This window comes from Hibiscus syriacus, unplaced genomic scaffold (genome assembly GCF_006381635.1).
Source record: "Hibiscus syriacus cultivar Baekdansim isolate YM2019G1 unplaced genomic scaffold, ASM638163v2 tig00002338_pilon, whole genome shotgun sequence".
NCBI lineage: Eukaryota > Viridiplantae > Streptophyta > Magnoliopsida > Malvales > Malvaceae > Hibiscus > Hibiscus syriacus.
Genome location: NW_024061926.1, coordinates 1,540,559 through 1,612,647, shown reverse-complemented (window position 1 = coordinate 1,612,647; position 72,089 = coordinate 1,540,559). Strand labels below are relative to the sequence as shown.

The window sequence follows — 72,089 nt, the reverse complement described above, 5'->3', positions numbered from 1 at the left end:
AGTGTTGAGGAGTTTTGAAAGGATGTTCATTGCAAGAACAAACAGGATGGGTAATAAAGGATCACCTTGCCTTAGACCTCTTTCTCCTTTGAAATAACCAATCAAAGAACCATTGAGAGAGATGGAATATCTAGCTTCAGTAAAGCAAGCTTCAATCCAAGTAGTAAATTTAGAAGGCATATTAATGGCCTTGAGAATTGAAGAGATGAAACCCCAATGAATTGAGTCAAAAGCTTTCTGAAGATCAATCTTGATAGCACATCTTGGAGAAATATTTTTCCTTCCATAACCTTTAACAAGTTCTTGTACTAGTAGAGTATTGTCAATTATATTTCTATCTTTGACAAAGGTTGATTGGTTGAGGGTTATTATTTCAGGCAGAAGGTTGGTCAGCCTTTTAACAAGAATCTTAGTAATGGATTTATAAATGACTGAGAAGAAAGAGACAGGTCTATAATCTTTTACCTTGCTAGGATTGGTGATTTTAGGAACCAAGGCAATAATAGTAGAGTTGAAAGCCAGCAGAATGAAGGAATTGTTGAAAAAGAATTTAACAACTTTTATGACATCCTCACCAACCACTGACCATGAGAATTTGAAGAAGAATAGAGTAAAGCCATCAGGGCCAGGAGCCTTGTCATTTCCTTGGCAAAAGAAAGCTTCTTTAATTTCCTCTGCAGTGATGTCTTAATCCAATTCTGCAGTAGCTTCTGAAGACAGATTGAGCTGAAGAAGGTGTTTTAGAGCCTGATGATCACTATCTTTTACATAGGGATCAATATTACCCAACTATTTTTTGAAATAGAGAATGATTTCAGAGGCCATTTCATCAAAATACTCTAGTCTGCTACCTTATTCATTCACTAGAACTCTAATAGTGTCTCTTTTGTTTTCGAAAGCAATGACTGAGTGAAAAAATTTAGAACATTTGTCACCCTCCTTGAGCCATTGAATTTTTTTCTTTTTGTTTTAAGAACAGGTTCTCAGCTGCTTCAAGAGAAGAAAATTCACTCTGAATTTTTAATTCAGTATCAATGGAGCTAGATCTTTGGAGAGTTGAGAGATGAAAATGTTCAAGCTCATCTTTCTTTTGTTTAACCCTTGCATAGATGTTACTATAACAGTCATTGTTTAAATTCTTCAAACAATTCTTTAATCTCTTTAGCTTGAGAAAAAGAGTCATCATAGGATTTCCATGAATTGGCTGCTGCCAAGAATTATGAACTTCAAGAAGAAAGTTAGGATGATTGGTCCAGAAATTAAAGAATTTGAAAGGTTTGGGGTGATTTGCTTGAGAATCTTTATCGAGCCAGAAAAGGGCCATGCAATGATCAGAAGGTCCTGGAGCAAGAAATTCCACAAAAGAATTCTGAAAATAGGTGACCCAGTAGGAATTAACAAGAACTCTATCAAGTTTCCTAGCAAGGGAGGAGTCTTTTTGCTTATTGCTCCATGTGAAAGTTGGACCAAAATAAGGATGATCCTGAAGAAGAAGATCATGGATAGTGTCTTGGAAATCTTTCATTTCAGTGGAAATAAAGGAACCTATAGTGTCATGATCTGAACTTTCAGAAGGGTGAAGGATTATGTTGAAATCTCCTCCTAGAATCCAGGGAAAAGATCCATAGTTGGAGTCAAGGTCTTTTAAGTGCTGTCAGAGAAGTCTTCTTTGAGTACCATCATTGCTACCATAAATTGCTGAAATAAAAAAGGCTGACCATTCCTAAGACCTTTAACAGTGATACTTTGGGTAGAAGCTTGGCAAAAAGTGAGGTCCAAGTCTTTTTTCCAAAGAAACCAAATTCTTCCATTGGAAGCAAAATCATAGTTTCAAAAAATCTTGTATATATATATATATATATATATATATATATATATATATATATATATAAATATGGAGAAAAAATATATTAATATATTTTAAAAATCTTAAACTCATTTTTATTTTGAATATTACATTAATTATAGTTTAAATATATATGAAATATTTAATTATAAATTAATTATTAGGTTAGTGAGTAAGGTGATTTCATGCTCCTCAATTACCTAGTTTCAAGTCTCCTTATGTCACTTTTATTTATTTTTTATAGCATTAACTATAATATATATATATATAAAGTTATTGTAATTCATATAACCAATATAAATTTTGGCCTAGTGGTAAGTAGTGATGTTTCGATCTGATTTAAAATTATTATATATTTTAAAGAAAAATATCTAAATTTATGGGTTGAAAGTTCAACTCGCTATCTCTTGCGACAGGTTGGAATCCAATTACAAAATTTTCCTTAACCAGGTAATTGACTATTTGGTTACTCGATTCTCCTTTTTCATTTTATTTTTATTTTTATTTTAGATAAGATTTTTCATTTCTAATTTTAAAATTATTTCATTCTAATCTTTTAAATCTCTATTTTTTCAAATTATTTCACCTTTAACATTTCTAATTTTTTTCTCCAAATTATTTCTTTAAACTTTAAAACATTCTAAGTTTAGTTATGTTTATTTAATTCTATTAGAATTTTAAGTTTTATTTTTAGATGATGTTTTAAAATTTCATTAGATGATGTACCCGACTTATAGGTACTCGTCTATTATGAGTTGAAACACGACCCAAATTTTTCATACCGAAAAGTCTTGGATACCCGTTATTTCTAGTACTAAAAATATTGGTATTCAATTATGAGCACCCCTAGTGATAAGGGCATTCTCAGTCCAAAAGCACCCAAGTTCAATATCCCCTAAATCATTTGATTAGTGAAATTAAATTTATTAATTAAATTAAATTAATCCCGCGCCTACAGTACCTCAACGTCCTCATCAGCAAAGCCAATGCAAACATGTAGGGAAAAAAGCAGTGTAAAGAGGGAGGCCCCCTGTTATTCGAAAAAAACCAAGGCTCTCCATCGATGCTTCTTCCACTGCTCGAAAACAAAGAAGCAATATCAATAAAAATACACATTTTCCTGCAAGAAACACGTCCGAATCATGCATAAGCCCTGAATCTTCAACGTTCTGGCCACCATCTTCGTTGGTTAATCACTCATAGATCCCTATACTTTAGCTGTGTTTTTGCATCTGGGTCACTATGCTCTATTTTATTTTAGTTCATTTAATCTTAGACCCCTGTTTTGCTTTATTTTAATTTGGTCACTGATTTATGTTTTTTATATTTCAAATTAACTACTGATTTTTTATTTTCTTGCATTTTAACTACTATTATTTAATTTATTTATTGCACTAATATTCAATTCGATATTGTGGTGACCCGATCCTGAATATGATCCGCATTATTATGATACAAACTCCATTAATTTCTAACAACTAACTTTTCTAACTTTTAACCACTAACCTCTAACTACTAATCGCTATTTTTTTAATTTATGTCCGAATTATGGTACGACCTCACGACAACCCGCCTCGAGATACGACTAACATTATTTACGGTCAGGGTTAAATATTAAAATTAATACTAACATTTTATTTTTTATTGCTCTTTTATTTCTGCTATTTACTTTTATGCACCTTTAAATTTATGCTATTAAAATTATTTATGCCCCTACATTCTATTTGCTTTAATTTTCTGATCTTTTATTTCTACCTTTTATTTTTCAGCAATTTAATTTTCATTATCTTTAATTATTCACATTTTTATTATATTTGTTTATTTTTTTTATTTTGGTTTTCTGTACGGAATTTATAATTGAGAAAATCGCCTCAGTGACCAAAAATGCCTTATAATATACGATTTTTTTTCCGGATTTGCCAAAAGACCAACAAATCGCAATGCGATCGCTAATTCGCAACGCGATCTCCATTATCGCAAATTCGCGTTGCATTTCGCGTTGCGATAGTTGGAAATCGCGTTGCGATGGTCTACAGTGTCGTTGCGATTTTCCCAATTCGCAATGCGAATAAGTAAATCACAACGCAGATTGGTAAAATCGCAATGCGATACTGACTATCGCAATGCGATACTTACTATCGCAATGCGATAATACAAAATCGTAACGAGATACTGACTTTCGCAACGCGATTCTGACTTTCGCAACGCGATTTACATAGCGCCATTCGTATTAACGCGTATTTTTTTTTTAAAATTCCAAACACGAATTTTTTCTTAATAAATCGGAAACTGAACCGTCCACAGTAATCGCAACTCATAACCTCAAACCCAAAATGACAACACTCAGTCCCATCTCCATCTCTCACTCTCTACGGCAAAATCCGTCCCCATCTCCGAAGATTTCCGTCCCCATCGCCGGCGAAATCCCTCACAACCATTCACAGTCAAAAATCCCTCACAATCATTCAGAAATGGGAAATCAACCTCCGAGGGTTAGTTTTTTTTATTTTTATTTTGAAATTTTTCCATTATTTTAGGTTTTCATATTGAGATTGATGATAAGTTTACTGGTAATTTCAATAATAGATTAACCATTTCACTTAGATTTCTTATTAAATTCATTCGATTGATGCCAATACTGCTAAACTATTTAGCCTGTGAAGTTAGTATTTGTCTTTGTTTTGTCTTTTGGTTGAAGTAATGCAGAAGAAGAATAGTTTCGAGAATGAAAATCGCAACGCGGAAATAACTATCGCAACGAGAGAATCGCAACGCGAAATAAAAAACGCAACGCGAAACAAAAATCGCATTGCGATTTTCATTTCGCGTTGCGATTCTCTCGTCGCGATAGTCATTTCGCGTTGCGATTCTCTCGTCGCGATAGTCATTTCACGTTGCGATTCTCTCGTTGCGATAGTCATTTCCGCGTTGCGATTCTCATTATCTCATTGCGATTTTCATTTCAACCAAAAGACAAAACAGTGTTGCAAATTTTAGTTTCAAGAATAAACTACTATTTATGTTTATTGTTTTTGGTATATCTTGACAGTGTAGTTTTTGGTATATCTAACTTGGTATGTTTATTGTTTTTTTGTAGAAATTTTTTTCGGCTTCATTGACATTAAGGAATAAAGTTAGCCTAGCCACTACAATTGCTTCGAAGCTTTCACCTGCACAAAGAAAATTGTTTGAAGAAACCTGCTTCGGGCCATGGCTGAGAGTACAGCATCCGGGTGGAGATGCTAGTTTGACCCATTTGTGGCTTCAGACCATGACTAGCGATCTACCCGACAGTATACAACGTGGTGAGGAAGAGATATGGTTTCATTTTCCACCGGCGTATACTTGTTTTGGGCGGAAGGAGTTCTGCTTAATCACTGGTCTACGATTCAGACACGATGATGTAGGCCGGTACACTCGTCATATCACCCGCCCATCATGGTTATCCAGGGTTTTCCTGATGAGTCAATAGAGAAGCCGAACTTACACGTCGACGACATGAAGAAATTGTTTAATAAGAAAGATGGTTTTACTCGGATGAATGACGTCGATGTTGTCCGAGTATGCCTTCTACTACTTTTGTATGCAGGCTTTTTAGGCAGAGAGGCCAGACAACCTATTCCTCAGGAGCTAATATTATTGGTAGAGGACCTAAATGCATGGAATCTGTTTCCGTGGGGTTCGTATATATGGAAAGCTACCTGGACTAAGTTGTCGTCTGCCTTTGATGACCGCAAAAGTTTGCGGGGCGATGGGTCGAAATACACTTTGTCAGGCTTTGTTTGGGCCTTTAAGGTAAGAATTTCTATATAATGTTTTCAAAATTATAATTAATTATTTAACAATTACTAATGTTTATTATTATATTGTTTGTAGATTTGGATATTCGAGGCCTTTCCCGCCATGAAGACATATGCAATAAAAACTTCAAATGATATTCCCAGGGCTATTTCCTGGAAGAGGAGACGTCTGTTGGATTGGGAAGACTTAATACCATATGCGACAATAAATAATGTAAGTTAACACAAATACTATCATATATAAACAAGTTATTAATAGTAGACGTTTAACTTTGTTTGAGTTTTTATATTTTTAGGAGGCCAACATTCCATTAATTAGACTGACACCCACGGAGGCTGAGCTTGCCACTGATTGGTGGCAAGCTAGTCAGCGTTTTCTTGATGGCACGAATGATGAGCAGCCTCCACTTCCTCCACTTCGAGAGCCATCACCTCACCCAGAGCCATCACCTGATCGACCCGACTATACACCTCTACAACGAGAGCCATCACCTATCCCGTCACATCATCGAGCCTCTTCTCCACCATCACCTCATGATAGGCGACTGGTAAAGATGCCACGACTTCTATCTCCCTGTTCTCCACCTCCACGGGATGAGTCAAGGGAGTTACGTGATGAGGTCAATGCCTTGCGTGAGGAGATCGGTACTCTACTCAATAACGATGGTGCATGGCGTGTGGAGGTGTCTACTTTACGTGGTGAGGTTGCCGCTCTACGTGAGATGGTAATATCGTTGCAGAATGAGGTTCATACTCTACGCAACGAGATAAGTTTAAGATTTTCCATATTTAACTTGATGATAAATTTACTCGTAATTTCACTTAAATTAACCATTTCACTTAGATTGCTTAGTAAATTTATTCGGTTGCTGCCAAAACTGCTAAACTGTTTATTAACACTGTGAAGTTAGTATTTGTCTTTTTTTTTTGTCTTTTGGTTGAAGTAAATTTATTCGGTTGCTGCCAATTCTGCTAAACTGTGTATACTTTAACACTGTGAAGTTAGTATTTGTCTTTGTTTTGTCTTTTGGTTGAAAGTTTGAAATATATTTATCTTTGTTTTCACTGTTTAAATATCATGTCTGTTTATTTACTGATATTTGTATTTAATTATTTAGCGGACCGATAAGGTGGATGCTTTACGTCGGGTTTTTCTTGCACGACAGAGTTCACGCATCAGACGGCGTGCACGTGCTATTAAGTCTCCGTATACCCCAATAGTGCGAAGACACCGCAAGAAGAAGCCTGACTCACCTGTCATCCCTCAAGAGTCCACTCCTATCGTTGAAGAGGCCCCTATCATTCCTCGAGAGTCCCCTCCCACCGTTCAAGAGGCCACTGTCATCGTTGAAGAGGTCCCTCCCACCATTCAAGAGCCCGATTCACATGGCGTCATATGTAGGATTCTTGAGAAACCCTCTGACGTGCCGGACATGATGGATTCAAGTTGGCTCTCGTATGAGTTACCAGCCAGTACCATACCGGTATCTGAAGAGGAGAGGAAACAACTACCGGACACAATTCTGAATAACACCCTTTGGGCTAAGACCGCAGTTGATTTTTATCTACATGAGCGAAGCCAGGGGTGTTTCACTGACATATGCAAGCTCAATGATGATATCTATTTGTTGCTTGATCGGTCTTGGTGGGGCGTATTATTAGGGGTCGAAGACAATGGCTATTTCGATGGAGGGGTAAGTCTTATATTTTTCTTATATTTAATTTGATTATTTTTTGTAAATTTATGTAAGTTACTAATATATGTCTTTTTTGTAAAACAGCATATCGATGCGTGGGTGTCACGTCTTCTAATAATTAGGAAACTTAAGGAAAATAAAAGAAATACACGATATACAATTATGCCGACGTCTTTTAACGTCGTTCACTTGAAGAATCAATGAGATGAATCATTTGCGTTGGGCAATGGACAAGCTAAACTTTATCCTACATGGTGGGAGGTCGATAAGGTTAGTGTTTATTTTAGATTGAGTTTAAAGGTATTCATAAATAAGTGCGCAAATGAATGAATTATTACTTATGATTACAGGTGTTTATCCTGTTTTGGAACGTAACCATTGGCTTCTCGTCGAGCTTCAGATCCCATCCCTTAAGGCAATAGTATGACAGCATGATAAATTACATATCATTGACTGATTTAAGAGTATATTAAGGGATGGAGCTCTTATTTGGCTAAATTCTTGGATGCGATAAATTATTGGACTCGTTCTGGAAACAAGAAGCCAAAGAAGCTCAATATTACAGTTAGCAGAGACGAGACCGCACCACAACAAACGAAAGGACCCAGAGGGGATTGTGGTCCTCTCGTATGCTTGGCGTTGGACCGTTTGATCACAGGAAGTATAAAGTATCTACCTCCCACCGATATAGATAGAGCTGCAGTAGGCTTGTGGTTTCGACATTATATGGCTAGATCGATATATACGAGACGCTGCCTACCTGCATCCGCGTTATAAAAATGTCCATAAACAATTGGTATGTTTATAGGCTTGTGGTTTGAAAATGTTTGGTTAAGTACCTAGAATTCAATAATTTGATGTTTGTAGGTTTTAGATGTGTAGAAAGTGTTGTTTGAGCAAATGTTTGGTTTATGCAGGTTAATCTCAGAAGTGAGCTGCGTGAAAATGATGTATGGCTGCAAAAGTTGATTCAATAGTAGAAGTAATATTTTCTTTAATAATTATTGCTTATTTTTTGATTGTTTAATTGATTTGTAAAAGGTGATTTGTAAAAGTTGATTTGTTTAATTGATGTTAACATAATTCTTATTTGTGCTTGTTAATTGATTGAAATGTAATGGTTGATTTTGTTGATTTCAATCTGCATTATGTTGAAGGCAAAAAGTACTATCACAATGCGAAATGAAAATCGCAACGAGAGAATCGCAACGCGAAATGAAAATCGCAACGAGAGAATCGCAACGCGAAATTAAATTCGCGTTGCGATTTTCATTTCGCATTGCGATTCCCTCGTTGCGATTTTCATTTCACATTGCGAAATTAGCGTTGCGATTTTCATTTCGCATTGCGATTCTCTCGTTGCGATTTTCATTTCGCATTGCGATAGTAATTTCCGCGTTGTGATAGACATTAAGATGATTGCCTATTAAGTGATAACAACTGAACAGATCATAGCAATTTTCAAACTCAAGTTACTAATACATGCCTAACTGAAAATGTTAAAAGTTCACACATAAAATCTACATAATACAACGTTTGCATTTAAAATCACCTAAGTTAACAGTCCCAAAAGGTGAAGCCAGTTGTGATTGGGATTTTAAAGATGATTGCGATTTTGATTGCCTTTTTCTTGACACCATATGAGCTTTGGATTTTGATGATGATCCATATTTTGGTAGAGGAAAAGATGATTGTGATGGCACTGGTGATCCACATGTCAACCTTGTATGATCACTTTCCTTGCACCGACTACATGTCGATCTCTTCTTCTCTTCACCCTTAGACGGTATACGATCGTGACTTTTTGGTCGGCCAGGTAGCCTTCTGTCCATGGCTGGTGGAAAAACTGTTTGTAAGTCATCTGGTATGTCCCACTCAGAAGGATGTGGAATAGGGTAGACATCTCGGCATAAGTCTGTCGATATACTTCTGTAGTGTAGCAATCCATAGCGTATGTGCTTGAATCATCTTGGTTTAGATGAAGAGCACTTTTATAACATGGCCACACGGATAACCAGATGTTTGCCATTTCATACAACTACACGTCCTTACATTTAGATCGACAAGCCCATTTAAGTTATTATCCAGTACTTCAAACAAAGTGTTTGAACATGGTTCAACTCTCCATGACGTTGACTTCACAACACATTTCGTTATCTTTTTTTCAGTCCATGGTGTAACACGATGTTCCAATGTTTCTGTAAATTTAAATAAATAATACTTAGTAAAATATATAAGTTACGAATTCAAGAAATAATACCTGCATGGTTTCTTTTCTTGTAGTACCACTGTTGAATAGAGGCTCGAACAAACTCCATTAACATAGTAATGGGTAATTTCCGGGAATGACGACTTAGAGCGTTAATTGATTCTGCACTATTAGACGTCATGAAACCATATCTTGCTCCAAGTGATGTACTCTTGACCATCTTTCAACCCGACATCTTCTAGTGTTTGAGCACACTGAGGCAAAAACGTCTTAACAGTTTATATGCTTATTGAAATCCACTTCCCGATAAGCCTTTACAGCCTTCCAGTATGTCCATTTGTGCTTTTTTATACCAGCAGACCTTGATTTTAGATTTCTATACAAATGAACACCACAAAGTCCATGAAAAGCATCTGGGAAACACCTTCTAACAGCGTTGTCAATTGAGTTTGCCCTATCGGATATGATTGTCAGATTGCTAATAGGACCTATGCAATCCCTAAGATGCCCCATAAACTATGTCCATGAATCAGAGGTTTCAGATTTGCCAACCCCGTAAGCTATTGGCAATATCCCATTGTTAGCATCCATGGCTACTGCTAATAAGTTTACTCCAAGGTATCGACCTTTCAAATGTGCTCCGTCACTATAATAAATGGGCGCATGCAAGTAATAAACGAACGAATCTACAAAATAATATACACAAGAATATAATCATTTAAATGTGAAATGCATGTAACTAACAGAAATGAGTCAATAGAAATATTGATTTACTAACGAGCACCAATGGCGATAAACAGCAACTCAAAGCGTCCATCTCTATCTGTTTTGATATGAGTTACCGACCCAGGATTTTTCGTTGTGACAATAAGCCGACAGTTGGGCAAACGATGCTTCTGGCGACCCCCTCAACAATTTCAAGGCATAACATTTGGCTCTCCAAGCTTGAGAATATGATACTAATCTTGAACCGAGCATTCATGTCAGTCATAATTTCATGTCCCCGATATACCCTGTCATTCAAAAACATTAACTCAGCCAGAAACCACCCAACACCTTTTGTTGCCTGTCCATGGTTAGGAAAAACTTGGGTTCTTGAACATGTATGTTTATCAATAAAAGTCCTAACTTGAAACATTTCGTAATCTTTTATCCTCTTTGCAATCATACGCCACGTACAGTTTTTGTCAATCATACACCTTGTTTCGAAACGATCTTTGCTTGATTTGTTAACTTTTAGTTGATAGCCATCTTCCACACATTTAGTATACAAAGCTATCTTCAAGTCTTCCTTTGTATCAAAACAATCATCTTTCTTGATACGAATAACTTTTGTGTAACAATCAACTGCTTTCTTTGCCAACTCTTCTTCCGGTAGCTGAAGTAATTCTGGCATATTCCAGTTATACTCCCGTGGCATTTTCTTTTCTTCGGGGACTTTTTCTTCTTCTTTTTCTTCTTCAGGATTATATGAATTACAGAATGGATGTTCAACATGTTCATTCACAGTCGTAACTTCCTCCTCATTATCATCAACAATATCTTCCTCGGCAACGGGTGTTTCATCATCAAAATTCGGGTATTGACCAATATCAAAATCATTACACGCAGGGTTTGTTTCTTCTTCTGAAACATCATCAAAATCCGAGTATTGACCAATATCAAAGTCCGGGTATTGACCAAGATCAAATTTCGAATACTGACTAGTACTCACAATTTTTTCTCTTAGCTCATCATCGTCTAATTGGTCAATACGAAAACCGGAATTTGGTGCTGAAAGTTGATTTGGATTTGGATTAGAGAAAGGTTGTGGGTTTTGAGACCCACTTAGTTGATTACTACCCGCTACTGACCCAACAATACTACTTCTAGGTTGAACAACATACAATGTAACATCATCACTTGAAACATTAATGTAAGCAATGAATCGTTCAACATCTTCATTGTCGGTTAACAAATAAACTTTACCATTTCTCTGATAAGATAGCCTAAATCCACTTAGGGGCTCTAAATTCAATTTCTTTGAAACACGTAACATTAGAGTTTCATAAGTTAACTTCTTTAATGACAGTTTTAGTTGAAGATTCATGGGTAAAGGCATATATTGTAAAACACCATGAACATTCTCCCATGACCCTCCAAAACACAAATCTATCCAAACATGAAAATTAGATGATTTCATGGTTGTAAATTAATTACTAAACAAACGAGATGCGAAACTAAGACCTGTTGCGGATGGGGAAGGATGTCGTTGGATTAGGAACGGATGTCGTCGGAGAGAGTGATAGATAGAGATGGAATGAGTTGCGATTTAGGGATTTAGGTTAGTTGTTGCTGCTGCGTAGTATATACACAAAAATTTGGCTTGCGAAACTAAACATGTTTCGAACTTTGAAACGCATTGCGATTCTGTATTATCTCGTTGCGAAAGTCAGAATCGCGTTGCGAAAGTCAGAATCGCGTTGCGAAAGTCAGAATCGCGTTGCGAAAGGCAATCATTTGACCATCGCAATGCGAAATACAAATCGCAACGACAGAATCGCAATGCGAAATGAAAAAGAGTATATATGTTAACAAACTTGCATTATGTGTATTTTATGTGTGCACTTTTAACATTTCAGTTAGCATGTATTAGTAACTTGAGTTTGAACATTGCTATGATCTGTTCAGTTGTTACACTTATTAGACATTCATTTGACTATCGCAACGCGAAAATGGCTATCGCAACGCGAAAATGGCTATCGTAACGCGAAAATAGCTATCGCAATGCGAAATGGCTATCGCAACGCGAAATGGCTATCGCAACGACAAAATCGCAATGTGATTTTCTCGTTGCGATTTTCATTTCGCATTGCGATTCTCTCGTTGCGATAGTCAGTTTTGTGTTGCGATAGTCTGTTTTGACTTCAACATAATACAGATTGAAAATCAACAAATCAACTATTACATTTCAACACAAATAAGAATTATGTACACATCAATTAAACAAATCAACATTTACAAATCATCTTTTACAAATCAATTAAACAATCAAAAAATAAATAATTCTTATTTCTTCATCAATTATTGAATCAATGAATCATAACTTTGTGACCCCGTACATCTATTTCACGCAGCTCACTTAAGGATTAACCTGCAAAACCAATTTGCTCAAACAAGACTTCCTACACATCTAAAACCTACAAACAGCAAATTATTGAATTCTAGGTACTTAACCAAACATTTCAAACCAAAAGGAGTATATATTGTTAACAAAACTTGCATTTGACTTACCAATTAACAATGGACACTTTCATAACGCGGATGCAGGTAGGCAGCGTCTCGAATATATTGCTCTACCATATAATGCCGAAACCACAAGCCTGCAGCTCTATCTCTATCGGTGGGAGGTAAAAACTCTGTGCTTCCCGTCGTCAAACGCGCCAAGCAAAGCATACGAGAGGACCACAATCCCCTGGCTCCCAGCGATTGCTGTGGCACAGTCGTCTCTGACAACTGTGACATTGAACTTCTTTGGCTTCTTGTGTCCGAATGAGTCCAATAATTAATCCCATCCAAGAATTTAGCCAAATGAGAGCTCCATCCCTTGAAAATATCTCTCAAATCAACAGTGATATGTAATTGATCATGCTGTCATACACTATTATCTTCAGGGATGGGACTGAAGTTGGACGAGAGCCAGTGACGACGTTCCAAACAGGGATAACACCTGCAATCATAAGTATAATTCATTTATTTGCGCCTTATTTGAACACTTTTAAAAATTTAAAAAATAAACACTAACCTTATCGACCTCCCACCATGCGGATAAAGTTTAGCTTGTCCATTGCCCAATGAAAATAATTCATCTCGTTGATACTTCAAGTGACTGCGTGAAAAGCCGTCGGCATTATTGTATATAGCGAATTTTTTTATTTTTCCTAAGCTTCCTTATTATTAGTAGACGTGACACCCACGCATCGATATGCTGTTTTACAAAAAATACATATATTAGTGAATTACATTAATTTTTAAACAAATTAATCAAAATCATATAAGACAATATAAGACTTACCTCCCCATCCAAATAGCCACTGTCTTCAACCCCTAATAGCACACCCCACCAAGACCGATCAAGCAACAAAAACATTTCATCGTTGAGTTTGCTGATGTCAGTGTAACACCCTTGGCTCCGCTCATGTAGATAAAATCAACTGCGGTCTTAGCCCAAAGGGTATTATCCACAATTGTTTTGATAGTTGTCTCCTCTCCACTTCAGATACCGGACGGGTACTAGCCGGTAACTCATACGAGAGCCAACTCTCATCCATCATGTCCGGAACCGGTGGGGGTTTCTCAACTTCGATATATTACCCCATGTGAATCGGCTCTGGAATGGTGGGAGGAACCTCTTCAACGATGACAGTGGCCTCTTGAACGGTGGGGGGGGAATCTTGAGGGAGGATAGGGGCCTCTTGAACGATTGGAGGGACTCTTGAGGGATGACCGTGAGTCGGGCTTCTTCTTTGCGGAGTCTTCACACCATTGGGTGAACGGAGACGTAATAGCACGTCCACGCCGTCTGATGCGAACTCCGTCGTGCAAGGAAAACCCGACGTAAAGCATCCACCTTATCGGGCCGCTAAAAAAATTAATACATAAATCATAAATAAACACATGATATTAAACAAGAAAAATATGTTTCAAACTAGCATTGTATTCACCCAAGTCATTATTCTATCATAGTTCACAAAATGCTCAGATAACATTCCAGAAGTAAGCACTTATAAACATTTAAAAGGACAACATATAAACATCCAGAAGAAGAATAGTTTACTTTCGCAACACGAAACTTAAAATCGCAACGCGAAAATGACTATTGCAACGCAAATGGCTATCGTAATGCGAAATGAAATCGCAACGACAAATCGCAACGCAAATGAAATCGCAACGACAAAATCGCACAAACACAATCGCATTGCGATTTCATTCGCGTTGCGATTTTGTCGTTGCGATTTCATTTCGCTTGCGATTTTGTCGTTGCGATTTCATTTCGCATTGCGATAGCCATTTCCGCGTTGCGATAGTCATTTTCGTGTTGCGAAAGTAAACTATTCTTCTTATGCAAATTGAAAACTTGAATGGATTGCATTACTTCAACCAAAAGACAAAAACAACCAAAAACAAATACTAACAAAAATATTTAGCAGTATTAGCAGCAACCGAATGAATTACGAGTATGAAAAATCTTAAACTTACCTCGTTGCGTAGAGTATGAACCTCATTCTGCAATGATGCTACCATCTCACGTAGAGCGGCTACCTCACCGCGTAATGTAGACACCTCAACACGCCATGCACCATTCTTTGCGTAAAGTACCGACCTCCTCACGCAAGGCATTGACCTCATCACGTAACTCCCCTAACTCAACCGTTGAGGTGGAGGTGGAGAACAGGGAGATAAAACGTCGGGGCATCTTTGTCGGTCGCCTATCTTGCGGTGATGGTGAGAAGAGGCTCGATGATGTGACAGAATAGGTGATGGCTGTCGTTGTGGAGGTGTATAGCCGGGTCGATCAGATGATGGCTCTGGTGAGGTGATAGCTCTGGGCGAGGTGATGGCTCCCGAAGTGGAGGCTGCTCATCAACCGTTCCATCAAAAAAACGCTTACTAGCTTGCCACCAATCAGTGGCAAGCTCAACTTCCGTGGGTGTCAGCCTCTGTAGAGGAGTGTTGGCCTCCTAACATATAAAAGCTCAAACAAAGTTAAACGTGTACTAGTAATAACTTGTTTATAAACATATGGTAGTATTTATTAACTTACATTATTTATTGTCGTATACCGTATAAATCTTCCCATTGCAAGGTCCGTTTCCTCTTCCAGGAAATAGCCCAGGGAATATTATTTCAAGTTTTTATTGCATATGTCTTCATGGCGGGAAGGCCTCAATATCCAAATCTACAAACAATATATAACAACATTAGTAATGTTAAATAATTACTTATAATTTGGAAACATTATATAATTCTTACCTTAAAGGCCCAAATAAAGCCTTTCAAAGTGTATTTGGAACCATCGCCATGCAAACTTTTTCGATCATCCAAGGCAGACGATAACTTATTCCATGTAGCTTTCCATAAATACGAGCCCCACGGAAACAGGTTCCACGCATTTAGGTCTTCTACCAATTTGATTAGATCATTTGGAATAGGTTTGTCTGGCCTCTCTGCCTAAAAAGCTGGCAGCAAAGAATTAGAAGGCATACTGGACAACGTCGACGTCATCTATCCGAGTAAACCATCTTTCTTATTCAATATATCGTCAGGTCTTCCACGTGTAGATTCGGCCTCTCCAGCTCAGGAAAAACCCGGGATAACCATGATGGGCGGGTAATGTGTCTAGTGTACCGACCTACATCATCGTGTCCGAAGCGTAGACCGGTGATTAAGCAAAACTCCTCCCGCCCAAAACACGTATACGCCGGTGGAAAATCAAACCATCTCTTCATCACGAAGTTGTATGTATCTGGTAGATCCCTAGTCATGGTTGAAGAAATAGGTGTGTCAACATCGCATCTCCCCCGGATGTTGTACTTTCAGCCATGCCCGAAGCAAGTATCCTCAAACATTTTTCTTTGTGCAGGTGAAAGCTTCGACGCAATTGTTTTGGCCAGGCTGACTTTATTTCTTAAGGTTAATGAGCCGAATAAAAGTTCTACAAAAACAATAAACATACTAATTAGATATACCAAAAACTACACTGTGAAGATATACCAAACAATAATAAACATAAAGAGTAGTAGTTTATTCTTCAAACTTAAATTTGCAACACTGTGAATTTCTTATTTGTCTTTGTTTTTTGGTTGAGTAATGCATTCATTCAAGTTTCAATTTGCAGAAGAGAATCGTTTTCTGAAATGAAAATCGCAACACGAAAAATGACTATCGCAACGCGAATTTGACTATCGCAACGAGAAATCGCACCCGAAACTAAAATCGCGTTGCGATTTTCATTTCGCGTTGCGATTCTCGGTTGATTTAATAACAATCTAAGTGAAATGGTTAATCTATTATTGAAATCCAGTAAACTTATCATCAATTTCAATATGAAAAACCTAATAATAATGCAAAATTTCAAAAAGAAAATAATTAAAAAAACTAACCCTCGTTGGTTGATTTGGTTGATTTTCCATTTCTGATTGTGAGGGTGGCTCTGAGAGATGGAGATAGACGGATTCGCCGGAGATGGGGACGGATTTCGTCGGAGATGGGTGAGAGAGTGAGAGATGGAGATGGGACTGAGTTGTGATCTTAGGTTTTTAGTTATTGCGATTACGGGATATACTGGACGGTTCAGAGTTCCAATATATTAATATTCGTGTTTGGAATTTAAAATAAAATACTTGGCCAGGATACTAATGGCGCTTTGAAAATCGCATTGCGATTATGTATTATCGCATTGCGAAAGTCAGAATCGCGTTGCGAAAGTCAGTATCTCGTTGCGATTTGTATTATCGCATTGCGATAGTAAGTATCGCATTGCGATCGCATTGCGATAGTCAGTATCGCATTGCGATTTTCCCAATTCGCGTTGCGATTTACTTATTCGCATTGCGAATTGGGAAAATCGCAACGACACTGTAGACCATCGCAACGCGATTTCCAACTATCGCAATGCGAAATGCAACGCGAATTTACGATAATGGAGATCGCGTTGCGAATTAGCGATCGCATTGCGATTTTGTTGGTCATTTTGGCAAATCCGGAAAAAGTTGGTTAAAATTGTATATTATAAGGCATTTTTGGTCACTGAGGCGATTTTCTCTTTATAATTTTGTTCCATTTAATCACCCATGCTGAATGTATTTATTTTTGTCCATTGCTTTTATCATGTTTATATTTTGCCACCAAAGTTGATTTTTTTTTATCACTTAGCATGCTTAATTAAATTTGTTCAAATATTTCTTCACCTTGTTTAGCTATTTAGGTTTTAAAATTGTCAAATGTATGTCCATACCTACTTTAAGTTAATTTCATATTAATAGGTTGTAACTTTCCCTTAGTTACCAAGAATTTTTTTCCTTTTTACGTGGAAGTTTGTTTATGCATTTAGGCCTAGATATCTCGAATATGCATGATGGTCTCATAAGCATAACTTGATCGCTTTCATAATTGGATTAAAGGTAATATTTGTTTATTTTAAAATATTAAGAAATGGTGTCTTAAGTAACTAGATGTCCTATTATGATATTTTAAAATAACTAAATATCCTACTAGAAAAGCTAAAAATAAGTACGCTTAAATTAATCAAGATTATGGGAAAAGGGTGTTCTTTTTTTTGAACTTAGCGAGACATTCGTCTAATTTATATTCGGGATTTGGTCTCGATCTTTTCAAATATTTGAACATCCCTTATCTCTTCTAATTAGATAGGTAACTTGGATTAATTGGTTTAATTTTTATTTTGGTCGGATCAATTTTTTTAATATCGAGTTCTTGGGAGAAAATATTGTATTCTTCTTTGTTACAGTTGGAAAGAGATATTCATCCTAAAGCACCTTATGGATTATTTTCTCTTCTATTGGAAATAGTGGAATATTTTCTTTTCTTCTTAGAATTTCCCACTAATAAATTTATAAAATTGAATTTGGAATAAGAGGATCATCATTTAAATTTATACTTGAATTCTAAGACTTCCGTTATTAGAGACTATATAATCGATGATGTACCAATTTTGGACGTTGTGTGAGTGCTCATCATTCCCCATGCACAACCTACTACTGAACCCCTTTTTAAATAAAACGACTGAATTTTTAGTTACATGTAGACTGGACTTATCTTTTAAAATAACATTTTCTTAAAACCTCATTTAAAAAACGATTTTCAGGTATTCGACATACCTAACCCAAAAGTTCGATGGCGGCTCCAAAATATTTCTTTTACAAAAATAGAAAATTTCACAAAAATGAGTCGAATTGAATATATTTTCCATTATATAAACTACATAAAATAATTAAGATATTTGTTGTTGACATTTGATGAAAGAGTTAGTGTAACACCCCAACCCATATTTGACCCGGATACGAATCCGAGGTGTCACATTAACTTTTGAAAACATTTGCTTTATAAGATAATTGAAAATATAGATTTATATTAAATAAAACTGAATAATTTACATTATTTAAATCAAATTTACATTATTTAAATCAAAAGGTTTACAAAACTGATCAGAGCATACACAATTCAAACCTTTAATTACATGCCAACACTATTTAAGATAACAAAAACAGGCTATTGTTTAAATTACTTCTGATCTGATCTCTGCGGAAGATATGCTGTCTCAATTGACTATCCCTGCACTTATGACTTCTTGAATCCTACGTGTGAAACATTCACATGCTAAGTCACATACTTAGTGAGGCATATAATACATAAATGAAACATTAAAAACATACAATCATGTAATTAACATTAATAATTACCATGTAGTACAAGAAAAATCATGTATTACACCAAATAAAAATATATTCCATATATCATGACTTATTTAAGTTATTTCTTTAATAGCCCATGGTACATTTCTGAGAACTAAAGATATGTGAGTGCATTGAGGTTGTGCACAAATGTTGTCACCATAGCTCGTATAAATTACACCGAAGTACCGCGTAGAAAATGCATCGAAGTGAAGGACCACATAGATGTTTCGAAGGACCGCGTAGAAATGTCCCGAAGGACCACGTAGAATTGTCCCGAAGGACTGTGTAGAACCCTCGACTCTTAGCATGCCAGTTATACCCTCAGCTCTCATAATATGGGCTTTACCATTTATATATTTCACATGTATACATAATCATACAAATCATCTCATAGATATGTACTCACATAGCTTATATCATTTCACATATAGTCACATAGGTCATGTCTCATAGTATATATCACATGTGCATATAATCATGTATCATATCATATTGCTTATATTTGTTCCCTTATGTTCACATAGATCATATTATATACTAACTATAAACACATATCACTTATGCATGTACTCATAATAATCATATAATTCACATGCTTGTATTTATGGAATCATGCTATTAAACATAGGAAATAGACTTATCGCAAGTCTTATTTCCATAAAACATCATATACAATATACTATGCACTCACCTTGGCCTCACTAGTCCAATCAAGTACCTATGACTCTTGAACACTCTTATCACTTTGAATCGTCTTGGACTTGCCTTCGATATAGTACCGATACTCACCTTGACCTTGACTTATATGAATATCGGATTTTGAATTACAAATAATCAATCATCCAACTTAATCTTAAAGAGCACTTGATTCACAAATTCCATATGAATAGTGTCGGTACCCACGGTATAGTACTAATACTTCCTGTAATACCCCAAATTTTTGTCTAGTGAATAAAATGTAAATTTTGAATGTTTAGAGATTAAAGTGTAAAGTTGTAAAAGTTTAAGGACTAAAAATGTAAAATTTTAAAAGAAAAATTTTGGATTTGTAAATTAGTAGTTTAGCTCAAGACAATTACTTTAGTGAGTTTCAGAATTTTGATTTGGAGTTTGCATAAAAGCCTATCAAAGGACAAAGTTCGATATATTATACGGATATCCGGATCGAATCATAAGTTTATAAAATTTTCAAGTGAGGTATATTTGGGTTGGAAAATTATATGGACATTTTTTAAATAGTGAAAATTTAAGTTGGATCGGTGGAATTTGGTGAGAATTGCACTATAAAGTGAGATAGTGCAATTTAGTCACTAAAATGAAATTTTGGAAAATTGGAGGGTCAAAACGAAAAATTGAGAGATGAGAATTTTACAGCTATTTAATAATATTAAAATGGAGATAAAAGGATGGCATGGTGGTAAAAATTAGGGTTCATTAAGGGTATTTTTGGCTTTTGGGCTAAAATGAATTTTTAATTCATTTTAAATTGGATTTTTAAAGAGATATTTTGTGAGAAATTTCAAGAAGTTCAGCTCATCTTCTCCATTCTGTCGTGACTCCATTACCAAAGTGAGTAAGTTTGTTTTTTCTTCAATTTTGGTCCAATTTATTAGGATTTTGAACTAAAGGGTGAAATGAAAAATAATCCCCATTAAATTATCTACAAGTTGGTATAATTATTTCATTGTTTCATGGCTTAAATTTTTAAATTGGATTTTTAAAGAGATATTTTGTGAGAAATTTCAAGAAGTTCAGCTCATCTTCTCCATTCTGTCGTGACTCCATTACCAAAGTGAGTAAGTTTGTTTTTTCTTCAATTTTGGTCCAATTTATTAGGATTTTGAACTAAAGGGTGAAATGAGAAAATAATCCCCATTAAATTATCTACAAGTTGGTATAATTATTTCATTGTTTTCATGGCTTAAATTATTGAAGTGTGATTATGGTGATGAGGGAAAATTAGAATTCAATGAAATAAAGTGAATTAAGATGTTTAGGGGTGTTGTGGAGTTATAATTAAGCAAGAGAGTTGAATAAAAAAAATATTGGTGGGATTGGTTTAGTGATTCGCCAAGGACATGAAGGAAATGAAGTTGGAATTTTAAGTTTGGCTTTAGTTTTTTACCAGGAATATGGTTTTTACATGAAAAAAATCTTGATTCGGCCATAGGGGTGTAGTGGTTTGCAGTTTAACATGTGCGTAAATGTTATCCTATTTATAACCTTGTTTGTTCCGTTTTGTGCTAGTTCTGAAATAAAACTTGTGTTTCCAACTGTTCAAGTTTCTAATTGTGAACAAGTGTTGTGAGCCTGCTTCGTTTTGAAGTATTAGCTAATTTTGTTGAATCCTTGCGTTCGTTGCATTTAGACATTAATAGTATGATGACTGGATTCGTATTTTTTTACTATAATTAATTTGGTTGATTGAAGGAGTTGGCTTTTGAGGATAATATGTTGGTATGATAAGACCTCCGTTAGTTCACGATATGTAACCATCAGAATGGTGTTGTATATGAAATTTGAATCCTTATTGTTAAAATTCTACTAATTTTGTTGAAATGGGAAATTGATTGACGTGTAGATCGTGATCGTAACCAAGAGTGAAGCGAAGTAAAAACAAGGATGTAGTACAAAGTAAAAGAGAAAACGATATTAGTATTAAAGTACAGTGAGGCAACAGGTGAGTGCAATTATTTATTTAATTATTTGATCGAGGACGACTTGCGATAAGTCAACCTCATTTCAATTAACAGTATGATTTATAAAGTTTATAAATAAACTTATAATATTCTATATTAGTTTTATGAATGATTTAGGGTATGAACTGCCCAAGCATGATTTTTTATGATGAATTTATTATGATACATCAGCCCATTGTGTGTTATAGTGAGAATTGTTGGTACACTTGGCATGCCATTAGTTGAGTACTTATCCATTATCAACTTTGATACATTCGTGTACATCATGTTCCAGCCACCGTTGGTGCTCATTCAGTTGATGGCACTGAAGTGCATCATCTCAATATCAGTTATTTGCATCGTTGTGTATAGTGCGCACCTTACTCACGTATCTTATGTCTCATAAATATGCATTGGGCTATGAAAATGAATATGTAAGTTGTGATGATTTCCAGTTGACAGAAAGCATGATATGTTTATTTTATCATATTGATTTATCAGAATTTTTATGAGTTCATGATATAAAAAGAAATTTCAGGTCTCAGTGAATAAATCGAGTTGGATAAGTTGGTTTGTCAGTTTCATGTTTTAATTAAAATTATTTTATTTATGTTTATGATATTTTCATATTTTTCTCACCTTAGATTATTAATGTCACACTAAGTTATACTTAGCGCGTGATGATTTTCATGCGTAGGTTCTAATAAGGATAAGTGCGATCAGTAAGGAGCTATAGGAGCATCTTTTTGGAAAGACATACATATCATCAGTATCAATAAGACATCTATGATGTTACTTTTGACTTATAGTGGCATTTATAATTATGTCAGTAGTTTCTATTTGTCGTATTTATTTTAAATAGTCTATAATAGTAAACTAGAACTATTTTAGTTTATTTTACTTAGTTTAGTTTTATCAGTATCTATGCATGAAAAGAATATTATGTTATTATATTTTTAAAATATTTCACGAAAAGACATGGTTTAGTAAAATTACTTATTACAAATGGATTTATTTTCCTGTGACAAAGAATAAATTATAAGTTGAGATATAATTTAAAATATATTTTTAAAGTTAGAATAGGAGTGTTTTTAAATTAAACAAATTTTTAGGCAATTGCAGTTCAGTAAATGTTTTTAAGTTGATGTGATATCTTTAACTCGTATATCAAGACGTATACGGGTTAAGGGTGTTACATTTCCCAACTATGGTATCGATACCCTTATTACCTACTGGAATCCATCTTTGAAAATGGTGATGATACCTTTACTCTAGCATCGATACCCTTGGTATCGATGCTACTCCCTCTAGTATTGATACTACACTACTGGTTCGTTAATTTCATCATATGGTATCGATACTGTTCTTCCAGTATCGATACCTTAACCCAAATATCATCTACTTTTTCTTTGAAGTATCGGTACTATTCATCCAGTACTGATACCCCCCAGAATACTCCTTTAACCCGAAAAATTTATCAAAATTATACAAAATTCATACCTTGAACTCCTTATAGCATTTCAACTCAACTACACTCACCCAAACCTCTTATATCATTATAAACATTATAGTATTCAACAACTCATCATAACACTTGAAAATAGACTTACTAACCTTTCAACTTTGATATAAATCCTTTCTAAATTCATAAATCTCTTATTCTACTGATGAAAATCAAATATGGCTTCATATCCACTAACTTCTTTTGTTCCACAAATTCATTTAAAAACCCTTTTATTAAATCCTCAATAACTTCTTCAACTTTTAGTTATTTCTTCTCTATAAGTTTTCTTAAGCTTTCCTAATGCTTCCAGACTCAAAACTACTCATTGATCGAAAGAAATAACCATCTAAAAACACTCTTACCTTATCTTTGGAGTTCACGTTGAAAGGAGGAAAAGGATGAAGAGTTTTATAGAAAACTTTTACTCTTCTTCTCATTTGTTCCACGTGTATATATAAAATACCCATGATAAATTTTTAATTCATTTACTTGTTATATGATCATTATACCCTTCCATCCATCATTCTTTTCTATTCAGTTCTACATAAAGATATTCTAATTAAGTCCCTAAACTTTTCAATTTATCTAATTTGATCACTAAATCTTAAAATTTTATAATTTGGTCACTAACCCGGTGTTTGGGATATCACAAATCTCCCCTTTAATAAAATTTGTCCTCGAATGTTCATTGCACAAATAAATGGGGGAATTGTCTACGCATGTGCTCTTCACGTTCCCATGTCGCTTCTTCTACTTTGTGAATTTTCCACAAAACTTTAACCAACGGAATGATTTTATTCCTTAGTTGCTTAATCTCATATTCCAATATTTGCACAGGTTCTTCCTCATAAGTCAAGTCAGGTTGAACTTCTATTTCTTCCAGTGTCACGATATGAGAGGGATTGGATCTATATTTCCAAAGCATGGAAACATGAAAAACATTATGAATTTTCTCTATTTTCGGTGGCAACGCTAACTGATATGCCACTGGTCCCATTTTCTTAATAATTTCATATGGCCCAATGAATCTAGGGCTAAGTTTTCTTTCCGTCCAAACCGTAACACTTTCTTCCAAGGAGATAGCTTCAGCAAAACTTTATCTCCCACATCGAACTCAATTTCTTTTCTCTTAAGATCAACATATGATTTATATTTATCAGACGCTACCTTGAGATTGTGTTGAATTACTTGAACTTTCTCCTCTACCTCATTGATCAATTCAGGACCAAGAACTTCTCAATCCTTGAGCTCGTACCAATTCAAAGGCTTACGATACTTCCTTCCATATAAAGCTTCATAGGGAGCCATCTTAATATTTGACTTGTAACTATTGTTGTAAGAAAATTCGGAAAGTGGAAATTATTTCTCCCAAGATCTTTTGAACTCAATAACACATGCCCTTAACATGTCTTCAAGGATTTGGATAGTCTGCTCGGATTGTCCATTCGTCTGAGGGTGAAAAGCTGTACTGAAGTTCAGTCGAGTTTCTAGCGCTTCATGTAAAAATTTCCAAAATCTTGATGTTAATCGAGGATCTCGATCAGAAACTATCGAAATATGTCCATGTAAAGAATAATTTCCCTAATGTAGTTCAACAAACTTTTCCATAGAGAAACGGTTCTAACGGGAAGAAAATGTGTTGTCTTGGTCAATTGGTCAATTATTACCCATGGAATCCCTTTTATTCGGAGTCAAAGGTAACCTCGTCACAAAGTCCATCGCCACGTTTTCCTATTTCCACTGAAGATGGAGAGTGGTTGCAACAATCCTGAAGGAACTTGATGCTCAGCTTTGACTTGTTGACATGTCAACATTTAGACAAATTTCGTGATACTTCTTTTAATTCTCGGCCACCAACCGACTCTTAAGATCCATACACATATTGTTTCCACCAGGATGCATCATCAACATACTACAATGAGCTTCTGTCAATAGATCATTCTTCAATTCATCATCATTCAGAATTACAAGCCTTCCTTGATAATACATATTTTTGTCCAGCTTATCCTCAAAATCTTTATTTTCTTCATTATTTAATTGCTCCATTCTTTTCAAACTCTTTTCATATTTACTCTGCAATTATTTGATTTGATCCAACAACGTAGGTCTAAGATTCAATTCTACATATAAAGCACTATCTCTATTCAGTGACAGTTTTGCATCTAAAGCTCGTAAGGCTGAGAATGTTTCCGACTTAGCACATCAGCTGCCACATTTGCTTTCCCATGATGGAAATCAATAACTACATCATAATCTTTGAGAAGCTCGATCCACATTTGTTGTCTTAAATTTAATTCCTTCTGGGTCATCAGATACTTCAAACTCTTATAATCCCTATAAAGATAACAATGTTCACCATATAAGTAGTGACACCAAATCTTAAGAGTGAACATTACTGCAACTAACTCTAAATCATGTATAGGATAGTTCTTCTCATGCGATTTCAATTGTCTAGATGCATATGTCACCACTTTCCCTTCTTGCATCAATACACATCCCAATCCATTATGGGACGCGTCACTATAAACCACGAAATTCTTACCAGACTCAGGTTGAACTAATACTGGAGCTTCTGTTAAAATTCTCTTTAATGTTTAAAAAATCTCTTGACACTCAGAAGTCCAATCAAATGATACATTTTTCCTCATCAACTTAGTCAGAGGTAAAGCTATCATCCAAAAGTTCTTAATGAACCTTATATAATAACCCGCAAGACCAAGGAAACTTCATACTTCAAACACATTCTTTGGAATTTCCCATTCTAAAATGACTTTTATCTTTTGAGGATCAACCCGAATTCTCTCTGCAAAAATCACATGCCTAGGAATGCCACTTTTTTAACCAAAACTCACACTTAGACAATTTGGCATGTAGCTTCTTATCTCGTAGAGTCTACAAAACTATCCTCAAATATGCACTATGCTCTTCATTAGACTTCGAATACACCAGTATATCATCAATGAAAACGACTACGAATTGATCCAAATAGGGTTGAAACAATTTATTCTTAAGATCCATAAATACAACAGGTGCATTCGTTACCCCCAAAATACATAACAATAAACTCATAATGACCATATCTCATTTTAAAAGTTGTTTTCAGAATATCTTTTTCCTGAATCTTCAATTGATGATAACCAGAGCACAAATCGATCTTAGAGAATATTGAAGCCCCCTTTAACTGATCAAATAAATCATCGATTCTGGGGAGAGAATACTTATTCTTTATGGTTACCTTGTTGAGCTGTCGATAGTCAATGCAAAGGCGCAGTGAACCATCATTCTTCTTTACAAATAATACCGGAGCTCCCCAATATGACACACTGGGTTTGATAAATCCCTTATCCAAAAATTCTTGCAACTGAATCTTTAACTCGTTTAACTCTTTTAGAGCCATTCGATAAGGTGCCATTGCAATCGGTGATGTTCCAAGCATTACTTCAATCTGAAATTCCACTTCTCTATCTGGAGGTAATCCTGACAATTCTGCATGAAAGACATTAGAAAATTCTCTGACTATGGGAATATCTTCTAACTCTTTCTCCTTGGCTCTAGTATCTATCACATTAGCCATGAAACACTGACATCCTTGTAACAATAACTTTTTTACCGACATCACTGATATTACATTTGCTAACGAATTCAATCTTTCACTGATCATATTCACTTTTACTTTATCAGAACTAATCAGAGTTACTCTTTTCAATCTACAATTCGACATTTGCATGATAATGGTATAACCAGTCCATCCCCAAAATTATTTCAAATTCATCAAAGGGTAATTCTATCAGATTAACAAGGAAATCAATTCCCTGAATCCTTATGGGACACCCTTGACACACTCGATTTACCCGAGCACTATGTCCTAAAGGGTTAGTCACTATCACATCCTTACTTGTCGCTTCTAATTGAATTCTCAACTATTTCACTAACTTGTTACTAATATATGAATAAGTGGACCCCAGATCAATCAATACCAAAACAAGTTTATCATATAACTGGAAAGTATCTGCAATAATCTCTGGATCATCATGTTCTTCATTTGTCTTAATGTTATTAACACGGACAGTTGAGCGTACTTCCTGTTAGGTGGAGGAATCAAACTAATTATTCCTCTACCTCTTCATCTTCCTCTCTGAGATGCTGAAACATATCGTTATAACTGTGCAGGCTCATCAGCCATCATTGGATAATCCTGGATAAAATGTCTGGTGTCCCTACATCGAAAAAAAGCTCTAGAGACCACTCAAAAAACTCTGGTATGGTACTTTCCATAGTGTTGACACTGCTTTGTTTGGCCCTGATTAGATCTCCCGGTTCTAGATCCTACAGATTGAGTCTGTCTAGCTCTCATCTGATTTAATCCTCTGGCAGATAATGCAGTTGAATCAGACCTCGTCTAAGATCAGAAACCAGAATCTCTGCCTCTCTTTGATGGTGTTGAACTCGTTGAAGCACCAACTCTCTTGGATGTCTAAGCTTTCTGTTATCCAAAACTCTCATTCTGAGCTCTCTTAATAGCTTTAGCCCGATTGATCACCTCTTGGAATGAAGACAAATTTAGGACTATCAACATCTCTTTCAATCTAGCGCAAGCCCTCTACAACCAATCACATGTATTTTTTTCGGTCGGGTTAACTCCACAGTAAATCTACTCACTTATTGAATTCACACTCTTATTTATACACGGTGTGATTCACTTACTTCAGGCTCATAATTTGTTTCATTTGCCCTATGAACTGATCTCCAATAAACTTATGCTGGAACTCTTCTAGGAATAAGGACCATGTCCTTGGTCACTTGTCATTCTCAAGGTGACATTTGTCCACCATATTATAGCTTGCCCTCTTAACAAAGAACCTACCCCATCTAACTTCTCCACTTTAGAGCAATGGAGACCATTTAACATGATCTTCACATCATTAAGCTAAAGGTACGCAACAACAGAACCTTCCTCGACTTCACCCTTTAATTCAGGAGCTCCTAATCCTTTCAACTCTTTCGCCACATTCATTCTATGAGTTTAGGAAGTAGAAGGTTGGAAACGCGTCAGGATAGCTTCCAACGTCCTGAAGAACACAATTTGATCTTGTACAAACACTCTCGGAGGTGCCTGTTCTTCACCTTGCCAGGCCAGGGCAGGTGAATTGCTACTTCCCTCATGCCTATCATCTCCTACTTCACTTCAGGAGCTCTCGTGATCATACATCTAATAAAAACAACAACATTTAACTCTATTAGCAAGACAATATACTCATTACTTTATCATATCAGAAGTTTTTACTATTTTGTTGGCATGTATCCTTTTAAAACACTTTTGACTTCGTTTTAATGCCTAAATTGACTAACTATAGCTCTGATACCATTAAAGTAATACCCCAACCCATATCCGACCTGGATACGAATATGAGGTGTACATTAACTTTTCGAAAACATTTGCTTTTATAAGATAATTGAAAATACATATTTATATTAAATAAAACTGAATAATTTACATTATTACAATCAAAAGGTTTACAAAACTGATCAGAGCATACACAATTCAAACATTTAATTACATGCCAACACTATTTAAGATAACAAAAAGAACTTACTGTTTAAATTACTTCTGATCTGATCTCTGTGGAGGATATGATATCCCAATTGACTATCCATGCTCTTCTGACTTCTTGAATTCTATGTGTGAAATACACACACGCTAAGTCGCAGACTTAGTGAGGCATATAATACATAAATGAAACATTAAAACATAAAATAATGTAATTAACATTAATAATTACCATGTAGTACAAGAAAAATCATGTATTACACCAAATAAAAACACATTCCATATATCATGACTTATTTAAGTTATTTCTTTAATAGCCCATGGTACATTTATGAGAACTAAAGATATGTGAGTGCATTGAGGTTGTACACAAATGTTGTCACCACAGCTCATATAAGTTGCATCGAAGTGCCGTATAGAAAATACACCAAAGTTCCACATAGAATGTCCCGAATAACCACATAGATGTCTTGAAGGACCGCATAGAAATATCCTGAAGGACCACGTAGAATTATCCCAAATGACCGCGTAGAACCCTTGACTCTTGGCATGCTAATTATACCCTCATCTCTCATATCACATACTATGGGCTTTACCATTTATATATTTCACATGTATACATAATCACACAAATCATCTCATAGACATGTACTCACATAGCTTATGTCATTTCACGTATAGTCACATAGGTCATGTCTCATAACATATATCACATGTGCATATAAACACTTATATCATATCATATAACTTATATTTTGTTCTCTTATGTTCACATAGATCATATAGTATATATACTAACATATAAACACATATCACTTATGCATGTACTCATAATAATAATATAATCCACATGCTTGTATTTATTGAATCATACAATTAAACATAGGAAATAGACTTATCACAAGTCTTATTTCCATAAAACATCATATACAATATACTATGCACTCACCTTGGCCTCACTAGTCCAATCAACCACCTATGACTCTTAAACACTCTTATCACTTTGAATTGTCTTGGACTTGCCTTCGATCGATATCTACACAAACATGTGACTTATATGAATACCGGATTTTGAATTACTAATACCCAATCATCCAACTTAATCTTAAAGAGACACTTGATTCACAAATTCCATATGAATAGTATCGGTACCCATGGTATAGTATCAATATTTCCCAATTGTGGTATCGATACTATACCTCAGTATCGATACCCTTATTACATATTGGAATCCATATTTGAAATTGGTACTGATACCTTTACTCTAGTATAGATACCCTTGGTATGATACTTACTCTAGTATAGATACCCTGGTATGGATGCTACTCCTCTAGTATCGATACCATACTACTGGTTCGTTAATTTCATCATATGGTATCGGTACTGTTCTTCCAATATTGATACATTAACCCAAATATCATCTATTTTTGTTTGAAGTATCGAATTGTTCATCCATACCTATACCCCTTGCCCAGAATCACTCATTTAACTCGAAAATTTACCAAACTTATACAAAATTCATACCTTGAACTCCTTTAAGCATTTCAAACTCAACTGCACTCACCCAAACCATCTTATATCATCATAACACATCATAGTATTCAACAACTCACCATAACACTTGAAAATAAGAATCTTACTAACCTTTCAACTTTGATATAAAAAAATTAGCTGACCCTATTCCCATATAATGGGGTAAGGGGGAGGTAGGGTAGTAGGATGCCCCAACGCCAGGTTGAGAGCAGCTTCCGTGGAAGACCTCCGTTATGAATTGCCCTCATGGGACTTGATCCCACTACACAAGGTTAAGAGCCTTGCGCTCTACCAACTGAGCTAGACGAGCAATCAAATTTGATATAAATCCTTTCTAAATTCATAAATGTCTCATTTCTACTGATGGCAAGTCAAATATGGCTTCACATCCATTAAATTATTATGTTCCAAATGCATTTAAAAAACCCTTTCATTAAATCCTCCATAACTTCTTCAACTTTTAGTTATGTTTCTCTATAAGTTTTCTTAAGCTTTCTTAATGCTTCCAGACTCAAAACTACTCTTAGATCGAAAGAAATAACCAACTAAAAACACTTACCTTATCTTTGGAGTTCATGTTGAGAGGAGAAGAAGGATGAAGAGTTTTCTAGAAAACTTTTACTCTTCTCTTCTTTGTTCCACGTGTATATATAAAATACCCATGATAAATTTTTAATTCATTTACTTATCAAATGACCATTATGCCCTTTCATCCATACTTTTTGTTATTCAGTCCTATACAAAGATATTCCAATTAAGTCTATGAGCTTTAATTTATCTAATTTGATCACTAAATCTTAAAATTTTACAATTTGGTCAAACCTGGTTTTGGGATGTCACAGTTAGCGTGTCATAACATCCCTAAGGTCAGAACGAGTATCGATCATTTATATATATAATTGGTTGCCCTTTCGATTCCAAGGTTTCGTTTGACTAATTCGGACCAACATGCGTCGCACACACCTGATTTTGGTGGGTGAATCTCCCAACAGGGATTTCTACTACACAAGCACTCGAACTCGAGACCTTACTTAGGAGATATCAATTGTTTATCACTTGAACCAACCCTACTAATAATTTTTAAATATTTTTGTTTTAGGTGTGTAATTTTATATAGAGAAATGTGGATTGTTTTTTTCATTTTCATTCAGATGGTTTTATTACGTGGTTCAAAAAAATTATTACTCAATAAATACTAATATAACTTTAAGGCTAATATAAAAATAAGTGATTAAATTATACCGATTTTTTCATTTAGGTGTTTAAACTATTTTCGATCATCCAAGTACCTAACGTTACAAAGTTATCATTTAAGTACCTCGATCATAACGGCCCTTAAAAAATCTCGTTAAGTAATACGTGTCATGTTCTGGTAATTTTGAAGATTTCATTTAAAATAAAAACTTTAAATATATTTTCTTTTTAAAAAAATTCTAATTTTCAAAAATCTTAAAACCACCCAAAACTTTGAAAACATTATTCTAATCCATATATCCCGCCGATCACCGCAATTGTCGTCGACTGAATCTCCACCGAACGAATCTTTACCGATGACGGTCATTTGACGACACAATCACTGTCACTAGTTTGAAATCATTTCGATCTTGATCACTAAATGTTAATATCAAGTAAAATGAGAGGGAGGGGAGGACAGGAGAATGACTGGGGGAGGGAGGGAAGGGGACGGGAGGAAGGATAGTTGAGTTTTGTTTTTATTTTTTTTAAATATAATAAATTTTTTATTTTTATTTTTTGAAAATCAAATCTTCAAATTACGCGAATTCAACACATATTACTTAACAGAATTTAATGGTTGTTACGATTGGACACTTAAAATGGTAACATTTATAACGTTATGCACATGGATTGACCAAAAATAATTTAGACATATAAATGAAAAAAAATGACATAATTTGAACTCTTATTATATTAAGCATAACTTTATTACCTTTTATTTTTATTTACTTTTCCATATATCATATCACTGTTTTATTTCTTTTTTTAGTTTTTTAATAAACAAATAAAAATAAATTAAAATAAATTAAAAACCATGATTTTTACTTTATAGCTTTTTTAATTATCCACTTATATTTAATATTGATTGATTATTTATATCAAGTTTTATAACGGTTCATTATGGCAATTATAATCACCATTTTTACCTCCTCCATTCAGCAACTCCACGTGCAGCTACAAACAGCCTCCAGCAAGCCGGGACAGCAGCCCATCCACGCAGCAATTTCCAGCAGCCGCAGCAGCCCCCCCCACGCAGCATTTCCAGTAGCTTCCAGTGACAGCTGCCCCTCCACGTTGAAGCTATAGGGAGTCACCACCATAGTTGGTGACTCACCGAACTCCCCCTTATTACCCGTCCATGGAAAGCTTTGTGGTGGCTATAAAAGCCACCACCGAGCATGCAAAAAAAAAAAAGAGGAAGGAACGGAGGAGCGAGCAAGAAAAAAAAAAAGAGAGCAATCAAACAGAAAAAAAAAATAATAAAATAGAGTGAAGATACCGAGTAACTTACTTCGTCGGAGCATCCAAATCACCGGAAAACCACCAAAAAAACCGAAGGTAAAGATTTAGATCTACGGTTTGGGGTTTTTTTTAGAACAAGAGGAAGCCGGAATCGGATTTAGAAATAAAAGAGGATTTTTTGGGTAATTTTGTAAAATTCCGACCACCGTGGACGGTGGCCGGCGACGATGACCGGCCGGTCACCATTCTTCCGGTGAGGGAGCTCTAGAGAGAAGCTAGAGCTTCTCTCTCTAAGAAAGAGAAGCAAATGGGAGAAATGATAATTTAGGCCAATTTGGCCTATTTATACCCTTACCAAAACGACGTAGTTTTGGTGAGGCCTCTGTGTAATTTCCCGCATGGGAAAACCATACGCATTATCCTCCTGATTTGATTGACTTATATTTTAGTCACTAATTAAGTTTTCGAGCATTTTAATGTTGTTCCTGAAAAAAAAAAAAAAAAAAAGAGGAGAGAAAGAAAAAAGAGAGACAGAACCGGAAAAACAGAGAAATAGAAAAAAAAAACCAACGATCTCGCCAAAAATCCCATAAACAGAAACAAAAAAGAAGGAAAAGGAGAAGAGAACTTACCGAGGAAGCCCCGACTACCAGATCTCACCGGAATCTTCGAAACAACGAAGGTACTTTTGTAGATTCGCTCCGATTGGGAGCCTTTTAGGAAGAAATAACACCAGAACCGTCCTTAGGACGGTCCGATCTATATATTAGTGTAAAATCTTTTTTCGGCCACCGGATGCGGTGGCCGGCGGTGATGGTCACGGCGGCAGACGGTTGCCGTCCGTGACCGGCTTCCCTCCGATGAGGGAAGCTAGAGAGGCAGAGAGAAATTTGTTCTCTCTCAGTTAGAGAGAACGAAATGATAAAATGAAGCTGGCCCTTCGGGCCAGCCGGTTTTTGGACATATATAGTCTTCCCGAACGACGTCGTTTCGGGAAGGACTATGCGCGTAATTACAAAATAGTTAAATCCCGTCCGTAGTCCTCCTAACTTGTAAATTTTATATTTGGTCACTAAACTGAATTTATAATAATTTTAATTCAGTCTTTGAATTTTAATTTTGTTCATTTTAGTCCTTTTTATTAAATAATATATTTGGAAAATGACAAATTAATCCCTTATTTTAATAAATAATATTTTAATCCTTATTTTATATTTTCATTTAATTTATTATAAAATTCGAATTTTAGATAATTTATTTTGGTCACTAAATTATTAAATTAGAAAATAAAATATTTAAAACCCTATAATTTCAATTAATTAGTAATAGTAATTAGTTTTATTTTTATAATTTAGTTATTCATTTATATGTCTTCATTTATTTTATTGTTTTTTAAATATATTGTTTTAGTATATTTTTATTTTATTATATTGTAATATTTTTTATATTCATAAATATACTTATAATAAATAGTATTTTTTTAAACATTTATTTTTAATAACGAAGAAAGGACAGTCTTAATACAACTGGATGTCCTATTCTGATATTTAAATTAATATTTATCAATATCAAAGAAAAGAGCTGTCTTAAGGCACCTAGAAGTTCTTTTCGGATATTTTTAAATAAATAAATATTTTTATATAATTTTGAAATAATAGGATTATAATTAAATATTTTAAATTTTTAAATTTTAATAATAGAGACAATTATAATTAAAAAGTACCATTTTGGGCGTTGTAGGGGTGCTAATCCTTCCCTAAACGTAACCGACCACGAATCCTTTTTATTATTAAAAAGAACGAATTTTGGTTATAAACGCAGATCGTTCATTTTTTTAATTGATGTTTCTTAAAACTCTTTTAAAAAATAATTTTTAGGTATTCGACCTACCTGACCCAAAAGGCCGATGGCGACTCTCAAATTATTTTCAAAACCATTTATTCACATCAATTTTCTCGCCAAATAAATATTTCGTGCCCGGACGAAAACCGGTTACGACAGCTTGGCGACTCTGCTGGGGACCTGTCAAACTTCAAAATTAATTATAAATTGTCTCTATTAATTAGAAATTAAAATTCATTATTTAATTTTTAATTCTTTTCTTTCAAATTTATTATTTTATTTTATATTAATTGTTTTTTTATTCAGGTATTAATTATTTTATTTATCTGTTAGAGGTTGAACATTTCTCATCACACACGCACTTGCATTGCATAACATAAGCTTTCTAATCAAGCTTGTCCTTTTTTAAGTGGGAGTGAAAGCGACATCTTCGTGAGAATTTATTCTCCGTGTCAGACCTAGCAAGTAACTTTCGGGGTTCATATGCTCTATGTCTTCGTGAGAATTTATTCTCCGTGTCAGGCATAGAGAAATGTGTCCCCTTGAATTGAACTCGATCCGCTTAAGTCTGTAATGGACTAGGATTGAGGTTTGACAGCCCAAGGGGCAACAAGGACAATTCGAGTAAACAAGCATGGAACTAGAAGTATGAGGTTAAGATTTATACATTGATATATAGTTTTTTAGTTGGTATTAACTATTCTATTTTTTTTTTCATGTATATTACATTGCTCTAATCCGTCATATTGATTTCTTTTGTTTGCATTACAGATCATGGCATAACCAAAAGGTGTTGACTTAAAAGACTGTTCATCATATTGGAAAGAAATCGAAATGGACAAAAGTTTATGATCAAACAAAATATGATGCGGCCAAAGAAAGACATCCTGAAGAAACTACGAGGATCGAGGGAAGTTCTGTACATAAGAACCGGTTATATTAATACCAAAAGTATTAATCAAGATCCTATCAGATTGATACCAAAAGCAATCTATGGTAGAGCATCAGTCAGGGCATTCAGAGTAGTGGAGATTTTTATGAAACTCAAGCATATTATTGAAGGACTTGAACGACCAAAACAAGAAATTGAGCACAGAAATGAAAACCATGCATGAAGATTTTCAAAGATCAGTCAAGCCTTTTCAAAATGCTAGCCTAGGAGGTACCCCAGAAGAATGGAACAGGGGTCACCAAGCTGAAAAAAGAGCTGCAACATATATGAAGATCTTGTTCAAGAACTTCTTGGACAGAAAAGATCTCTTACAAAGGAAAATGAGAAACTCCGAGAATGACACAGAAAATGAAAGAGAATGTCATGGAAGAGGTTACAGTCCAGACAAGCAATATGTCCCTTAAGTTGATAGACTAATTTGGCTTTGGAGAATTTAGGAATGAAATATATCCCCTATATGTAAAGTTTTGTTTATGTACCGAAACTTTTGCGTTCAATGAAATCTGTTCTAAGATGATCACTCTTCAGTACCACCTTTTCATACATGCATTTGTATTTTGCATTTGTACATTTTTACGTTTGTATTTACATTTACATTTTAATTTACATCATGCATTAAAACATATTTAATTAAATAATAATGTTTATTTATTTCAATATCAAAGAAAAGGGCAGTCTTAATATAACTGGATGTCCTATTCTGGTATTTTAAATATTTACATTACATTTTTACATTTGCATATTTACATTTGGCATTTTTGCATTTGTATTGCACAATTTGTATGCTTATTATACATTCACATATTTACATTTGAATTTGCATTTGCATTTTTTTACGTTTGTATTTACATTTTCATTTTTTACATATTACATTTGGTTTAACTATTTTACATACATTTAAACATGAAAACATGAGAGTAATTCGTGGAGAATTCCATGATAGAATTTCTGAAATCAAAGTGGAGCTAACTTGGTCTTCCTAAACAAGGATAGAACCATGAATGAGTTTAGCAAGGGTGGTAGAATTGAGAAACTACAAGAGCAACTTATCAAGACTCAACAAGAGATGATTGATCAAGTAAAAATCCCATAATGATTCAAAAGAGCAAATGACAAAACTGATGGACCTGATAATGTTGTACTCCATGGAGAGAACCCTTAAAGGATCCCACTGTGAAGGCTATGAATAGGTTTTGAATGATAATGATGAGTTCGATGTGATAGTGTCTGATGATCAAGAACATATTAAAGAGCATGGTAATTCAATACAGATTCAAGATTTGGTCTCAAGGGGCAATCTAAGGAGTCTGGTGAACACTACCCCAGTTATAGCTGAAATGAGCATTCAGAACCCCCTCGATAACATGAGAGCATTCATTCGTTCAGAACGATCAAAGAAGTGATAGCCTCGCGAGCAAGAAAAACTCTAAAGGTGTTTCAAGAATCTATCTCAGACCTGTACCCTCATTTGTTAAAGCTCAATACATTACACCAAGATTGGTGAAGGTGTCACCAAGGCCTTATGCTCATTGCTATGATCAAAATAGCTTCTAATTTTCACTTGGGAGTATCTGGACATTCAACAGGGAATTATTGGTCACTGTTAAAGGAAATAGAGACGTTCGCGATAAGGGAGTCTTGACACAAGAAATGATCAAGAAATGGAGCAAATAAGGATAAAAATCCTGGGCCAAGTACATACCCAACAATAGAGGAGTGATGAGTCATGATAAATAAATAAGTGGAAGTGTTATCTACCATATAGTACTTTTCTATTTTCAGCATCTTGTTTGAACTTGTTTTTTTTGTTCCTTCTCTGCCTTTTGTGCAAAAAAAATAAATTGTGTTGCTTTTATGGTTATGAGCAAAGAATCAAGTTTAATCTGAGATTATTGAGTATCAAGTAGATTAAATCTTTTAAATTTGCAAGAGTTATAGATCTATTGGCAAGTGAAAAATTATATCTTCCATATCCCATCCAACACCAATTACTCGACCTTTACCAAAACCAAATCCTACACTACATTTATTTGAGACTCTGAAGAAATGTCTCTACCTGTTTTTGAGACACAAACTCTAGATGTTTACCTTCTCGGGTAGAGTCGATTGATTGATGATACTACCTTCCACCATATACATGACTTTATAAGTCACATTTGTCCTTCCAAATACAAAACCATCATAAACCAAAAGACCTCAAAAGAAAAACCAAACTTTCAACTATTCGTTGAATTTTACTGCAAGAAGAGACGAGATGAGGCATCATGGACCAACTCATTGATGATAATTTCGAGTGATTAGGGCATACTCAAAGAGGAAGGGGAAAATGATTGATTGAAATAAATATCATGCATTAATTACATTTTTTCATGTAAATAAAGTTAATCTTGAATATTCATCCCCTGTGGATACCTCTTTTTACAAGGTTTCTGTGTATGAGATGATGAATGGCATTGTTTCATTTATCCTTTAATATATATATATACATATCCTTTGTTGTCCCCATTTGAGCCGAATAATGTTTCTTCTAATTCAACCCTAACCAAGGATCACCCTCTATATTAGGGGGCAAGGTAAAGGATATTGGCTCACAAGAATAAAGATGTCAATACAGTTTTATTACGAAGACAAGTTCCCATGAAGTCATGAAAGTTTTGAACTACAAAGTATGTCAAATACAGAGTGCTTGAAGATCAATCCAATCAAGAATAATGGAAAACCTCCAAAATGCAAAAGGAAAAAGAGGTGCTCAAGCAATTGAAGTATATATACTCATCCAGCAAAGAAAGAAGAAAAAAAAGAAAAAGAAAGAAAAAAAATCGAATAAAGATGGGTGATTTATTGAGCCTCAAGTTACAAGGTGATCAAGTACAACAAGAAGAGCAAGAAATGCTGGAGATATGAGAAAATGGAAATGAATCCAAAATTTGGCACTCTAGAGGGATCCAGTTGATGGAAAATTCCTCAGCAAGGCAGATCCAAGTCAAACAAACAAGATTGACGGCATCAGAATGAATTGATCCTTGGTTTGATGACCCTTAAACACTTATTTGGGCCTTTTTATCCCTTTCTTTCGTAACCATAAGCCATGGCCTACGTTACGTACCTGAAAAGTCCATTCTAATCATACATGGGTTCTAAGTAAAAGATGATATCTTTAGAATTCATTCCGCCTTCCAAGATTGATTTTTATTTGCAAAAATTAGTTTTAAAATCTTTAATGCATGATATGAAAAATGATAAAGGTGGGTTCAAGATATGAATTTTTAAATAACATCTTGAAACCAAAGGAGGATTCGAGTTGAAAACCTGAAAAGGCGGCTCGAATATGAATGGTGCAACAACGACATAAGAGACGATCTTAAGCTCTTAATAAAGCACCACACATCTCAAAAACGTTCCTGAGATTCTGGAAACGAGAAGCATCTCTACAAGATGAGCATAACAACCATTTCTTCAAGTTAGTGGAAGCCCGAAGCGACATACTGAACCAACTTGAAAGAACCTACTTTACCAAATCAACCTACACCTCAAATCAGTCAATAATTTTGACACTTGCCATAGGACTATGATTTTTGAATGATTTAAAAGTGTAGTGATTTATTTGATATTCATTAAACTCCTTGTTTATGATTCGATTATATTGTGAACCTGAAAGGGGTAATACTTTGCAAAATTCTTTCATTCTTCAATAAAGAAAGGAGAAAAAACATTTTCAAACAGTACAGTCTCAAATGAGGAAGGTCCTTAAAGCAATTGTTGCTTATTCTACCTTGTTGTAGAAAAAGAATGAACGAAGCCAGAATAATGAAGCACTTCACATTTTGAAGGCAAGTGGTCCAAGAAGCCAGAAAGTCTGGAGAATTGAACTTGTGACACTCTCCTATGACATTATTAGCAGCTCATCAAGAAAGATCGTTTATCTCATACTGAGGGCAATAAGGATCACCAGACAGATTATTTTCTCCAACCATCAATTCATGTTCTCTAGAAGATTACATTATAGAACCATGAGCAAGTCACTACTGCACTCTGGTATACCGTGATGCTGGTTCAAGTCTTGATACATCATTGCTACTTCTTCTATGCCGATCACTTTCTTTGTCAAGATGATACCCATTATGTCCTTCAGAAGATTGCTGAATTTGAATTGAGGACTTAGGGCACAGAATAAGATATTGGAACAGATTCTACACTTGTATGCTGTACAGGATTCCAAAAGTTGAGATAACCAGTTTTACCATTAACTAAACCTTTCCATAGTTAAGGAAGAGTGAGATATGGCAGTGTGTATTTTGGAGCAGCAGAAGAGACAGCTGTCGTAGCAGTCATTATAAGAAAATGCACCAACAAAATCTTCTAGTTAATCATGATGATGTTTATGCTTCCGGTAAGATTGTTACACGGGATGCTACCGACAACAAGGTCGAATCCGCCAAATCTATTCATCAATTGCTCCAACCGATCACCATTCAGTTCTTGCACCTCTGTTTTCAAAGATATACTAAGACAGTAGAAGGCGATCTTTGCAGCACTGATTCCAGCAAAAGAAACAAGACATTGATATCACTGGGAAACATGTCTCTAAACAGATCCTTATGTATGGTTTTTAAGGAAACCTAGAAATATTTCCACCTCATCAGGTTCAAGTGGAGCAACTTTATTCCTTCCAACCCATACTAGATTCCATTTTCAGCACTCATTAAGAACATACTTCTGGACACTCTAAGGTGGCTCATTGTCATAAGCTTCAAGAACCTTACAGATCCTTTCTGTTAATTTGGCACTTCCTGTACATGTTTATAAACAGTTCAACTTTGTTTTTGGATTCCAAGAAGGCCATCATTTCTTTGTCAATGGAAAAGCATCAGGACATGGAGGAAGCAGAATAAGAAAAATTTGTTCTTAATTAGCAGATTATGAATATAGCCTATTTTCAGTGTGACAGCATGAAAATGCTTCGAATCTACAAATTCTGGCTTTACATCGAATAAGTACTGTGATATCCCAGTCCAAACATTAATGGAACAAATGAATGTGCTCATAGCATCTTCTGGAAGTGTTCTTTGAGTTATCTGATCTGGTTTGGCAAAACCAATCATTGAATTTGGAAGATGAATGTGCTCATAGCATCTTCTGGAAGTGTTCTTTGAGTTATCTGATCTGGTTTGGCAAAACCAATCATTGAATTTAGAAGATGAATTTGTTCATAGCATCTTCTGGAAGTGTTCTTTGAGTTATCTAATCTGGTTGGACAGAACCAATCATTGAATTTGGAAGATGAATTTGCTCATAGTAGAATAGGAGACTCAATAGCATCTTCTGGAAGTGTTCTTTGAGTTATCTAATCTGGTTGGACAGAACCAATCATTGAATTTGGAAGATGAATTTGCTCATAGTAGAAATAAGGAGACTCAATAGCATCTTCTGGAAGTGTTCTTTGAGTTATCTGATCTGATTCGGTAGGAACCCCAGAACCGATCATTGGAATTAAAAGATGAACTGCATGATCGTCTTCATTAAGAAGCTTCTTTTCAAGCTTCTTTTGCTTATTCCTTTCCCAAAATCATAGCACAAGTTTCGCCTTTCTTGTTATTGGGATCATCACATAATGGCTTCCCATCTTTTACCGGAAGAAGTGCGTCATCCTTAGTCATTTGAGCAGCACATATAAAATCTATCAATTTTGCAATTGATGAATCTGGACCACATTTCTCCAGGGCTATTGAAGTTTCAGCCTCTGAGAATCCCATTTTCGTCAAGTATAACAGTTTATTCTCCTCATCAGAATCAGAATTCATGATTTCCTCGATATCAGAAGAACTATCAATATCTGTGAAATCATCCTGAAAGATTGCTTCATAATCAGATGAGTAGTTATCAGAATCAACATGTTGCATGGGTGCGGACTTTTCAAGAACCTGTACCACTGTAAATGATCACCTCACTCAGAAGAGACACATATCTGAGACATTTCTGTCAGAATGATTGAGCACTTTAAACTTTGTGACAATATGAAGAGAATTCCTCCAGTTACTTGACAACACGGCTGTTTAGTGACACCAGAATGAGAGTATTCAAGATAAACAGATTTAGGGCACGAATAAAGCCGCAAATACCCACCACAGTGCATTGTCAAAATTGGACCTAGTGGGGATCATGATATTCAAGTTAAACAGACGTTGAGAGTGATCAGAAGCAAAATGTTGGGGCATCTTGAAAGCCATTTTAACCAGAGATAGAATATGGGGTATTTTTGAAGGCTCACAACAATATGAATATTTGGGCATTCTTGGAGGCTCATCTCAACAAAAAGTAATGTTGAGCATACTTTTAACATCTGTATCAGCAAATATTGGGGCATTTTAAAGCTCACTTCAGACAGATCCATGTGGGGTATTTTGAAGACTCAGATTAACAAGAAGCAAATATTGGGGCATGCTGAAAACCCTTTCAATCAGAATCAGGACTGTTGATGCATTTTAGACACTTGTATTAGCCAATGTTGGGGCATGCTGAAGGCCCACAATATCCTGTGTCGAGATCATTGATTTGAACAAATATTTCTAATGAGACAAAGATATGAAGAATGAAAATGATGAAACAGTGACAGTTGAGCTGACTACACATAATTGCTTCGTTCATCAGGCAGTTGCATTAGGGTCCTGTTGTTGAACAAATATTTATTCAGCAAGTATGATTTCAAATACCAATCTTCTTAAAACCATGTGTCACATGATAGCGTGATCTTTGTTAAGCTACATCATAGTTGCATGAATAAAATGATCCCCAAGAGGCTACTCAATCCAGGGTTCAGTTCCTCAGATCTCAGCTTTGAATTTTGCATTCTCTGTATCAGTGATAATTGAAAATATTTCTTTGAGATTTCTGGCAGTTAGTTTCAACCATACTGTTGGATTATGAAGTTGTTTTTCACATCAGTTTTTACTTGCTTGATGACATTCTTCTGAGACTTGACTCACTTACATTACTGTTATTCCCGTTGTTACTGGGTCATTATTGCTAGCCAGGCAGAACTGAGTTTTTATCTATTTTGGGTTATCATGTGCGTTTTATCCCCAGCAGCAAGAATTTCATGAACCTCTTTCTGTACATAAATCCTATAGCGGATGTGTTTCTACTTCCTACAATTCTCATTATGAAGAAAACGTGATCAGTATCACATTTGTCTTTGCCCGAGATGATATCAAGATCAGTTAGTGTCTCCTATTCAATTCAACACTAGCATATCTTGTGAATTTGACCAACTTTTTGGTCATATCAACATTACACTTGAATCCCCATTGAGTTTTGTTCTCAAGTGGTCTTATGACATCATACAAAACTTTGAACACCATGAAAAGAGCTTCAATGATTGAGAAATCTTAGCAGAAACCACAAGAAAGAATGAATGTGTTGTCAAATATTTTATATCCAAGCAGAAGCCACATGAGATGATAATGTGTTATCAAATGTTTTACGACCCAGTGATTATGATGTTGAACCAATGTTGTGATCATATGGTTTCCATTTTTGATCCAAGATGAAGTTTGTCTTTTTCAACTTCAAGATTATAAGATGAGATATGATGAAGATTTCTTTCCGCAGATGGAGAGCTGAAATTTTAACCACAAGAAACTAGTTAAACGACAAGTTGTTGTTAAGCATCTCGACATGATATGGTCCAAGTTGCCTTATTCGAGATCTGATTATATGTGGAGACATGAAAAAATTTGGAATAAATCTTCCTTGTGATGTGTTTCAAGAGTCAAATCAGAACAGACTCAACTCTCCTAATTAAACCCTGCTGAGTCAAACATATCTACATCTACATTCTTTAAAGATGATAGATTCCCTTTTTAAAGATGACAGATTCTCTTTCAAAGATGAAAGCTTTATCGGATTTCTGCACAACTCCAAGCAAAGAAAGTTGGTTTTATCCAAGACAAAATGGGGCATCAGGGTCATAGTTCTGACTACGACAAGAGTTCCACTAATGAAACAATTCTTTTGAGACTTTCATGAAGCGAAGAAGACATAAAGATACAAGTTGATCAGATGGTTCTTCAGAAATGCAAGCTTGATAGCATAAGTTGCTACACTGATATCCAGATGTGACCCTGGCAATAAATGATGAAGTGGAGGAAAACCGAGTTTACCATTTTGAAGTTAAACGAAGATTGCATCAACATTCATGCATCATATTTAGACATTTGCAAAATATGAGCATTTTCATTCATTTTATCCATGTTGAATATTTGACAGGAATTTCAAAGATTTTAGCAAAGTTCAAATCCATCATTCAATGGATCAACATTCCAGGTCGAGTTCATAATGAGAAGAACTCATCTGAAGAAGGAAGAAGAAGTTCATAATGAGAAGAACTTGTTCAACTTTTTGCTTAAATTCATCATTTGATGGATCATCATTACCAGTTAGAGTTCATAATGAGAAGAACTCATTTGAAGAAGAAGAACTTGTTCAACTTTTTGCTTAAATTCATCACCCGGTGGATCAGCAGTGTCAGTTAGAGTTCATAATGAGAAGAACTCATCTGAAGAGGAAGAAGAAATTCATAATGAGAAGAATTTGTTCAACCTTTTCCCTGAATTCATTACTTGATGAATTATTTTTTCCAGAGGAAGTTCATAATGAGAAGAACTTATCTGAAGAGGAAGAAGAAGTTCATAATGAGAAGAACTTGTTTAACCTTTTGCTCGAATTCATCACTTGATGGATTAACATTTCCAGAGAAAGTTCATAATGAGAAGAACTCATTTGAAGAGGAAGAAGAAATTCATAATGAGAAGAATTTGTTCAACCTTTTCCCTGAATTCATCACTTGATGAATTATTTTTTCCAGAGAAAGTTCATAATGAGAAGAACTTATCTGAAGAGGAAGAAGAAGTTCATAATGAGAAGAACTTGTTTAACCTTTTGCTCGAATTCATCACTTGATGGATTAACATTTCCAGAGAAAGTTCATAATGAGAAGAACTTATCTGAAGAGGAAGAAGAAATTCATAATGAGAAGAATTTGTTTAACCTTTTGCCTGAATTCATCACTTGATGGATTAACTTTTCCAGAGAAAGTTCATAATGAGAAGAACTCATATGAAGAAGGAAGAAGAAATTCATAATGAGAAGAATTTGTTCAACCTTTTGCTCAAATCCATTATTTGATGGATTAACATTGCCAGGTAGAGTTCATAATGAGAAGAACTTGTCATCTGAAGAAGAAGAAATTCATAATGAGAAGAATTTTTTCAACCTTTTGCTCAAATCCATCACTTGATGGATCAGCTTTTCCAGAAAAGTTCATAATGAGAAGAACTCATCTGAAGAAGAAGAAGTTCACAATGAGAAGAGCTTGTTCAACCTTTTACATAATTTTATCACAGAAGCAAATAGATTAGCATCAACATTTTCAGAGAAAGTTCATAATGAGAAGAACTCATCTGAAGAAGGAAGAAGAAGTTCATAATGAGAAGAGCTTGTTCAACCTTTGTTTGATTCTATCACAGAATGAGATAGATCAGTATCAGCATTTCCATAAAAAGTTCATAATAAGAAGAACTCATCTGAAGAAGGAGAGAATTTGTTCAACTTTTGCTAGATTACATCACAGAAGAAGATAAATTGTCATCCCCGGCGAAAAAGTTCATAATGAGAAGAACTCATCTGAAGAAGAAGAAGTTCGTAATGAGAAGAACTTATTCAACACTTTGCATGACTCTATCACAGAAGGAGATAGATCAGCACCAACATTGCCAGAATGAGATAAATTGTCAATCCCAGTGGAAGAATTCATAATGAGAAGAATTCATCCTAAGTGAGCAAAAAGTTCATAAGGAGAAGAACTTATAGCTCAGAAGTTTAAACATTTCAAGCTAAAAATGGTGTTTTATGTCTTTGCTCCATTCCTGTTCCACAGTAACGAGCAAAGAGGGGCAGCTGTAATCACCATTTTTACCTCTCCATTCCAGCAACTCCACGTTGCAGCTACAAACAGCCTCCAGCAAGCCGGGACAGCAGCCCATCCACGCAGCAATTTCCAGCAGCCGCAGCAGCCCCTCCACGCAGCATTTCCAGTAGCTTCCAGTGACAGCTGCCCCTCCACGTTGAAGCTATAGGGTGAGTCACCACCATAGTTTGGTGACTCACCGAACTCCCCCTTATTACCCGGTCCATGGAAAGCTTTGTGGTGGCTATAAAAGCCACCACCGAGCATGCAAAAAAAAGAAAAGAGGAAGGAACGGAGCGAGCAAGAAAAGAAAAAAGGAGAGCAATCAAACAGAAAAAAATAATAATAAAATAGAGTGAAGATACCGAGCAACTTACCTTCGTCGGAGCATCCAAATCACCGGAAAACCACCAAAAAAACCGAAGGTAAAGATTTAGATCTACGGAGTTTGGGGTTTTTTTTAGAACAAGAGGAGCCGGAATCGGATTTAGAAATAAAAGAGGATTTTTTGGGTAATTTTGTAAAATTCCGACCACCGTGGACGGTGGCCGGCGACGATGACCGGCCGGTCACCGGTATTCTTCCGGTGAGGGAGCTCTAGAGAGAAGCTAGAGCTTCTCTCTCTAAGAAAGAGAAGCAAATGGAGAGAAATGATAATTTAGGCCAATTTTGGCCTATTTATACCCTTACCAAAACGACGTAGTTTTGGTGAGGGCCTCTGTGTAATTTCCCGCATGGGAAAACCATACGCATTATCCTCCTGATTTGATAGACTTATATTTTAGTCACTAAATTAAGTTTTCGAGCATTTTAATGTTGTTCCTGAAAAAAAAAAAAAAAAAAAAAAGAGGAGAGAAAAGAAAAAAGAGAGACAGAACCGGAAAAAAACAGAGAAATAGAAAAAATACTAACCAACGATCTCAGCCAAAAATCCCATAAACAGAAACAAAAAAAGAAGGAAAAAGGAAGAAGAGAACTTACCGAGGAAGCCCCGACTACCAGATCTCACCGGAATCTTCGAAACAACGAAGGTACTTTTGTAGATTCGCTCCGATTGGGAGCCTTTTAGGAAGAAATAACACCGGAACCGTCCTTAGGACGGTCCGATCTATATATTAGTGTAAAAATCTTTTTTTTCGGCCACCGGATGCGGTGGCCGGCGGTGATGGTCACGGCGACAGACGGTTGCCGTCCGGTGACCGGCTTCCCTCCGATGAGGGAAGCTAGAGAGAGGGCAGAGAGAAATTTGTTCTCTCTCAGTTAGAGAGAGAACAGAAATGATAAAATGAAGCTGGCCCTTCGGGCCAGCCGGTTTTTTGGACATATAGTCCTTCCCGAACGACGTCGTTTCGGGAAGGACTATGCGCGTAATTACAAAATAGTTAAATCCCGTCCGTAGTCCTCCTAACTTGTAAATTTTATATTTTGGTCACTAAACTGAATTTATAATAATTTTAATTCAGTCTTTGAATTTTAATTTTGTTCATTTTAGTCCTTTTTATTAAAATAATATATTTAGGATAAATGACAAATTTAATCCCTTAATTTTAATAAATAATATTTTAATCCTTAGTTTATATTTTAATTTAATTTATTATAAAATTCGAATTTTAGATAATTTTATTTTGGTCACTAAATTATTAAATTAGAAAATAAAATATTTAAACCCTATAATTTCAATTAATTAGTAATTAGTAATTAGTTTTATTTTTATAATTTAGTTATTCATTTTATATGTCTTCATTTATTTTATTGTTTTTTAAATATATTGTTTTAGTAATATTTTTATTTTATTATATTGTTAAATATTTTTTATATATTCATAAATATACTTATAATAAATAGTATTTTTTTTAAACATTTATTTTTTAATAACGAAGAAAAGGACAGTCTTAATACAACTGGATGTCCTATTCTGATATTTAAATTAATATTTATCAATATCAAAGAAAAGAGCTGTCTTAAGGCACCTAGAAGTTCTTTTCGGATATTTTTAAATAAATAAATATTTTTTATATAATTTTGAAATAATAGGATTATAAATTAAATATATTTTTAAATTTTAATAATAGAGACAATTTATAATTAAAAAGTACCAATTTTGGGCGTTGTAGGGGTGCTAATCCTTCCCTAAACGTAACCGACCACGAATCCCTTTTTATTATTAAAAAGAACGAATTTTTGGTTATAAACGCAGATCAGTTCATTTTTTTAATTGATGTTTTCTTAAAACTCTTTTAAAAAAATAATTTTTAGGTATTCGACCTACCTGACCCAAAAGGCCGATGGCGACTCTCAAATTATTTTCAAAACCATTTATTCACATCAATTTTCTCGCCAAATAAATATTTCGTGCCCGGACGAAAACCGGTTACGACAGCAATAACTCTTACAACCCAGTTTACTCCATTGACCCCCCTGACTTTGCTTAAAAATCTAGTGTCTCATCCTATTATACCAACTAGTTGTTAGTCATAACCAGAGATGGACCGAAGGAGAGACAGGTAGGGGCAGTTGCCCCTGAAATTTTCAAATTATCATATATTTTAAAAAAATTTATCTATTTTTTATTGATAGTCTATTTTCGCCCCTAAAATTTTATAAATCTATCCCTTCTAAATTTTTATAAGTTTACTTTTTAAAATAAAATCTTGCGTTTATCCCTTATCGTAACTCTTATGTTTAAGCCATCATCATATTTATTACCAACGTTAAGTTTTATTTATATTCTTTTACTTTTTTAATTTAATATAATCTCTCAATTAAAAGAGAAAAAAATTTCTAGATAAAGTGAGATAATCAAAGAAAAAAACATAATTAAAAACTCATGTCACATATTATGTATTGACGTAAAAAATTCTGAAGATGCAAATAAAATATTTTAAAATTATTTTGACATAAAAAACACTTGATATAAAAAATAGGGTAAATTTTGTGTTTAGTACTCAAAGTATCATTTGTGTTCTATTTTGTTCACTCAACTATTTCAAAATCATAAATATATTATATTTTAGTTTCATTTTGATCACATACCATTAAAATTTTAATGGTGATGCTAACGTGTCACCATAAAATAATGCTACATCAACATTGATTTTTTTTAAAAAGCCATTTCAGTAGTTCTATTAATTTTTTAACAGTAGATCATCAAAATAAAATCAAAACGTAAAATTAGGCATGATTTTAAAAACATAATACTTGAGTGACTAAAACGCAATAAAAGTAATAGACGAGGCACAAAAGTGTAGTTAACCCAAAAAATAATTGAGAAAGAATTTTTTTTCTAGATAAAATTAGATAATATTAAAAAAACTCATGTCGCATATTGTGTATTGACGTAAAAAAAATTGAAGATGAAAATAAAATATTCTAAAATTATTTTGACATAAACACTAACACTTTAAATAAAGAAATAGGATAAATTATATGTTTAGTACTCCTAGTATCACTTTTGTTCCTTTTTGATCACACAGTTATTTTTTGTTTCAAAAGTTATACCTAATATTACGTTTTAGTTTCATTTTAGTTACCTACTATTAAAAAATTAATAGTAATACTGACGTATTACCATAAGATAATGTCACATCATCATTAAAAATTTTAAATATGTCATGTTGGCATTTTAATCTTTTAACGACGGATGATCAAAATGAAACAAAAACGTAATGTTAGGTATGATTTTGAAAAGAATAATACTTGAGTGACTAAAACACAACAAAAGTAATATTTTAGGTACTAAATATATAGTTTACCCAAAATATAATTGAACAATAATTTTTCAAATAAGGCTGTATCCAACAGAATTGTTTATTTATGGTAAGGCCCAAAAAGAAGGTTGCATTTGCAGTCTGCCAACGTTTAGCGAGGGTTTTACTCTGTTTCAAGGCGTCTTAGCCGACAGCAGAAGAGAATAAGGGTTTTTGTTTTAGGGTTCTTCAATTGTTTCACGTAAGAACTCATTTTTCTTGTCAATTTTTCATTTTCACTTTTATCGATTCACTGTATGATTTATTGTTAATAGTTGCTTAACTAGTAAATCTACGAATGACATGAGTTAGTAGTTTAGTTCATTATCCCCAAATGCATCGAAGAATCACTGTTTTCACCCTTCAAGTTCTCAGAAATCCCCCTATTATCCCCTCCCAGAAAAACCCATTTTACTCCCAGTTTATTCCCTTTGCCCGTGGAGCAAATGAGTTAGCTTCTTTTCGATTTTTTTCCTTCTCTCCGGTGCACCGACGTGTACCTGATCCCGATGACCCTGCAAATCTGATGAAAGAAGATGGTGTGTCAGTTTGTTCTCAGATGTGGATTGAGAATTTTAGAGAACCCGATAGGTTGGTTTCCAATTTGACCTCGTATCTTCGGAGATTCGAATTGTGGGTATTGGCTTATCAGAAAATTTGTGCTGATGAAATAGGATCATATGTGCCTCGCAGTTCGATTACTAGGTCTGCATTGGATGATTTGTTAGCTTTGAGAAATGCCGTTCTTGATAATAGGTTTAAGTGGGGTGCCAGGCTGGATTTCTTTATAAAATCACCTAAAGACAAGACGGATTATGAATCTTTATCCAAGAGGAAGATTAAGGCGATCTTAACGACTACTCAACCTGCATCGTTTCAAGACAAGTTAGTGCAGGAGGTTTTGTTTATGATTCTGGAACCGATATATGAGGCTCGGTTCTCACACAAGTCATTTGCCTTTAGGCCTGGGAGGAATGCTCATACAGTATTGAGGGTGATCAGGAGAAATTTTGCTGGTTATTTATGGTATATAAAGGGCGATTTAAGTGTGATTTTAGATGGATTGAAGGTGGGGTTGGTGATAAGTGCTTTGATGAGGGACGTGAGGGATAAGAAGATTATTGATTTAATCAAGCTGGCACTAGTCACACCTGTGATAACTAGTCCCGTAGATGGAGAGGAAAAGAAGAAAAAGAAAAAGAGGAAGTATCAGAAGAAGAAGGTGTTGGCTGAGGATGAGCCAAAGCCCGATCCTTACTGGTTGGAGACTTTTTTCGGTTTCGCACCAGAGGAGGCAGAGAAACTTCCTTCATGGGGGCATTGTGGAATTCTTAGTCCTCTTTTAGCTAATATATGTCTCGATGAATTGGACCGGTGGATGGAAGGTAAGATTAAGGATTTCTATTGTCCATCCAAGAGTGATGTTATATGGAATAGTCCTGAAGGGGAAGCAGAACAGGGGAACACATCTTGGCCAGAATTTGTTCCAACTAGTGGGCCAGATAAGACGCGGAAGATGGACTATACGCTATGGAGGTCATATTTGATTGGTATCCGTGGACCAAGGGCAGATGCAGCAACACTGAGGAAACAGTTAATCGAGTTTTGTGATCAGAAGTATATGATAAAGCTTGATAACGATAGCCTCCCAATTGAACACATAACCAAAGGTATAATGTTTCTTGACCATGTATTGTGTCGGAGAGTGGTGTATCCCACTCTTCGGTATACTGCAACTGGTGGTAAAATTATTAGTGAGAAAGGTGTTGGCACCCTTTTGTCTGTCACAGCAAGCTTGAAACAATGCATCAAGCAATTTAGGAAGTTAAACTTTCTTAAGGGTGATAGGGAACCAGACCCACAACCATGTTTTAGGATGTTTCATGCTACTCAAGCTCACACCAATGCTCAGATGAACAAGTTCTTGTCGACAATGGTTGAGTGGTATAGATATGCTGACAATCGGAAAAAAGTTGTTAATTTTTGCTCCTATATCATTAGGGGTTCCCTGGCAAAGCTCTATGCTGCAAAGTACAAGCTTCGTTCACGAGCAAAAGTTTACAAAATTGGTGCAAGAAATCTGAGCCGACCTCTGAAGGAGAGGAAAGGACAGTCTCCGGAGTACCAGAATCTGCTGAGAATGGGCCTTGCTGAGTCAATTGACGGCCTTCAGTATACCAGAATGTCTCTCATTCCCGAGGCTGATTATACACCCTTCCCTAGCAATTGGAAGCCTGACCATGAGAAGGCATTAATTGAATATATAAGGCTTGATGATCCAAAAACTCTGGAAGAGCAAAGGAGTTGCATTTGTGAGCAGGGACTCGTTTCACCGCAGGACTACATATCTATGCTAGTGTGGAACTACAAGAGAAATGCAATTGTGATGGATCAGCTTTCCCTGGTCAAAAGTGCTATTAATAGTACAAAAGGAGATCATGAGAACTATGATACTGAGATCAAAGATGAGGAGGTATCTGAAGAAGGGCTTCACGCATCACAGATTTAAGACAGATTTTGTAACCAGTGCAAATCTTGGTTAGTGTTGCATATCTTTGTTAATTAACCAGCTTTTGCATAGTTCATCTCGAACTGTTTCATATTATTCTTTGATATGATACCTTGTGTATGATGTGTTAGGCATGTGCCCTGTACAATAGTTGGTGGCCTATGCTGACTGGCAATTGAACGTGAAGCTTATAAGCATTTACTTCCTCTCAAATGAATTTTGTTAGTTCATTTAATCATATGCTGACATGCTGCATTGGTGTTGTGGTAGTAATGTATGTCCTTCCAATGCCTTTGATGTTCTTTGCTGGCCCTGATGGTTGTGCTCTTTTTTCGGAATCTGACTGTAGGTAACTTTTATTTGTCCTAAATTTGGCAGTAGACAAGGTTTTATCTTCCTTTTTTGTTATCTTCATCGTTCGATACTCTTTACTTTATTAGTAATGAATACGTGTAACCGTTGGGTGAATGCAACAAAGTTCATGACTGGAGTTACTGCAATTGGAAACATTGCTATACCAGCTATCTTAAAGCATGGTGGAGTTATTGGTTGGGGCGCATTGGTGATGGAGCTTTTATGATTAACAAGTTTTCTGAGTTCGCGGCCATCGTTTGCAGAGCTTGTGGTAGTGTCTTGTTATGACAGTGCATCAAGCTCACCTAACCCACAAGAGATTTCAGTAAATTCTAAACCCTGAAATTTCGTCATTTGTGAATAACAAGCTGTCTCTTTCTTCCCCTTCATTTATTAGTGGGGAAAAAGACGTTATGACCTCTTTTCTTAATTTCTTCTGGGTGACGACTTTTTTAAAAAAATGTGTAAGAAAAGGCAAAAGCAACATTCAGATACAACATGTATACGGCACAAATCAAGCCACCTACCTAGGTGGCTAAGGAAGAACGTTCGTTATGATTGAGAGATTTTTAAATAGATATTATCTTGTATCTCCATACAAATCAAAAATAAAATTTACGCTCTACATGGTTGAATATTAAATTATGATTCGATTTCGGAACATCTACACTCTACAACTGAGTTGATGATGTTGGAATTTTTAAGCACCCATACAACAGGGGAATCGACAACAAAGTGCTCAATCATTTGGATGTTTCAATTATCAATTCTTAATTATGATTAGAGGTGCACAAAAAATCCGAATATCTGATTTTGTGCAAAAAATATCCGAAATCGGATTTGAGAAAAATCGGTTTTTTTAAACCGGATTGGATATTTTAAAACTGGATAGTATAACCGGTTTGAGAAAAAAATTGGACGACCGGATTTTTTATCGGATTAAAAACCGGTTTGGAAAAAACCGGATAAAAAACCAATTTTTTATCCGGAAAAAAATTCGGTCTGGGGTTTAAAAAATTGGATGACCGGATTTTTTACCGGATTAAAAACCGGTTTTTTAAAAAAACCTGTTTTTTTAAACCGAAACCGATTACACCGGTTACATCATCCGGCCCTTCAAACCGGTTATGATCCGAACCGGTTTTTTTATAAACCAGTTTTTTGGCTTAGTGAGAAAACCAGATCGATTTTTATCCGATCCGGATCGAATTTAAATCCGGCTATGTGCATCTCTACTTATGATAACCGGATAAGTGTGTATATATCTATATACATGACCAATGATACTTTTAGTTAAAATATTAATTTGTATTTTAGAGTCTGTTTGTTTTATGAAAAATAAACTTCAAAAAATAAATTTCGTAGAATGAATTATATTTCCTAAAAAATAAATTTCGGAAATTATTTAACTTTGTTTGAATGATGATACACGTAAATCATTTTTCACTTGGTAAAATTTTTAGAAATTATTTATTATAAATATCAACTACAACAAATAATATTTATTTATTTATTAAAAATGATTAATATTAATATTTATTAAAATATTAGAACAATTTAATAAATAAAAATATTAAGATTATTATATTTATTAAAATATTTTTTATAAACTATATTAATTATTTATTGAAATAAGAATATATATTATTAATTATATTAATTACTTATTAAAATAAGAATATTATTATAATATTAAAAATTAGAATATTAAAAAATATTTTATTTTAAATTTTATTAATAAATATATTTTAAATATTTAATAATTTAATAATATTATTATAACAATAAAAATATAATATTGTATTATTAAAATTATTAATAATATGTTTAATAATTAATATTTTATTTAAATTGTATTAAGATAGTATATTAATAATAAATAATAAAATAATATTATTTCCAGTATTTTTCTTTGAAGATAACACTTTAAAAAAGCAACTCACGAAAAATCAATCTGTAACTTATCTTCCAAAAAATACAAAATAAATTATGTTGATAAAAAAAAATGAATTACCTTAACTATCTGTTTTCACCAACTAAACATTGAAAAATGAAAAATACATTTTTTTCAAAACCAATTATAATGAAACAAATAAACCCTTACTCGAAAACTTCATTTCAAACTTATTTGTTTTGCTAACGTAATATTATTCGGTTGAAAATGAATGTACAGTTAAAAGTAAAAGGGTAAAGTACACAAATGGTCCCCTAACTATAACATACTATTTTATTAAGTCTCTCGACTAGTAAAAGTTACAAAATGATCAACTGATTATAGAGTATGGTTTTGTTGAGTCATTTGACTATTAAAAGTTACAAAATGATCACTCGATTATTCATTATGTTCCAAACTCATAATTTTTTGTTAAAAAATTAACTGCAGTCTGAGTTGGACGTTAACCTACTGATTGATATATGATAAAATATGATTTCATAATCTCAAACAACTATCATATCTCAGCCATCATGTTCCACTCAGATAACCGTTAATTTTTTAACAAAAAAGGACGAGTTTAGAATATAATGAATAATAGGGTGATCATTTTGTGGCTTTTAATAGTCAAAATACTCGACAAAATAATACTCTATAGTTGAGGAACCATTTTGTAATATTTACTAATTGAGGGACTCAAATAAAATAGTATACTATAATCGGGAACCATTTGTGTACTTTATCCAAAGTAAAATTAGAATAATTTTTTTTGAAAAAAATAAACTTTGAGTTAATTGAATCTTAACTTGGTTTCTTAAGTTCGAGTGGAGTAAATTTTTACAACCCCGATATGTTAAAAATTTACAAAGATACCCTAGAATCCTAATCAATTTTAGAAAACATTAATTGCAATACTTGTATTGTACACAATATTTATCAAAATGATCATTTTGATCCTTATTTTTTTTTAGAGTATTTTAGCCCATAACGTTTCATTTTAAGGTAAAAATGTCATTATTTTACAGAATACTCACTTTGACCTTTATTCTTTTTTTTTAGAGTATTTTGTCCCTCAATATTTTATTTTAAGGTAAAAAATCTCTATTTTATATTGTTAATCGTATGTTAACTAACAATTTTTATCATAAAAAGTCTCTTTAACCCCAACGTGCTAAAAAAAGAATAGAAATAAAAATGACTATTTTGATAAACATTGAGGATTAATTTTAACCTTATACCTATAATAAACAAACAACTAATCCTTTCAAAAATAAAAGAAATAATTCCTCCCCACCAAAATGTTCAAAATAATCTTCAAACCTTCGGTAAGAAAGCAAATTTTCAATAAATTTACATAGAAAAATATAATATTCATAAAAGTTCTTAAAAACAATTCTTTTGTTTTTTTTTCTTATTTTGGGTTGAAAGAAATTTTTATATATATTCTGTCAATTTTATTTGTTATAACTTAAAAATCAATAAGATTATTAACAACTTGACAGGTTTAAACTTTGTAATTTTCTTAAAATAACTCCATTCAATCTAACCTTACTCGACTCAGTTTTAAAAATTTTAAACGGAATTTAACTGATAAAATAAGACTCGGCGGTACAATTAGGACTGTAAACGAGTATTGTTGAGTTCGACTCAAACCAAAATTTTAAAGCTAAACTTGAATCGATTCGAAAGCTCGTGAGCTTAAAATTATGAAGCTCAATTCAAACTTGAAATAAAAAATTGAAGCTCAACTCGATTCGGAAGCTCGTGAGCTTCAAATTTTCAAGCTTGACTCAAAACTAAAAATTGAAGCTCAACTCGAGCTCGAAAAAACTTAAATTCGAAATATTCTCATACTTAACTCGATTGAAACTCAAACTCGAGCTCGATTCAAGTTTGAACTCTATTTCGAACCTAAACCTTAAGTATATAAAGGTTAATATTATTAATAATTTAATTTAAAATGCTAAAGTTTTAATATATCATTATTTTCAAGTTTATCACGAGTTTTTCAAGTCGGATATCGAGTAGTTCGCTTAGATTCCTTAAGAATTCGAGTCGAGTTCAAATTCAAATCGAATTTATTTAATTTGAATATTAATTGAACTTTGACTGAATGATACTCGAATTGTTTTATCTCATTTACAGTCTTAGGTACCATTAACTCGGTGGAACTCTCACCCTTATCCTATTGAGACTTAATCCCAAATTTGGCAAGAGCAAGAAACCAAACTCAGAATTTAACCTTTTGCTCTCAGTTTTCTGTTTGTATTTGGTTAACATACCATCGACATTCCTTTTACTGCTTCATCTAAAATTCAATTAATTGAATATTATTGGAAGTATTTTGTTTTTTTTTTCTTTCTAAAATTATAATTGATTATTCTGTTCTGCAGCTGCATTCAGAAAATCATCCGATTTCTCTGGTAGATTCCCAGTGGGTACATTGCAGAACTCGGTAAAGTCAAAACCCAAAATTTCCCTCAATTTTTCATAATACACTGCCGATCCATATCAACCTCTCCTGGTAAAATTATTCAATCTATATATTTTTTTTCATGAATTTGTTATATTTTGCATCAACCGACCATCTGCAATTCAATTCATTTGCTCTTTTACATGAATATACTAATTTTGGAAGATTTTGAGCCTTTTGGGGATGAATTCAATTTTTGGGTATGTTAATTTCATGTTTATAGATGTCTCCTTTCCTGGGTTTTAATGAAATTTAACGAATGTAGTGTTTATCTTGTAAAGGGTATGACTTTCAAAAGAAATTAACGTAAGCTCCACTTCAGAAAAGAGATGAATAAATCCTCTGGTTTAAGCTCTTAAGTATTAAGAAATGAAAAGTCATACACTGATATATGAAACTGACTTGGTGGGTAATTTTGAAGGTTGTATGGGGAAAGGCCATAATCAATTTTTGTTAGGTTTCTAAACTAAGTCTTCTGAATTTACGATTGGTTTTCCTTTTTCCTTTTTTTCTTCAGAGTGCAGGAGAACTGTTGAACTAATTTATGCAAAGTTAATGGGTATAAAAACATGGTTGTTAAACCATAAATTTTCTGGTAGCTAAGGACTTTCTACTGTACTATGAGAATTGTTTAAGTTATTGTTTTCAGGGTTGGGGAGGGGAACTGATAACACATACATTTCAGGTATTCTACAGGTCTGATGATGGCTGACTTACTGGGTTATCTGCGCAACTGCTTACAGACACGAAAACTTGCAGTTTTGGCAATTTTAGTTTCAGGAGGAATTGTGTTGCAAATCTTGGTGAGTATTGCATTTCTCTGTTAATTAAATACCTTTTGCAATGTTTCCCTCAAAATGTTTCATATTATTTCTTTGATCTGATATGTTGTGTGTGTTAGGCATGTGCTCTGTACAATAATTGGTGGCCAATGCTGTCTGGTAAGTGAATGTGAAGCTTATAATCATGTTTTTCTGTTTCTAATCATTTACTTTTTCTCAAATGAATTTTGTTAGTTCATTTAATAAGGTTTAGATTTTAAAATTTCAACTCTGTAACTTTTCCATGGTTGCCTATTATTGATGGAATTAAGAGTTGCATGTCCCTGGACATATACCTCAAAAGCTAATGGTAGTATTTTGATTTAGAGGCATATCATTAAGACAATTGATCTTCAATCTACGAAGTAATGATCTTAAGTTTCAACTAAATTATCATCCGGGAACATGCATTATGCATATAGAAATTTGTCATCTGTACAGTTCTTTCGGGTTAATTTCTTTCTTGTTCTGTGACTCTACCCGTATTTTTTCAATGAGCTCACTTGTTTATTGCTTAAATCCATACTAGATATTTTCATATGCTGACATGCTGTATTGCTGTTGCAGTAATAATTTATGTCCTCCTTCCAATGCCTTTGATGTTTCTTGCTGGCTCCGACGGTTATTCTCTTTTATCTGAATCTGACAACGGGTAACATTTTTCCCCTTAAATTTGGAAGTATACAAGATTTTATCCTCTTTTTCAGTTATCATCATCATTTGACACTCAGTATTTTTTTCGTAATTTTATTTGTAATGAACACGACTAACAGTTGGGTGACTGCGACAAAGTTCTTGACCGGAGCTTCTGCAATTGGAAGCATTGCTGTACCAGCTATCCTAAAGCATGCTGGAGTTATTGGTTGGGGTGCATTGGTGATGGAACTTTCATCGTATTTCATATTTTTACTAGCCATTCTGGTTTATATTCGAATGAATGATGATGGTGATGATTACAATTTCTTCTGAAAGATGACAAGTTCAGTTCCCATCAGCAATCATGTGGAGCACAGTCAAAATTCATTCAAAGGAAGCTATCCTTTCCTGTTTTGGTAAGCTTCATTCCTCGTTTGTTCTTGTATAGTTCTTGGATCATATAATGAGTGTCATTATCGTCTTCGAACATTTGTTACACATAAGAAAAACAATCCTCTTTATGATAGAGTGATCATCATATGCTTGTTGTCTTAAGAAAACCTAGTTGTAGATCCCAGAATTTTCTTAATTTCATTCATCGTCAAAAGGCACCACGGAGTCGAGGAATGTTGGTTTGTTTATCTGCAGAACGTCCCAATGACAAGGTTCAAGCTCATCGAAACAGGGTAAAATACAGCTACTGTTAGTCTATTACCTTGCATGCAGTAGCAGCTACAAACCAGAATTCGAAGTCCGACACTTGGGGGGCTTGGCATTTAAACAGTGCCATTCATTCCCAGATCCTGTTTTGCGGCATCATTGGACTCGGGTTTGAGGTTTCGAGTTGCCAAAGAACCAAGAGTAAAGACCCGTGGTTGTCGACCAAGCTTTTTGACGCCTGAAGGGTTTTGGAGAAAGGAAATCTGGTGGATTTACTCAGAGCATGCTATTTACAAAGAGCAAAATGAATATTCGGAATAGCATACAATAAAATTATAGACTTAAAAGTCAAAGAAGGCCAAATCTGATAACCAATAAACCGATCCATAGCATATAAATGACAGAGATAAAGCGCACAAATAGTTTCTAATTATAAGATGTTATTTTGTTGAGTCATTTGACTATTAAAAATTATAAAATAATTTTTTGATTATAGATATTGTTTTATTGAATCCTTGTACTATTAAAAGCTATAAAGTAATCACTTGACTATTCATATGTTCTAAATTATCGTTTTTCATTAAAAATTAAAAGTCATCTAAGTTGAAAGTTAATCTAATAATTAAAATACGATAAAATTATATTTTAATGATGTATACTAGTACACCTGTTGTTTTCAAACACTGACTTGACGATATAATGTTTCAACACTGACTCGACAACATAATATAACTCAAATGGTCATCAATATTTTATCATATTTTAATCATCATGTTAATGTTTAATTTAATCTGTCGTTAATTTTTTAACCGAAAAAAACTAATTTAGAACATATAATAGTCAAAGTTAATATTTTATAATTTTTAATAGACGAATTTAACAAAATAACACCCTATAATCAGAAAATATTTTGTAAATCAAAAGTAATATATACAGTGGGGATCATTTGTGTATGTTATCCTAAACGATATAATCTATCAACATAAGACAATCTCAAAAACTGAAAAGAGTAAATCTTACTGCCAAAGACTAAGCCCGAAGTCAAAGGATCAAATTCATATAAAATATAAGAGTAATCTCATTGCCAAAGATGAAGCATGAAATCCATACATGTCAATAGAACAGAAAAGATTAGTAATCTCAATGCAAAAGGCTGCCAAAGATTAAGCCTGAAATCCGTATCAACGACAAATATAGTGAAATAAATCCTCTCAAAACATGTCAAAATTCTGAAAAGCACTTTCAATTTCCTCAGTTAGTAGCTTTTGAGCTCCTAAAATCCTTCTTCAACTCGGCAACTCTCTTCATACAAGCTGCCTTGGATTTCCCAGGCACAGCAGCAGCAATCTTCTCCCACCTCATGGCCACATCTTTAGGAAAAGCTTTCAAAGCATTAAGCAAAGCAATGTCTTCCACTGAATTCCACACAACTGCTCCACCACTGCGACTGTCTTCCTCGTTGATTCTCGTATCCAATGGCTTCCTGTTCTTCAAAAACTTAGCATATGAATCAGCATCATCCACCTTTTTCTCTCCCAATTCTTTTGCTTTCTTTATCACACTTTCCGTTTTATGTTTCCCGTTAAAGGCTGCAGCAATAGTCTCCCATCGACCCGGTTTCCCCACCGGATTCTTTGCCATTTGTTTCTTCAACATCTCCACATCTGCCTCACTCCATTCCTTTTCCCCTCCATCGGAATTACTCCCGAGATCTTCCTTTTTCGACAACCTATTTGAATCTTTACTTTTCACCATCTTTTGTGGAAACTCATTTGCGTCTTCAGCTAAAGAAGCACGACTTCCACTGGGTTCATCAACTTTAGCAGCCTTTGACCATCTCTGGGAAGATTTTTTCTTAGATTCAGGCTCGGGTTGAGGCTCTTGATCGATGGGATCGGGGATGATGGGTCCAACTCCAACGCGAATGTCACCGCCAGTGACGGAAGGAGGGGCGAAGGGGCCAACGAAGAGGGAGAGAGAGAGCCAAAAGAGGAGGGATTTGAAGGGCTCGGACTCAACGTAGAATAGGGATAGAGAGAGAAGAAGGGAAGAGATCGAGAGGGAAACGAAAAGCAAGAATTTTGAGGGTTTTTGTGGGATTTTTTCTTGGGATGGCGAAGAGGGTTGAGGCCGTGATTGGAAGAGGAATCTGGGTCTGGCGTCCTCGTCCAAAAACTCCATGATTTTCTGTAATTTTCACAGGCAACGGCGATGTGAGATGGCTATATAGGAGAGAAGGGCAATGTCCGACTTTCTATATTTATATTCTATTCCTTTTTCTTTTAAGGTAAAAATATGTAAATAGTTCCTTCATTATAAATTATATTTTGTTTCCCGACTATGAAAAGTTTTAAATTGATTACTCAACTTTAAAAAATAATACGTTAATTATAAAATTTACTTAATGAAAATTTATCTCTTTTCTTTTAAACATTATTATAATTTGGTCCTAATTTAATAACCATTATCATTTCAAAATTACATCAATTTATTCCATATTTTAACTCATTTTCATCTTTATCCTTTTTAATATCATTATCCACAATTCCGTCGATCGTCATTCCTTCATTGCCATCATCGGTTTTCTTCATTCTATAACTGCTAATGTCTCAAATTTTCATTTTTTAAAATTAGATAAACTAATTGAAAGGCTCAATTTTTTTTTGTTAAACTTGTATGTTGTTTAGTTTTGATTTGTAAATATTCAGTTGGGTTTAAAATATAGCATATCTGAGGAAACCAACATCAATATTGTTGTATCTTTGCCTAAGATCTTTCACGTTTCTCAAAGTCTTCGAACTAAGAGCTTATTCGGTAATAAGATTCTGAAAAAAGCATCTCTAATGACCTATGAGTAGTTATCATATCCCTACAACAAACACTAGTACTAATATTCACTATAAAACATATTGCCAAGACTAAGAGATAGGAGGAAATCTATATGGAACTACCTCACCCTCACTTAATTCTCTGTACCTTATCATGGAGACATAGAACATTAACATTGATCAAATACCATTCATTGACTGATTGTGGTTCTTTATCCAAATCAGAAGGGGTGAACCGTTTATAACTATCGTAACTCATTTGAACTCATAAAAAAATAGTACGGTGAACATGGAACATCTCATATTAGAAAATAATCAATCAAAATATACCCTTAGGGTGTGTTTGGTTCATGGGATGTAAGATTACCTTTGGGAATAACATTACTGAAATGTAACATTACCTGATGCATGACTGAGAATGTTATATTACCGTGTTTGGTTTGTTTGGTTAAATGAATAAGAGATTACTGGAACGCATATTTTACCAAATTGTCCTTGTTCTACATGTTTTAACAAGTGGAATTCTAAATATTTAAATGAAAATATTTATATAAAAAATCATCGAACATATATTGTTTTATTATTTTAAATTTATATACTTTATAATAAAATTTATATATAATTTTTTTATAAAATTTAAAAGATAAATGGGTAGAATAAAAGAGTAAATATATAATGTATTATTTTAATTATAAATAATATTAATTTTTACATTATTTATCTAAAAATATATTAAAATTTTATATCAACATTTAACTAAATAAGCATATGAAAATTTTAATAGATAAACCATTTTACTCCTACCAAAATGTAGGATGCTGCTCACTTATGCTCGATGTTTTTTGTTATTTCTTCCAGGGTTCTTTCTTCAAAAACCATCCACACTGTGTTATTCACTCAAGATGGAGTAAAAACAAAAGTCTCAATGTCTAATCTATAATTTTAGACTATTAGTTAGGGTATTTTTATATGCTTCTTTGGATTCCAATTGATCCCACTTTCAAACATGCATGCCTTTAACCATTAAAAAGCATGGGGTAGAGCCAAATGGGATAATGCTTGAAAATAGGGGAAACCAGTCACTTAAATTCCATCATAGAAAAAAAAAAGTTGAAAACAAAGTTGGAATGAGATAAGTTAACACGAAATGATCTCTCTAAACCAGAGAATGTTGGGAATATGCAAGTTGAATCTACACATTTAGAGACTAAACGGTTTAGAAAAGTGATACCTTGTTAAGAGCTCCACTCCGCTGAACTTAACGTTTCAAGACTAAGAATCAAGTTCATATTCATTACAAGAAATGAGGAATTGTTGAAAAGTTACCCATTAACTTCATTAACCGATCCATTTTCATGAATCTTATGGCACATAAGAAAATTACTATTGTTTGATGCCATAATAACATCTTGTACTTGTTTAAGGTTTTTCATGCCACCCTCAACTTGTTTGAGGTTTTCTTCCTCGCCTTCCTCTAAGTCTTTGATATTGCTTTCATTGCCATGTAAGAAAATGCTTGATTTCTTAATATTTTCTAACCACGTTCTTTTTCATCCTCATTATACATATGGTGATTCAATATGAAAAGAAAAAATTATGTTTTCACCTTTTCTCTTTCCACTTCATGCAAAAAGGTAGACTTTGTTGCTTTTAACTCTCTAGGTCAATCAAAAGTTACAACTTGAGCTTAAGCTTACAAAGGTCATGCGGTTTAGGCTAGAAAAATCGTGGGGGCTTGATATGCTTAGGCCCAGATTGTTACTATTAGGATCAGAGCATGTACCAGCATGATGTATTCTTCTGTACTATGAGGTTGTCTACAATTTGGGTAGTAGAAATGTCATCCTGCATATGATATGAATGTATGTGAACAGGTTAAACCCATATAACAGTTCGGCCAATGGATACTATCAGATTGAGCTTAAGCTACCGATGGCCACTTGGTTCATAACCACAAAGAAAATATGATATGTTCATAGCCTAAAACACCAACATAATAAAAGTAATTTATAATAACCTATGGAGATAAACACCTAACAAGTTCACAAAATAAGAATTACATAAACTAAATGCTAGAGACAAAATCTAATTTCGAAAGATAACTAATTAAAAGTTAAGGGCCCCAACAGCCTATAGCTTCATCACTCTTGCCATCTACATGTACCCACTGTGTTCCCTACTCTCATGTCCTAACAACCATAAACATCCTACTTGCTCGTAACTTTATGTTGAGTTAATAGATCGATGAATCGGCCAAGAGGGGGTGAATTGACAATAAAAATTTCGGTGGAAGCTTTTGCAGAAAATTGAAAATATTTGCCCAGAGATTTAGAGTGGTTTAACTTTCTCAACCAAAGTCTACATCCACTACCTTAGCTATCCACACTAAGGATTTTCCACAAATTCACTAATTTGTCTTTCTTTTGAGGACAAAGAGTAACCTTACAACTCCTTCAAGAATTATACCCAAATTCTTGAGAACACTCTCTCCCAAAGGGAATAATACAAATTTTGCAAACTTACAGATAAACCTCACAAGTCAAGATGTTTATACAATTCTAGAACAAAGAAAGAACACTCAAGAATGAATACAATTGAGTACAAAGGGTGTTCTTGAAAGCAAAATGAATATTGAATGGAAAATAGGCTTGAAATGCTCAAACAATAAGTTTAAAGCTTTCTCTTTGATTCTATCTCAATTATTGTTTCTTGTTATTAATCAATGACTCCTAAGCTTGTTTAAATACACCTTGGATCACTTCTGAACGTTGGGAATCATTGGTGAAGTCAATAGAGCCGTTATGGTGTGAATACCATTTAAAACATCTGTTGGGAGCGTAGGTGTATTGGTACACTGTCAAGGTGTATCGTTACACATAGTGTAAAATTCAAATATTTCGACCGTTGGTTGACCTGATGTATATGTACACTCAAGAGTGTATCGGTACCCAAATTACATTCAATGTTTCTCGGAGCTAGGAGTGTATCGGTACATCTGTTGTGTATCGATACCCAAATTACATTCGATGTTGGGGGTGTATCGATCATCCAAGAGTGTATCGATACCTCCATTTGTAAAAATCATTTTTGGCTCGATTAAGGTTCGAAATACTTTGTAAAAATTGTTTCAAAAATATTTTAAAACTAAAACACAATTTTACACTTAAGTAAGGATTAAAATTGACATTTGAAAGCTTGGAGTAATATTTTTTATATTCGAATAATTTACTCAAATATTAATTTTGAAATCGAATATAAAATCTTAAAATTCATTTGCACTTTATTTGTTATATAGAAACATCAAAATGTTTTCAACAATCTCCCCCTTTTTGATATAACAAAACATTTTAGTAATTTTAAGATTTTCTTTGAAAATCATTTTTGAAATCAGTTTTGAAAATTACTCCCCTTTACTTTATTCTCCCCTGTTTGTTAAATAAAAAAGACTATAAAACGTTTAAACAAGGTTTTTAAGAAAATAGCCAATTAAATTAAATATAGATATAACTTAAGCTGCTAAGATCACAATCAAGAGAAAAATTAACCATTAGTCCATAATCAATATTCATATTCAAATGTGTAATGGTAATTGGTCATATTCAATTAAGATGTAAATGATGCAAAAATCAATGAAATTAATATAAACATTAAGTTCAAATTAAATATTCAAACCATTAAAAAATATATCCAAACATCCAAAACACACAAATTCAAAAACATCCAAAATGTTTTAACAATAAGTTCAAATTCAATCCAAGAAAACTAAGCAAGAAATAGGTCTAATCATCCATAGGTGGATCAGGAGGAGGAAAACGAGATCGCATAGCGGCAATATCGAGTGAAAGCGCATGTAGTCACTCGTTAATAGCTTCGTTGTTGGTGTGCATCTCCAATTGAATTTCCAATTGTTGAGCCCCCATAGCAGTTAAATGGGACTATATGGATACAAACCTCATCAAATATCTCAAAAAATGATCGAAAGTATGGAGGCATTTGATTCTCTTGTTGTACCGGCTCATCCTTGGGTACATGATCATCGATATCTCGTATAAGTTCTTCAAGCTCGGGATCATCATCAGCTGTCGGTGCCAGTGTCGGAGGAGCTCCTAAAGAGCTAGCACCCGGTGTTTTCTCGATTGATCGAACCCATTGATCCTTTTCCCGGACCATCCCGATTTCTTCAAGGTTGTGAGATTTATTGGGTTCTTAAGAGGGATGGCTACATCAAGCTGGAACCTAAGATTGGATTTGATAAACAAATTACTCAGAAGACAACCGTAAACTAAGGTTTCTACATGTTTTGACGGGACATTGTTTACGGTTTCTACTAGCTCACCAAAAATGATTTGTGGCAAATTTATTTTCTTATTATGTTGGATACAATTTATCCACCATAAATCTAAAGCTCTAAGGGTGGAGTATATACCTCCAGATGGTCTAAACCACCAAGAGATCATCAAATGAAGGAAACGCTCGTGATGAGTTAACAAAGTACTCGCACTATCCTTGGCTCTATAATTGATAGCCACAATTTCTTTTTCATTATCTAAACCCTCGTTATCTAAACCAAAGGTGTTAGCGATTATGTCAGAGTCTATATAAATGAATTGACCAAGGAGATAAGATCGAATCCCTATGGTGGCAGTTCTAGACTCGTTTTGGACACAAACCACATTAGAATAGAAAATGCAGACTAGTTGGTGATAAACGATGGGTTTGAGCTGAACCAGTTTGTCAAATTTTCAAGATTTAAGGGTAGAAAGATATTGAAATTTTATATCAACCATAGCTTTGATTGAGGGGATACACTCTTCCCATATTTTGTATGACTTGAATGAGTTAACAAACCTATGGTAGAGATCTTCTCGATGACCAGACTGGTTAAAGCAAGAATTAAGGATAATCATATCGGGAGTGTTTGGGTTTGGATTTTGAGGTGGAATAGGAGGATGGTTTTGAGGTTGGTTTGACGACCGACTAGACGATGACCTAGCACGTTTAGACATGATTAGAATCAGAATGGATAAGGTTATCTGCAATTTGAAAATACATGTATGCAATACAATCAATCCCAAAATTCAATATGAGTCTGCAATATTCAAGGTTCTCTAAAATAATATCCTATTGGGCAAAATTTGAAAACTATTTTGAAAACAATGTTTGAAAAACCATAATACATATAGTTTTCATGAAAACAATCTAATTAATTAAAAATCAACAATTGTATAAACAAAACATTTTTTTGAAAAATATTGTGTTTTTGATGAAATTAGTTGTAGATTATAGTTTTAAATCATAATATGAACAATGCCTGATATCTAATTCAACCTAGAACTAATTAAAACTAGTCATATGTTCAAATATCAACAAAATAGAGTTTTAGAAAAATTACCTTGAAAATTCGGATTTGAGTGAGAAGTGATGTTGTTTGCACGAATTTAATGATGCTAGCATGATTAAGAGTTGAAAAATAGTTAGATTCTAACTTGAAATCAAAGGATTTGAGCAATGTAGTGATTTGGGTGAGAGAGAGAGGGACGAACGACGATAATAAGTATAGTTTTGGGTTTTGACAAAAGTGATATTTTAGGGATTTTAAGTCTAAAACCCTACGGGTGTATCGGTACACTTGTAAGTGTATCGATACATATTCAAGGAATGTATTGGTACACATTCATAGTGTATAGATACATAGCGAGGATGTATCCATACCTTGGTATCGATACACTGTTGCACACAAATTTCAAAACTGTTTTTAAGCACTTAGAATGCTAAATTAATTAGCTCTAGTGGTATTGGCAACTCATATTTCAAAAATTAACAATGTTTAATTAATAAAATCTATCTTTAAGTTTTATTTGAACATATAATTAATTTCACTAAAGATCATAAACTCCCTCTAACTAGAATGTAATCAAAAGTATTATTTTTATAAGCATTTTTCAATTCTAATTAAAAGTGTTAAAACTTATTTTAAACACTAAGTGAAGATAGACCAGTTAAACCTAATTCTCTCCTAAGTGTCCAAAATCTTTATTTATCTAAAGGTTTTGTAAAAATATCAACTACTTGATGCAAAGTATCAACAAATTCTAGAACTATATCCCCTTTAGTGACATGATCTCTAATGAAATGATGTCTAATTTCAATGTGTTTAATTCTAGAGTATTGAATGAGATTTTTAGTGAGACAAATAGCACTAGTATTGTCATACTTGATAGGTATGGTACCAACTTCAATTCCATAATCTAAAATTTGTTGTTTCATCCATAAAACATGTGCGCAACAACTACCTGCTGAAATGTATTCTGCTTCAGTGGTAGTTAATGCAACACAATATTTTTCTTTTAAAACCATGAAATCAACATATTTCCTAGGAATTGACAAGTGTCGGAGGTGCTTTTCCTATCTATTTTGCATCCTCCATAATTCGCATCAGAGAAGGCATGCAAGCTAAAGCTAGAGTCTCTAGGATACCAAAGTCCTAAACTAGGAGTGTCCTTAAGGTATCTAAAGATTCTCTTAATGCTTTTAGATGTGATTCTTTAGGTCATGATTGAAAACTAGCACATAAGCAAACACTAAACATTATTTCCAGTCTACTTGCGGTTAGATAAAGCAAAGAGCCAATCATAGACCTATAAAGTTTAACAACTACATATTTACCTCCTTCATCTTTGTCAAGCTTTGTAGATGAGCTTATTGGAGTGGCTTGGGGTTTTCCATTTTCTAGTCCAAACTTTTTGAGTATATTCTTGATGTATTTTGTTTGATTGATGAAGATGCCATCTTTTCTTTGCTTGAATTAGAGTCCCGAGAAAAATTAGAGCTCCCCCCATCATGCTCATCTCAAATTCACTCTGCATTAGCTTTGAAAAGTCTTGACAAAGAGCATCGTTAGTAGAACCAAATATTATATCATCAACAGAAATTTGAACTACTAATAAATCTTTACCTTTTCGCTTTAAAAACAATGTAGTGTCAACATTCCCTTTCGAAAAACCTTTTTCAATCAAAAAATTTGACAATCTTTCATACCAAGCTCTAGGAGCTTATTTTAAACCATATAAAGCTTTTGTCAATTTAAAAATATGATATAGAAATTTTGAATCTTCAAAACCAGGAGGTTGTTCCGCATACACTTATTCTTTTATAAAACCATTTAGAAATGCACTTTTAACATCCATTTGATATAATTTAAATTCATTGAAGCATGCAAATGCTAATAACATTCTAATTACTTCCATCCTAGCTACGGGAGCATATGTTTTATCATAGTTTATGCCTTCTTCTTGAGTATAGCCTTGAGCAACCAGTCTAGCCTTGTTCCTCACTATATTACCACTTTCATCAAGCTTATTCCTAAATACCCATCTAGTAGCTACAATAGATTTATTACGAGGCCTTTCAACTAATGTCCATACTTTACTTCTCTCAAATTGATTTAACTCTTCTTGTATAGCTATAATCCAATTTTCATCTTTTAATGCTTCTTGGATATTCTTAGGCTCTATGCATGAGATAAATGCAACATAATTACATATATTTGTAAGAGAAGATCGAGTTGTTACCCCTTTGGACGGATCACCTATAATTTCACCATCCTTGACATTGTTGTATTCTCTTGGGTAAGAGATTTCCCTTTCTTCAATGGTTGGATTCTTGAGAGCATCGTGAGTTTCCTCCTCTTTCAGTTCTTCTTTTGATGATGGTTCTACAACGTCATGTCCAACGTCATATTTATTTATAATACCTACGTCATCATCAACACAAGAATCCTTCCTCTGAAGGGGATTATCATTGAAAACAACATGTATAGTCTCTTCTACCACTAAAGTTCCTTTATTAAATACTCGATAAGCTTTAGAATTTAAGGAATAATCTAGAAAAATTCCTTCATCACTTTTAGCATCAAATTTGCCAATGTTGTCTTTACCGTTGTTTAAAACAAAACATTTACATCCAAATCGATGAAAATAGCTAATGTTAGGCTTTTTATTTTTGAAAAGTTCATATGGAGCTTTCTTTAAAATAGGCCTAATCATTACTCGATTAATAATATAATAAGCGGTATTTGAGGTTTCCGCCCAAAAATATTTTGGTAAATTGTTTTCACAAAGCATGGTTCTAGCCATTTCTTCTAAAGTTCTGTTTTTCCTCTCAACAACTCCATTTTGTTGAGGGGTTCTTGGTGTTGAAAATTATGGTTAATTCTATTAGAATTACAAAACTCAGTAAATCCAAGATTTTCAAATTCAGTACCATGATCACTCCTAACACTAGAAATGGAGTAACCTTTTCGTTTTTGATTACTTTTGAAAATGTGATGAATTTTTCTAATGCTTCATCTTTAGTACTTAAGAATAGAACCTAAGTATATCTAGAATAGTCATCTACCAATACAAAAAAATATTATTTTCCACCCAAGGTAACAGTCCTAATTGGCCCAAAAAGATCTATATGGATCAATTGTAATACTCTACTAGTTGATACATCATTAATGGACTTAAAGAAAGCTCTTTTATGTTTTCCTTTAGCACATGCATCACAGATTTTATCTTTATCAAATTTTAGCTTTGGCAACTCTCTTACTAAATCTCCTTGAATTAGCCTTTGTAAAACACTCATGCTTGTATGTCCTAGTCTTCTATGCCATAACCAACTATCATGTTCATCCTTAGTAACTAGACACAAGTTAGTCATATTTATTATATCTAAATGCACTATGTATATGTTTCCTATTCTATGACCAACAAGCATAATCCGATTAGATGCAATGTCAACAATTTTACAACCATTTGTTTCAAATAAGACATTGTATCCTTTATCGCATAATTGACTAATACTCAATAGATTATGCTTTAACCCATTCACATATAATACGTTTTCTATTTGTATGGAAAAGGTATTACCTATAGTACCTATACCTTCGATGTAACCTTTTGAGTTGTCACCAAAGGTTACAACTCCTCCATTTTTATCGTTAAGCTTAGTAAACCGGCTCTTGTCTCCGGTCATGTGTCTTGAGCATCCACTGTCAAGGTACCATGTATTTGAACTTGTATTTTGTGCCTTGTAGCAATGCTCATTTTCCTACAAACATAGATTAATTTCTAATTTTTGGTACCCAAATTCTTTTGGGTTCATATTCATTAGTTTCTAAAATCCTAGTCCCCTTGGGTATCCATTTATGTAGAACATCCTTATCTTTAGTAGTAATGAGTTCTTTAGGAACCCATATACTTATAACGATTTTTCTATTAGAGGTTCTTTGGGGACCTCTATGATTGTAGTTTTTAAAACTTTTTCTAACAAAGTTAGATTTTGAACTTTCTCCATTTTCAAAACGTTTTGTTCCAACTTTATCAAAAGAAGTTTTAAGATCATGAATTTCTTTTTGATGATCGTCATTAACTCTTGGAAGTAAGTTATGCAAATCGATATTTTTCTTTTCAAAATCTTAAATTTTGATTTGCAATTCTTTAATTTTACTTTCAAGATCATTGTTGGTCTTGGATATGATATTATTTTCGGTTTTCAATTTTGAAATATCTTTATTGTATTTTAAAAACAATTTCTCATAATCCGAAGCCAACCTAGTATATTCTTCTACTAACTCATTAAAAGAATAATCTTTGAAATCAACTGAGTTAGAGATTACCTGAGAATCTTCCCCGGTGGCCATCAAGCACAGGTTCACTACTTCGTGTTCCTCTTCATTTGATGATTCATCATCATCACTCCAAGTACCCATGTGTGTCTTGTGCTTCTTCTTTGATTGAACCTTATTCTTTAATTGTGGGCAATCGCATTTGACATGCCCGGGCTTTTTGCAATCATAGCAAATGATCGGGTCCTTCTCATTTGGTTCATTTTTGAAGCCTTCATTTCTTTTGAAATTTCTTCCTCTGTTGGGCTTCATTAATTTTCTGAACCTTTTCGCAAATAATGTCATCTCTTCATCATCGTCATCAGAATCACTCTCATCTTTTGTGGATTTGTGAGAAACTCCAACATTCTTTTTTTCTCCGTCTCATTCTTTGTATCATCATTCTTTTCAAGGTATACGACATCTTGAATCATCATTTCATGCATGAAGAGAGAATCGTTGAGTTCATCGAGAGTTAAAGACTTTGGATTTTTAGCTTCGATGATCGTCGTCTTCTTCGATTGCCAAGCTTTAGAAAGATAATATATTAACTTCCTCATTCTCATTTGAAATGATCTCTCCATATAACTTGAGACCATTGACAATCACAAAAAATCTATCCGTCGTAGCTTTGATATCTTTATCCGGTTTTATCCTGAAATTTTTATAGCTATGAGTTAGAAGACTAATTTTAGATTATTTTACCTTGTTTGTGACTTCATGAGTGACTTGTAATTTATCCTATATCTCCTTGGCGGATGTACAAGATGAAACTCTCTCATATTCATCTGGTCCAAGAGCACAAAATATAATATGGATAGCCTTTGAGTTGAGCTGGAATATCCTCATCTCTTCTACACTCCATAAATTTGAATGAGTGGATGGTTCGATGTATCTATTCTCCACAATTCTCCATGCTCACATGTCACTTGCTTGAATGAAGTACCTCATTCTATTCTTCCAATAAGCATAAT

General features: G+C 34.1%; 3 protein-coding genes across 6 annotated transcripts; 2 read left to right on the top strand and 1 right to left on the bottom strand.

The window, feature by feature from the left end:
• Nucleotides 1-39,978: 39,978 nt before the first annotated feature.
• LOC120145334 (transcription factor MAMYB-like) lies at nt 39,979-60,881 on the bottom strand. The gene is made up of 2 exons (XM_039159204.1): nt 59,899-60,881; nt 39,979-39,999 (listed from the first exon to the last, which is right to left on the bottom strand). The coding sequence occupies exons 1-2, from the start codon at nt 60,817-60,819 to the stop codon at nt 39,991-39,993; spliced, it is 930 nt and encodes a 309-aa protein (XP_039015135.1). The 5' UTR covers nt 60,820-60,881; the 3' UTR covers nt 39,979-39,990.
• Nucleotides 49,338-57,988, top strand: LOC120145316 (nuclear intron maturase 2, mitochondrial-like). 2 transcript variants are annotated; one of them, XM_039159197.1, is made up of 2 exons: nt 49,338-51,790; nt 57,910-57,988. In XM_039159197.1, the coding sequence occupies exon 1, from the start codon at nt 49,587-49,589 to the stop codon at nt 51,759-51,761; it is 2,175 nt and encodes a 724-aa protein (XP_039015128.1). In that variant the 5' UTR covers nt 49,338-49,586; the 3' UTR covers nt 51,762-51,790; nt 57,910-57,988. The 2 variants fall into 2 exon arrangements, with proteins under 2 accessions (XP_039015128.1, XP_039015131.1); XM_039159200.1 differs by lacking the exon at nt 57,910-57,988 and adding an exon at nt 52,032-52,210.
• On the top strand, nt 56,387-58,570 carry LOC120145344 (vacuolar protein sorting-associated protein 55 homolog). Of its 3 annotated transcripts, none has more exons than XM_039159208.1 (5): nt 56,387-56,572; nt 57,207-57,324; nt 57,423-57,462; nt 57,910-57,994; nt 58,116-58,570. In XM_039159208.1, exons 2-5 carry the CDS (start codon nt 57,223-57,225, stop codon nt 58,309-58,311), a joined length of 423 nt encoding a protein of 140 aa, XP_039015139.1. In that variant the 5' UTR covers nt 56,387-56,572; nt 57,207-57,222; the 3' UTR covers nt 58,312-58,570. The 3 variants fall into 3 exon arrangements, with proteins under 3 accessions (XP_039015139.1, XP_039015146.1, XP_039015142.1); XM_039159215.1 differs by lacking the exon at nt 56,387-56,572 and adding an exon at nt 56,788-56,880; XM_039159211.1 differs by lacking the exon at nt 56,387-56,572 and having other exon boundaries at nt 57,031-57,324.
• Nucleotides 60,882-72,089: the final 11,208 nt, after the last annotated feature.

What these genes read in the sequence shown, in the direction of transcription:
- LOC120145334 (XM_039159204.1), bottom strand. Translation starts at nt 60,819, where the DNA reads ATGGAGTTTTTGGACGAGGACGCCAGACCCAGATTCCTCTTCCAATCA.
- LOC120145344 (XM_039159208.1), top strand. Translation starts at nt 57,223, where the DNA reads ATGATGGCTGACTTACTGGGTTATCTGCGCAACTGCTTACAGACACGA. An exon ending in GAATTGTGTTGCAAATCTTG is followed by an intron (nt 57,325 to 57,422) that starts GTGAGTATTGCA and finishes TGTGTGTGTTAG; the next exon opens with GCATGTGCTCTGTACAATAA. An exon ending in TTGGTGGCCAATGCTGTCTG is followed by an intron (nt 57,463 to 57,909) that starts GTAAGTGAATGT and finishes TTGCTGTTGCAG; the next exon opens with TAATAATTTATGTCCTCCTT.
- LOC120145316 (XM_039159197.1), top strand. Translation starts at nt 49,587, where the DNA reads ATGCATCGAAGAATCACTGTTTTCACCCTTCAAGTTCTCAGAAATCCC.